Genomic DNA, 61,902 nt, shown 5'->3' with positions numbered 1-61,902 from the left:
TGGGTTGAGCACCTGCAGTGAAGCTGATTAGTTGCTCTGGCTCATCACATCTTGACTAAAAGAAAGAGATTTCGAAATTAGTTAAACAGCTGAAAAGCCGTCATTAACATACTCCCAGAGATAGCAATATATTTAATATTCACTGAATGAAGTAGCCTGCCCATCCCCATTCACAATTGTATTAATCCATTAAATAAATGATACTATTGCACATTCAATTACATTATTATTGTAGACTATAGAGTACTCCTGTACCTACCTTATACAATAACGTAATCATTGAATGAAATACCATACCCATTCACATTTACAATTGATCAATTAGATAAATAATACTAGCACATACAGTTTCATTGTTGTAGAATAGGCTACTACTGTATCCACACTATGCACCCCAGGAAGACTGCAAATGGGGATCCATAATAAATACAAATATTAGGATACCGTTGTGATATTGTTAGGCATGATTTTAGGTCTTTGATCAAAGTTACATGTTGTACCCCGTTTCCCTTCTTCAGTGAAAAGTAGTTATTTAATTTACAATTGAATGAATCCATTAAATAAATAATCCAACACATCAAATGACGTTATTGTACACTAGCCTACTTGTCATAAGAATTGGACCAAGATGCAAGGGAACATGTATGCACATCTTCTTTATTAAATAAAAAGAAGGAAAAAAAACAACAAAAAACCCCCCAAAAAAACAAGTATCCTAACGAACACCACTAACAGCCCTGTCATGCAAACAGACACTAAACAGGAGACAGCTACCCACAAATCCCAATACAAAAACACCCCTATACATAGAACCTTCAATCAGAGGCAACGAGGAACAGCTGCCTCCAATTGAAGGTCCATCAAAACACTAAACATAGAACTAAAAGGACTAGACTAGAACATAGAAATAACTAACATAGAACATAAACCAACAAACCCCGGAACACATAAACCAAACACCCCTCTACCTAAATACATAGCCCGAACCACATAAAACAAACACCCCCTGCCACGTCCTGACCAAACTACAATAACAAATAACCCCTTTACTGGTCAGGACGTGACACTACTCCGCTATCGACACAGTAAATAATATTGCCTACGTGCTTTCGACAATACGTTATCAACCACATTTTCCTTGACACAGTAGACCTAAATATTTCCTAACGATATCGCAACCGAAATATAGCCTACTACTCCTCAATTGGATCAAGGACATCTTGGTAATTATTTTCATCGTCTCTAATAAGAAAACTATCTGGGGCAGATACTCGAAAATCGCTTCTGCCACCTGTAAAAAAAATTAAAAAAAATTAATGTCTATGTTGCCGCCTAGCTCTCAAATACCGTGCCAGTCTCTCTCTATGAACGGTCACTGCTATCCGGATTCCTTGGAACGTCCTTACCCTGACCCTAAACTTAACCATTTTACACTTGATAGAGATAGGGACATCCCAAGGATTCCGAATAGCACGGATCCTCTGGAAAAGTCTATGAACTGCTCTATTCGACTGAAGGGACATCCCAAGGATTCCGAATAGCACCTATGAACTCCTCTGAAAGCCGTGGACACAACTCTTATTGGTTGTCTGATGTGGAACTGGTAACAACACAGTCTGTGATTGGCTAACAACAGTTAGATCTGTACACAGCGAGATAAGATGACATACCATGCCATGAGGTGTTGAGGGAAAGACAGATTATCTATAAATTGGGCATAATCTTTTCTAGGCCATTAGCGATACCCGGAAATACACAAGCCGTAGGCTACACTATAGTTCAAGGTGGCTACAACGGAATGTCTGCTTGCACGGGAAAATTTTTAAATTTCTAACATTTATGGTTGAGATTTAATAACTATAAACTATGCACATTATGACTTTCATTAACACGCTATGCAGGCGTCAGTAACGCTTTGAACACACCGACTGTGTTTTTGCGTTTTGGTACACCAGAAATACATTAATTTGGAACGCTGCGTTTGCCTTTCAGCATTGGGTTGCAGTTGCATTGCTTAATCGAACGTATGCATCAAATTGTATGCGTAGACTTCACAGAAAGTAGCAAAATGGGAATGTTGAATTTTTGTTGCACCCCAACCTGGGCTCGAACTAGGGACCTTTTGCACACATCAACAACTGACACCCCACAAAGCATCGTTACCCATCACGCCACAAAAGCTGCAGCCTTTGCAACGCAAGGGGAAACCCTACTTCAAGTCTCAGAGCGAGTGACGTCACTGATTGAAACACTATTAGCGCGCACCACTGCTAACTAACTAGCCATTTCACATCAGTTACACACACATATCCAGTAAAATATACACACACATATCCAGTAATAAAACAGTTTATTTGCATAATTTCTTTACATATTTCATTCATTTATTTGCCAAGTAGTATACATAACAATTTATTGTGAGAGCCTATCATATAATTTCCCTCCAAAATGCATAGTTTTGGAGCGAAATGCAATTATAAATAGTCAAGAAAGCAGAGACTAGGCTCTTTCAACAATGATACCAATGCTGAGGAAGATGGTTTTGATCGCGCTGTTGGGCTGGGACCAGCCGTGTCACACAGAACCCAAACCGGCTGTGCGCGTGCACCATCATGCATACATTTATTTTGTCCCCCCACACCAAACGTGATCACGACACGCAGGTTAAAATATCAAAACAAACTCTGAACCAATTACATTAAATTGGGGACACGTCGAAAAGCATTAAACATTTATGGCAATTTAGCTAGCTAGCTTGCACTTGCTAATTTGTCCTATTTAGCTAGATTGCTGTTGCTAACTAATTTGTCCTGGGATATAAACAATGAGTTGTTATTTCACCTGAAATGCACAAGGTCCTCTACTCCGACAATTAATCCAAACAAAACGGTCAACCGAATCGTTTCTAATCATCTCTCCTCCTTCTAGGCTTTTTCTTCTCTGGACTTTATATTGCGATTGGCAACTTTCATAAATTAATTGCATTAATGCCACCGACCTTGTTCGTCTTTTAGTCACACACGTGGGTATAACCAATGAGGAGATGGCACGTGGGTACCTGCTTCTATAAACCAATAAGGAGACGGGAGAGGCAGGACTTGCAGCGCGATCTGCGTCACAAATAGAACTGACTTCTATTTTAGCGCGTGGCAACGCAGACACTCGTTGGTGCGCGCAAGCAGTGTGGGAGCAATAATTTAATAATATAGATTTCTAAATTTATTTTGCAACGCACGCGACAGGAGCGGTGTAGTCAGCCTGAAGGCGTTGGTATCATGTCATGTCAGGTGGTACCGTTGCTTAGGCTTATATATGTCCCTTATCACTCCCCATAGTTCCTGTTCTTGCTGACATTGTGCATAACAACACTGACGTAAAACCAATCTGTACGACGGCAGCACCAGCAGCTAACAGTAGTACATTCACGTTACAACAGCTAGCTGGCGTACAATCACTAGTTAGACGTTAACTTACTGTTTGCCTATCTTTAACGGAAGTTTTCCCGTAAATGAACTGTTCTAACATCGCCCGGTGTTGGTAAATATAATTCCGGCAAAGCATGAATTTGTTGTCATCCTTAATGTCTGATGCTAGTCTGGAGAGGAAAACAGGGCCTTCAAGTTTGCAGCAGAGCTGTTATTTCGGTGGCTCTGTGGCCAAACCAAAGTGCAGAAAAATGTTGTCTCGTCTTTGATTTCATTCTGAAACAATATGCCTATGTTGGCTGATATGCGGTAGCTAGATGATGAATTAATTTATCATCAATTTCTAGAATGCAGTTAGCTACAGGGTTGATGTTCTATGACTTCAATCACTTTCTGACTTCACCCGTTTTGATTTGAACGAAATCTTTTTCATGCATGTTTACCCGGCCATGGTAATAGTTGTCAGAAAGTGACTTTTTGGACCGGAATGCCAAAACATTCATGAGTTAGAGATGCTCAAAGTTGACTCATTTTGGTAGCTACAGAATGTACGCTAGCCCAATACTGGAATAAAGGAGCCTGACTTTACTCCTTATAGTCCAAGGACCTTTCATAAAGCGAGTTGGCTGGCAGCCAAATACTCCGTCTACAGTGAATCGAATCTCAAGTGCCAATTATCGTACGGTTCTAGAAACATAAAGGACACTATTATCATATTACATCAAAATAATTACCCAAATGCAAAATATACACTTATTGTATACTGTTTTAACACAGTTGCAGCCAACAGTATATTTCGGCATCCGTCTTCTGTTTACACACAGGTGTTCGGAGACGCAGATAACAAATTGGCACAGGCCAACTGTCTTCCGTCTGTTTTGTCGTAAACAACCGAGGTAATATTGGCATGTGGGAACCCTAAACATCTAACAATATGAACGGGCAAATTGTATGCCAGATAATGTGACATAAACCAATTTTTATATATATATATATATATATCACACACACACTAGATGACTAATATGGGGCGATGTGTTGAATCCACCGTGCCTCCAGCTTGGCACTCCCTCACCGTCGTAAAACAACATTTTGGAAGCTATAGCAATGCATTTATTAATGTCGACATCTGTTTTTTGCCAAATGTACACCTTAATACATACTTTTAAATTATATTATGTGAGCTAAAAAATTATAAAAACATCCTTACAAGTGTATTTTTTTTAGATGACTAATGTTACTTAAATACATGTAATTTTGTCCTTAACCTTTAATTGAAATACTGTTCCATTAATTTCTATGGAGGACTGCTCCTACTGGGAAGTGGCATAATGGCGGACCGGTGGCTTCAAAGCTTCTCAATGGCCAATACATAGCATCTACAATCCCAGGGTTTATATACAGCATTGGATAAACAAAGATTTTTGGTGTCCATTACTGAGCATTACAGGAAAGACCCATACACATCGCCGCCATAGATTTTTCATCTAACCTGTTCTTGGCTATACTCGATTCGGTGAAAAAAAGTATCTTAGAAATGTCAGTTTCCAGTTGCAGGTGGTTCCACAAAAAACAAATTCAGAAAGATATTCAATCCATGTTTTGTGTTAAACGACTAGTTCCTGCAAAGATGATGGGAAATGCTAGATGTGCGGCAGCTAAGATGGCGAGAACCTCCTCGCTCGGTACAAAACATGGATCTCATATCTTTCTGGTTGAGTTTTAGTTTAATATCAAACTGTTGAGTTTGATATCATTTGAAAGTGTACCAACTATTCTATGTTTTCTTGAAATATATATATATATATATATATATATATATCTTTTTTGTTATTTAACCTTTGACATCAATTATCATTTTTTTTACTCACAAATGTTGTAATTTAGCCCTATTTTACATGACGGGCACAACTCAAACACCTGAGCTGATGTAAAATAGGGCTAAAATACAACATTTGTGAGTTAAACAAAATGGTAGCTGTGTCTATGCTGTGTCTGATGACGGGCACAACACAAACACCTGAGCTGATGTAAAATAGGGGTGGGTGTTATTTTAATCATTGAAATATTATTCATAGTTTGGACCTATCCCTTCAGACCACTGCAATTTAGCTGGTGCACCATTAATATTTAAATTGAATTAAAACGTCCAATTACTACCAGAAAGATAGCCGCCCATCCACCCACCATTGAATGTAAACTTGAATGGTAATGCCTATTCAATTGTCAATATTTCAATAGGTTACCAATGGAAGATTGTCAGTTTAATTTATAACAATGGATATTTCATTGCAAGTGAACATACTCTGATGTATCGACCTCCTATCTTTGTGGTACTATTTCAAAGATGAAATTTCAATTTTATTCACATTTTAGTACATCTATCAGCCATATCCTCCCAGTATTCAAGAGTATGCTGTGTCTCAGCCGATGGCGGGCCCATCACAAACACCTCAGAAGCTGTAAATAGGGTCTAAGCTACAACAAATATGAATATGAAAAAAAATACTTTTTTTTAAAATGTCAATAAGAAAATAGTTGGACAACCCTGTTTGTAAGCTTTCAAATGATATATTTACCAGTGATTAAAACTTTGAGAACCTCAATGTCTTGAATGTTTTAGCATTCAGGTCCAAAAAGTCCCTTTCTGACCACTTCTACCATGGGCAAACATGTATGGAAGGTTTCTTTCAAATTTAAGAGGGGTGCAGTCAGAAAGTGATTGCAATCATATGGAACCACCCAACAGTGAATTGTTGCATTGTTCCATATGATTTCAAGTTCAAAGCTTTGTTTGAGTGAGTAGAGTAGCCGGCTAGCTAAATCAAAGAGCTTCATTGTTAGCTGAATTCCCTCCAATCATGAATTCTCCATACATTTTGTAATAGCTGGCTTGCAGAGTTAGTCACACACCTTGATTGAAGTGTAACTGCTTGTAGCCTTTGACTCTGTCAGCTTGCTTCCATTTCATGTTTTACCTGCCCATACAAAATGTCATAGATTAATGCCTTTTTGTTTATTATTTGATCTTTAGAAGAAGTTTAATAAACATGTGTGACCAGGGGGACATTTGTCCCCACCTGAATTCCATAGGGGAGGTAACCAAGGAGGAGCTTCTGCAGAAATCCAAGGTGAGCATGAATGGTTTCAAGAGAGACTTGCTGCGTCGAGCTTCTGGAATATGTATGGAATGGATGTAATTTGTGACAAGCCATGCATGTCTTTTAGTTTTGAGTCACATCTTCTAGATTTGCCTTCGCAAAATGTCAACATTTTTTTAAGACATTCTGGTGGTCTGACAGAATCACATAGGAGATGGTGCTGTATGATTGTTTTTCAGCCTAGATTGTTGTCTAATACTGTTTGTTTTCTGTCCTATTCTGAAGGGATCCTGCCAGTCATGTGGAGTGGGAGGTCCCAACCTCTGGGCCTGTCTGCAGGTAAACAACAGGGGGTCTGTTCTTGTTTCCTGTGGGTCTGTTCTTCCTCAAAATATTTTGAGATAGATTCAAAGGCCATGACATAATTCTTAGGATGTGTTATTATTACACTTTTATAACACTCTTTCAGATGGATTATATATATTTTAGTTTTTACCCCATAGATGTTTATTTCTAATGTATTACTTTATTTCTCTTGGTCAGAGCGAGTGTCAATATGTTGGCTGTGGAGAAACCTTTTCAGATCACAGCACCCTACATGCACAGGTGAGTTTTTCGCAGAGCTTTTTTTCCTTGGATAGTGAGAGATGCCATTTCTAGAAAGCATGCAACAACGTTTTTCAAAGCTTAGTGTGTGTGTGTGTTTGCTCATCCCCCAAGGCAAATAAACACAACCTGACGGTGAACCTGACCACTTTCAGGATCTGGTGCTATGTGTGTGAGAGGGAGGTGTTTCTGGAGCAGAGGCCTGCAGTCGTCCCTGCAATGTCTGCCACACACACTCCCCACCACTGTAAAGCTAAGGAACACCAGGTACGCCATCGCACAAAGGTCAGCTGAATTATAGTCAACTATACTATGTTTACGTGCCATTTGGGCTCTGGTCAAAAGTAGTGCACTATATAGGGAATAGGTCGCTATTTGGGATGGGCCCTATATCAAATATGGGTAACGCCATCATATCTTTCATTAGTAAACATGAATAAACTATTCATGATTACTGTATTATGCACTATGTATAAAGCATTTATTTAATATAACATTTTACTTAACTAAACTATTCTGTTTAATTTTGATTAGCTCACAATTTACATTTGTGAGCTGAAATGCAGCCTATGTTCTATTAATACACTGCTCAAAAAAATAAAGGGAACACTTAAACAACACAATGTAACTCCAAGTCAATCACACTTCTGTGAAATCAAACTGTCCACTTAGGAAGCAACACTGATTGACAATACATTTCACATGCTGTTGTGCAAATGGAATAGACAACAGGTGGAAATTATAGGCAATTAGCAAGACACCCCCAATAAAGGAGTGGTTCTGCAGGTGGTGACCACAGACCACTTCTCAGTTCCTATACTTCCTGGCTGATGTTTTGGTCACTTTTGAATGCTGGCGGTGCTTTCACTCTAGTGGTAGCATGAGACGGAGTCTACAACCCACACAAGTGGCTCACGTAGTGCAGCTCATCCAGGATGGCACATCAATGCGAGCTGTGGCAAGAAGGTTTGCTGTGTCTGTCAGCGTAGTGTCCAGAGCATGGAGGCGCTACCAGGAGACAGGCCAGTACATCAGGAGACGTGGAGGAGGCCGTAGGAGGGCAACAACCCAGCTGCAGGACCGCTACCTCCGCCTTTGTGCAAGGAGGAGCAGGAGGAGCACTGCCAGAGCCCTGCAAAATGACCTCCAGCAGGCCACAAATGTGCATGTGTCTGCTCAAACGGTCAGAAACAGACTCCATGAGGGTGGTATGAGGGCCCTACGTCCACAGGTGGGGGTTGTGCTTACAGCCCAACACCGTGCAGGACGTTTGTCATTTGCCAGAGAACACCAAGATTGGCAAATTCGCCACTGGCGCCCTGTGCTCTTCACAGATGAAAGCAGGTTCACACTGAGCACATGTGACAGACGTGACAGAGTCTGGAGATGCCGTGGAGAACGTTCTGCTGCCCGCAACATCCTCCAGCATGACCGGTTTGGCGGTGGGTCAGTCATGGTGTGTGGTGGCATTTCTTAGGAGGGCCGCACAGCCCTCCATGTGCTCGCCAGAGGTAGCCTGACTGCCATTTGGTACCGAGATGAGATCCTCAGACCCCTTGTGAGACCATATGCTGGTGCGGTTGGCCCTGGGTTCCTCCTAATGCAAGACAATGCTAGACCTCATGTGGCTGGAGTGTGTCAGCAGTTCCTGCAAGATGAAGGCATTGATGCTATGGACTAGCCCGCCCGTTCCCCAGACCTGAATCCAATTGAGCACATCTGGGACATCATGTCTCGCTCCATCCACCAACGCCACGTTGCACCACAGACTGTCCAGGAGTTGGCGGATGCTTTAGTCCAGGTCTGGGAGGAGATCCCTCAGGAGACCATCTGCCACCTCATCAGGAGCATGCCCAGGCGTTGTAGGGAGGTCATACAGGCACGTGGAGGCCACACACACTACTGAGCCTCATTTTGACTTGTTTTAAGGACATTACATCAAAGTTGGATCAGCCTGTAGTGTGGTTTTCCACTTTAATTTTGAGTGTGACTCCAAATCCAGACCTCCATGGGTTGATAAATTGGATTTCCATTGATTATTTTTGTGATTTTGTTGTCAGCACATTCAACTATGTAAAGAAAAAAGTATTTAATAAGATTATTCCATTCATTCAGATCTAGGATGTGTTATTTTAGTGTTCCCTTTATTTTTTGGAGCAGTGTGTATTGTGTAATTGGCAATCCACAGGCAGACACTGATGTCATTATTTGTTGTTTTTAACGGTTACTTACTTTCCCAGGATGCAGTTCATCAACCAGTGAGTCACCACCACCCGTTGAAGGCAGTCCCTATCGCGGTAGCCGAAGAAGAGTGGTCGGAGTCGGAGGAGGATGCGCTCAAACCTAGAGGTAACCTCAGACCCCCTTCTCTCAACGTCATGGGATCTATTCAATAACAGTAAAAACTATAGTCCAGCATATCCGCTGTTAAACTGACACCCTTAGCGTTACATCTTTGTATTTTTATCTTTATGGATGACACAACCATAGCTATCAAATATGATCTGCAGCTTAAATTAACATATGTTACAAATGTAACATCAATCAGGCAAAGGCCAGCTGTCGAGGTTTAAAACTCTGTAGAATTGGTTCTTTCATCCTTTGACAGGCTTTGCAGTCCTTAGTGAATTATGTCAAGCTGATTTGGGCAGAGATGTCCAAAATGATCTGAGAGCCAGATGATCAGGGTTAGGAGAAATATAATTGTTTTTGAGCCTAAGAATAGGTACCAGACCAGGTACCAGATCCATTTAAGTAACGGTAATAGACTGAAGTTCATCATTAACTGACAGGGTCTGTGTCATGCATGTTCTCCAAATGTTAGGTATAAATACAGTGGAGTGTCCTTACCATATAGTCCTAATGTTATAAATATACATGTATGATGTTATTAGGGCTTTTTTTAACCTACATCTCATCCTCTCCAAGGTTTGACAGGGATGAAGAATATTGGTAACTCCTGCTACATGAACGCAGCGCTTCAAGCCCTGTCCAACTGGTGAGGTCACTTCCTGTCTTATTTCCTCATTAGTCTGGGGATTTATGGCAGATAGATTGACATGTTTCTGAGACCTGTCACTGAAATGTTTGAGTGTGAATGAGTGTGCGAGCGAGCATGTGCATGTGTACCTTCATCTCAGCAGAAGGGATTGTATTCGTTTTCATAGATTTGAACATTGACTGATCAGTTCTTTCTTACTTTCTTCTCTTCTAATCTCTCTCCTCTCCAGTCCTCCTCTCACTCAGTTCTTCCTGGACTGCAGTGGATTGGTGCGGACTGACAAAAAGCCTGCACTGTGCAAAAGCTACCAGAAACTGATCTCTGAGCTCTGGCACAAGAAACGGTACTATACACACATGACACTATATTTCTTATCTCTGTTACAGTACTTATCTCTCTGTAGAGTACCTCTTAGTGTGCACATTTTTGCAATAGCGATTCATAAGATGATATCCAAGAATGCAGCAAGATACTGTCTGACTTATGTAATAGAAGAAAAAACAGACTTTCTCTTTCCTCTCTCTCTATTCTCTCTGCTCCAGGCCCAGTTACGTAGTCCCCACCAGTCTGTCCCAGGGCATCAAGCTGGTCAACCCCATGTTCCGTGGCTACGCCCAGCAGGTAGGGGCAAGCTCCCAGCAGGTAGGGAACAAAACAATGCCCCGACCCCTCTCTCTGACCCCTGACCTAACCCACCTCTCCCTATGTCCCCTCATCCCCCCAAATCACCCCTGTAACCTCAAATCGAATTTCCCTTTGGGGACAATTAAATTGGATTGGTTGATTGATTGTTGTGTAGCTGATTTCATCATCTTGGCACCACACTTCAAGATGCCAATGGTGTCCCCCCCAAATGACACCCTAGTCTCTATGTAGTGCACTACTTTTGACCAGGGCCATAGCAGTGCAGTATATAGGGAATAGGGTGCCATTTGGGATGCAGACATTATTTAACTAACCCACAGTAACCAGATGAAATCCGTTCATCAAGATTGGAATGTTGGAATGGGATTGTGTGTATTTCACTTGTTTAGTTTTGATTATGGAGAATCCATTTATCTCGATCTAAAAATGATGTTGAATTAAGCCTGTGTGTGGTTAAGCCTGTGTGTCTCAATGGCTGTCTCTGTCTGTCCCTAGGAGCTGCAGGGAACATTCATACAATACTGTCCACACTATACACACACACACACACACACACACACACACACACACACACGTCTCAGTGTATAGGACTGCTCAGCACACTCTCCCTCTGTGTTTTCTACTGTAGGACACCCAGGAGTTCCTGCGCTGTCTGATGGACCAGCTCCACGAGGAGCTCAAAGAGCCACTGGCAGAGTGTGGAGGGGAGGGGGATGATAGGAGGGATGGGGGCGACCGCTCCCCCTCCGAGGACGAGTTCCTCTCCTGCGACTCAGGCGCCAGCAGCGACCGGGGGGAGGGAGGGGGGCTGGGGGAGCCCGAGCTGCTCATTCAGGACGAGTGTGGGGTGGGGCCGAGAGTTGGAGGAGGGGGGACAGGCACGGGCGGAGGGGTAGGCACAGGGGGGCCCATCTCAGAGAAAGAGAGGCTGAAGGAGAAAAGGGTGTTGGGCTCGCCCCTCCACAGGGGCTCCCAGGAGATGGACGAGGACGCCGATGTGGATACGACAGCGGCCGAAGAGGGTGGTCTGGAGAGGGGAGCGGAGGAGGAGGAGGGGACCCCCCCTAGCCCTAGGCCACAGGGTCCGAGTCAGACACAGGGGCAGACGCAGAGCAACAGCACTCCAGGTAGGGGCCTGGTAATGGTGGAAGTAGAACATCAAAAAATATATGTAAGTGTGTGTGCGAGCAACTATGTGTATGTGTGTGTGTCTCTGTGTGTGTTTCTGTGTGTGGAGAGACCTGTTGTAGTGATGTGAGTAATCTCTAAAAGCCCCCTCTTCCTCTCCTACCCACCTCTACCTAGAGCCCGACAATGAGGCATTGATGCAGAAGCGCCCCCAGTCTCGCCCCTGCAGCCCCGTCTGTACTGTCCAGGAACTGCACCCTAAACTCTCCCCCAACCCCACTCGCTCCAGCCCCTTCCGCTCTGCAGGGCCCGCATACTCTTTTAAGAAAGGTATGGGGGGTTCTGGTCAATTCACATACACGTACAGACACACATTCTGTCACGCAGTCTACCGACACACACAGATACACACTGTCACGTATGCTCACTCTCTCACACACACACACTCTACCCCCTCATACACAAACTACGTTTCCCATAATCCTCCACAGCCCAGCTGTTCCTGGGTGCCAAGAAACAGAAGCAGTCTCGCTACCGCAGCGTCATCTCAGACATCTTCGATGGCTCAATCCTCAGCCTGGTCCAGTGTCTGACTTGTGACAGGGTGAGCTGTGTGTCATGTGTCGTAGCACAAGGGTGCGCCATTTACATAACTCAGCTCCACTTCTTCTATTGAAACCTCACAAAACTGTCACATGCATATTGAACGTTGACGTGTTGCAATTTGTAGACATTTTACCACATGTTCTTATGCCTAAACTTGATCCTACTTTTTCCATGAATATGTTGGATTCTGCTTGTTTGGATTATCACTGTTCAGATTGTTAAGACCATCTCTCGCTCGCTCTCGCTGTCCCCTCTTCTCTTCTCTCTCCTCATCTCTCATCTCCCCCTATAGGTGTCGACCACAGTGGAGACCTTCCAGGACCTGTCCTTGCCCATCCCAGGTAAGGAGGACCTGGCCAAGCTACACTCCTCCATCCACCAGAACCTCCCAGCCAAGACCGGGGTATCTCTGGATGTCTACGGCTCCCAGGGCTGGATCACCTACATCATGGACTCCATACGCAGGTGAGGGAGCTGAGGGGTAGGGGGATGGGGCTCGAGGGTTGGGGGTGCTGGGGAAGGGGATAGACTGGGAGTGTGTGGTGTAGAACAGGTATGATGGTCTGTCATGTAGAACAAGGAATCATGTCAGCTCTATTCAATGAATTTCTATCTGCCACATCTGGATTATATTAACTTTATTTTTCCGTGAGGGAACTTCTTGTTTGGATCGGTTAAAAAACAAGAACAACATAAACAGTTTACACAGTAGACCCACTAGGCACAAATAGTAATAGTCTGTCACCAGACACTTCCTTCCAGCCTGGGGACGAGGATACACAAATAAACAGGACAATAACTTCATACACAACCGTGAGTGCGATAGAGCAGGACTTCCCCAGCAGAGTTGGGGGACTCCGATCATGCAGACTCGCCGCCCGCATTGATAGCAGTAGTTCCTCACATCATAAATTTCACACAGCAGCATTATGGAGAATTGAGCCTCTGCCTCACTTCTTCCTCCCCCCCCTGCCGACTTGTAGTTGACTCTCAAAGAAGTAGCTAGTTAGCGCTGTCTTTCTCTGTCCGGCTGGCTATTCACAGTTCCAACGTCATCTATGTATTAATCTTGTAACAAGTATGAAAGTATATGTAACAGCCACATTGTGCTTACTATGTAATCAGCCCCCCCGCATGTCTCCCCCCTCTGCAGGTTTGTGGTGTCCTGTATCCCCAGCTGGTTTTGGGGTCCTATGGTCACACTGGAGGACTGCCTCGCCGCCTTCTTCGCTGCTGATGAGCTCAAAGGTAAACTAGTCACGATAAAGTTGTCTAATAAGATGCCTAGATTTCAGCTGTATGATCCGTTCATAATCAGAACATGAAATAAATGGTCAGTAATTTCTTCATTCATTGTTTTGCAGGGGACAACATGTACAGCTGTGAAAGGTGTAAAAAGTAAGTATTTGTGGAATTTGTAGATCATTTTATCATTAGAAGATCAATATGTCTAGTTGGTAAAACAGATCACATTACAACACACATTTTAATACTTTTTCACTTCCCTTCCAGATTGAGAAATGGTGTAAAATATTGCAAAGTACTTCGGCTACCTGAGGTAACGGCTTCTATTATATCATACTTTGACATCCTGCATAGAAGATAAAACTACCTTATCAAAATGATTGAAGATGCCTAAGTTGTGACATTTCCTTGATTTTTATTATGAATAATTTTCTTTCAGGAAATCTATAGGGTCGTTCCATTTGATTTCAATCACTTTCTGACTGCACCCCTTTTGATTTGAACAACACTTTCCATACGTATTTGCCTATGGTAGAAGTGGTCAGAAAGTGACTTTTTGGACCTGAATGCCCAAACATTCAGGGGATAGAGGTGATAAAAGTTGACCCATTTTGCATACCCCAACATACCATGTCTTCATCACATCCATGTCTTCATCACTGGAAAATATTAATGATTGAATTTGATATAATTTAAAAGCGTACAAACAGGGCTGTCAAACTATTTGATAATTTCTTGAAATAAATGTTTTTTAACCCTCAAGCTGCTGAGATATTTTACATACATCAGTTATCAACATTTTGATCCCAGAAGAAACTATTGAAAAAAAGCAACAATCAAAGCAAAATATATGCTTATTTCTTATCAAAGCTGCATTAGACATGTAGTTAATGTTGTCTAAAATAAGAAATAACCAAAACAGACTGTTATTTTAGTAAAGTTACACTTCATTTGCATTTTCTGAAGAACTGAAATATAAATTTTCCCTTTATATAATGTGCAGCTTTTTTACAAATTACAAACCACATTAGTGCTAAAAAGCTAGTTTACCATAATTTGATTCTGGTATCATATGATTTGACATTTGGTAGTTTAGATTTGTTTGTTTATTATCACATATTTTTATTTGTAAAAGTAATATAAACACAACACATTTTATATGATCAGATTTTTTTAAACGCAACACATTGAATTATTGAACAATTGCATTGTATTTCTTTTCTTTTTAACTAGTAAACCTACACATTCTGAACAATTATAGTTTTAAGCAGTGTATTGGTAGTTAACATGCTACCTAACTGATCAACAATTATAGGTACAAGCTAATAAGAAGGTATATATGCTATCTTATTGAACAAGCAACTTACTGATACTGATGTGTGCGCTAGGCATCTCTCTCCAGCTCTCTCCAGGTTGTTGTGCTGCTTGGCTGGCTAGCTGCTCACTGGTTTCCTCTAGATATTGCCACTGTTCTCGCTCACACTGCAGTGCACACTGCCACCATCAGCTGTGTATTTCCGCCAGTTCCAGAAAGTCCACTCCTTGCATACGTACTGTAAATATGATGAATCATAGATTGGCAAGGAAATCCACTTCATCTTCACTGTCCAACTGCATTGTCACGGAGCTGGAACCAGCAGAAGAGGATGGAGTGGCCTTAAAACTGGATGCTGCTGTGGTGCCAATCTGCTGCAGAACTTCACTTGGTAGTTTATGCTGGTAACAGGTATCACCAGCCAGCTTCAGTCCATACCGCACCAGGAGTATGGACTTGAGTGTGCAGTGACATTCTATATCTTAACTTTGACTGGAACACACTCATTTGGCTGAACAGCCGTTCAACCTCCGCATTTGAGTGTGGCGAGCGCAGCTTTGCACAGTTCTTCAAATGGATTTGACCCGGAAGAGTCTGTGTAGTTATTCACTTCACTCCAAAACTCGACTGTATTTTCAGTTGAGTCCCACTTAAACAGATGGATGTATCTTCATTGGGAAACAATTTGATCAATTGTGTGGGGCTGGTACCCCAGTAGCTCAGCTACTTTAATAATTTTGGTGGTGCCTTTATTGTGCTTTAACATTTCCTTAACACTGAACAAGGCCATGTTTCGCAAGGCTTCTAGGTTGTCAGGGAGCCTTGCTTGCAGCTCCTTGCTTAAAGCAACAATGTAGTTGATGCACCGTCTCCATATGACCTTTTTGTCCTCTGGCGCAATACTGAGTTGGTACAACGTGCTCTCGAAAAGGTACCCAAGGAATAGTGATGGACTGAGATGTCCATCAATGGCATCCTTCAGGACATACATTTTTGCCATAGTGTTGACTACTCTGCTGCAAATTAATGTTAAGAGTTGTACCAGATTGTCCAAAAGCTTGACAGGATCTGTTTGCTCTCCCTCAAATGACTTCACTGCAACTTGTATGTCGGACAGGATTGATTTCAAGAATGTCAGGTAGACCTTGTTGGTCTTGTCCATGTACATGGCGTGGAGCACATCCACCATGTAGCAATGCTCACTAGCCTTGGTCAACTCAAAGCGGAGTTTCAGTTCTTCCCGCAGGCTCAATCGATAGCCAACGTGTGGCACACACTTTGGTGATCTGCAGGGGTTTCTGGCCACAATTAATGGTGGCATACACTGCTTTGTACGCCTCGCACTGTTTTGGGGAAATCGAAAACCAGTTGTAGGTTTCCCTGATTAAGTACTCAACACTCCTAGGGATGGTTTCTTTGGATGCTGCACTGACAGCCAATTGTATAGAATGGCACACACAGGGGAAATTTGGGCAATGCACATTTTTCCTTTAAAATCTTGTGCACCCTGTTGTGCACCCCAGTCATCACGGACGCATTATCTGTGCCAATACACTGAAGATTCTCATTTTTAAGGTTACACTTCTCAAGAAACTCAACTACTGCCTTTGTTATTGATCTGGCACCGCCCCCCTCCAATTCAACCAGCCCGAGAAATGTGGACACAACGGTTCTTTTTTTAGCACTGAAATACCAAATCTCCACACCCAGGTATTTCAAGACACTGACATCAGTGGACTCATCCAAAAGGAGACTGAACTTCTCATCCCCCGCATCTTACCCTTTTGATAAAATAAGGAGCCAGTACTCCCCTAATAATTTCTGTGCACTTGGAAGTTTCTTGCTGCCACAGAATCTGAAAAGGCAGCTTTGCAAGCCATACCTAAATGGTCGCATGCTAGCAGCGAACAATGCTCCTCAATGGCCATTGCCATAGTAGCTTCTGCACTTTTGCAGTTATCCACTTTCTTAACCAACTGTGGTAATGTAGACTGTTGCGGGGTTGTACGGTTTTGATTTATTTATATGCTTTGCTGTAGCACAATGTTTTTTGATGTCATATTTTTGCAAGCATATCTGATTTGCAGTACGCACAGTATGCCCGACAATCATCCCCAATTACTGGCTTCAGCCACCCTTTAAGATCAGGTACAGACTCCCACTCTTTTCTGTACTTCTGGCTGTACAATTTTGATTGAGACATGTTGATTGATGTTGTAAGTTCTGTTCAAGATCAAACATTCGTGACCAACTATATTCCTTGGGTTTGTCTCGTCGTACGCATACTACTGTTGCTGGAGTCAGCCAACAATGATTTGCAATTTGCTGAAATTGCTGCAGGCCTGGCTGCTGACGTCACTCACAATGCACTTTTGCAGCCAGGCACGTGTGTTGTGACTGAGTGTGTGACAGAGAAAATCGTTTTTGTGTCATTTAGAGGGAAAATGTGTGCATTTTAGCGTTTGAGTCACTTTTCAAAAGTTGCTAAAAGTTCCAAATACATTTTTTAAAGTAGCTAAATTTGTTGCTAGGTGCTGTTTGAAAAAAACATTGCCAGGGTAGTCTGAAAAGTTGCTAAATCTAGCAACAAAATTGCTAAGTTGGCATCACTGGTGGCAGTGCCTATGGCAGGATGCTTCAAAAAGCCCGAATCCTCAGTCACTTCAAACCAAATGTAATGGCACCCAAAATATCATACGTTGCACATATATAATATTATAGGATTTTTCTTCTATATGTATACATTGAGGTTAGCTGGTTTCTGTATTACTACCAATAATTCATACCACTGACAGACTTGTCAGCTGTTTTGACTGCAACTAAGCATATACAGTGCATTCGGAAAGTATTCAGACCCCATTACTTTTTCCATTTTTTTTCCCATTACAGCCTTATTATGAAATTGATTGAATAGTTTCCTCCCTCATCAATCTACAGAATACCCCATAATGACAAAGCAAAAACCAGTTTGATAATAAATGAAATTACATTTACATAAGTATTCAGACCCTTTACTCAGTACTTTGTTGAAGCACCTTTGGCAGCGATTACAGCCTTGAGTCTTCTTGGGTATGAAGCTACAAGCTTGGCACACCTGTATTTGGGGAGTTCCTTCCATTCTTCTCTGCAGATTCTCTCAAGCTCTGTCAGGTTGGATGGGGAGTGTCGCTGCACAGCTACTGGCTGGGCCACTCAAGGACATTCAGAGACTTGTCCCGAAGCCACTTCTGTTTTGTCTTGGCTATGTGCTTGAGTCGTTGTCCTGTTGGAAGGTGAACCTTCACCCCAGTCTGAGGTCCTGAGTGCTCTGGAGCAGATTTTGATCAAGGATCTCTCTGTACTTTGCTCCATTCATCTTTCTCTTGCAAACTTCAAGCGGGCTGTCATGTGCCTTTTACTGAGGAGTGGCTTCCGTCTGGCCACTCTACCATAAAGGCTTTATTGGTGGAGTGCTGCAGAGATGGTGGTCCTTATGAAAGGTTCTCCCATCTCCACAGAGGAACTCTGGAGCTCCAATCAGAGTGACTATTGGGTTCTTGGTCACCTCCCTGACCAATGCCCATCTCTTCCAATTGCTCAGTCTGTGTGCCTTTCCAAAATCATGTCCAATCAACTGAATTTGTTATCTCACACAGGAAGCGGCGCAGGTCCTAATCCAGGCACTTGTCATCTCCCGTCTGGATTACTGCAACTCGCTGTTGGCTGGGCTCCCTGCCTGTGCCATTAAACCCCTACAACTCATCCAGAACGCCGCAGCCCGTCTGGTGTTCAACCTTCCCAAGTTCTCTCACGTCACCCCGCTCCTCCGCTCTCTCCACTGGCTTCCAGTTGAAGCTCGCATCCGCTACAAGACCATGGTGATTGCCTACGGAGCTGTGAAGGGAACGGCACCTCCATACCTTCAGGCTCTGATCAGGCCCTACACCCAAACAAGGGCACTGCGTTCATCCACCTCTGGCCTGCTGGCCCCCCTACCTCTGAGGAAGCACAGTTCCTGCTCAGCCCAGTCAAAACTGTTAGCTGCTCTGGCACCTCAATGGTGGAACAAGCTCCCTCACGACGCCAGGACAGCGGAGTCAATCACCACCTTCCGGAGACACCTGAAACCCCACCTCTTTAAGGAATACCTAGGATAGGATAAAGTAATCCTTCTAACCCTCCCCCCCCTTAAAAGATTTAGATGCACTATTGTAAAGTGGTTGTTCCACTGGATATCATAAGGTGAATGCACCAATTTGTAAGTCGCTCTGGATAAGAGCGTCTGCTAAATGACTTAAATGTAATGTAATGTAATTTACCACCGGTGGACACCAATACAGTTGTAGGAACATCTCAAGGATGATCAATGGAAACAGGATGCACCTGAGCTCAATTTCGAGTCTCATAACAAGGGTCTGAATACTTATGTAAATACATTTGCACAAATTTCTAAAAACCTGTTTTTGCTTTGTCATTATCGCGTATTGTGTGTAGATTGATGAGGAAAGAACTGTTTAATAAATTTTAGAATAAGGCTGTAACGTAACAAAGTGGAAAAAGTCAAGTGGTTGGAATACTTTCCCGAATGCACTGTGGTAAGGTAATTTATATTTAGTACACGGACATACTCATGCTGCAACAGGTCCCCCTCTACCCTCTGATATGTATAAGTTAATATTGTCTCCAGAGAAACCTACATTCAAATAAATATTTTTTAATTGTCTCACATCAGATAGCGCGATGACCGTCTGCACTGATCTGTCTGATAACTCGCAAACACTCATGAGGTAGATAAAAATAAGTTTGGCTACAATATGCTGTCCTTACATTTGAAAATGTTACCAAGGTGACATCATCCACTGAACCCCCCTTTCATCCTCAAAAGAGTAATTCTTACCTTAAAAACGACGAACCTGTAACTAATATATAAACATTTGTCATGAGAAAGTCTTCACTACCTAGTTCTTCATCTAGCTAAGGTGTTTTGTGGTGGTGGAATCAATATTTATTAAATTCAAAATGTGCGCGTAAATGTGCTTGCTAATGCTAGTGTCTTCTTGCTGGCTGAACCAATTTCAAATCAGTCCATATGGAAGGAAAGGCAGGGATGCTAACAATGCCAGTTCACACACTCAATGCTGAACACTCCCTCTAGCTAGTGTAGTGAAGTTCTAGCTATGCATAAATTAGTTTTCATGATATCTGTTCTGCCGTGATAGTGCGCTGACTTCTACAGCACAGCTGACTGGTCTCTGCGACGTTATCGCATTGGCCAAATGTTACAAAGTAGCGAGGCACAGTGCCATCTGTCAGTCAGATAGATGCTGATTTCTGAGAACAGTCCCTTAACTTTGGTGCCGTACAGCTTCATCAACAAGCTGGCAAACTAGCTACCGTATGGCCATTCAAACAAGCTTGCACTAGGCTGCTAGCTGGAGAAAGTTTGATCAGCATATCCAGCGTGCATGGTTTGTCGTAGTAGCCAGTACATCATAGCTACTGAGAGCAGAGGGATTTTCAGAATTAGGAAGTAATGTTAGGCGGATGAGCAAAATCTTGATTTTTAGAGATGAGTTCCACGTCCTACAAGATTGATCGGTTGAGTGACCAGCGTCAACATGACGCCATCTGATGTGAAACAATGGATTTGCCCTGAATAACTACTTATCGGAGAATACACACTGTTACAGCTCTCTGTGTAGAGTTCTGTATTGCAATTCTGTTAAGTATTTATACCATTGGCAGACTTTGTATACCATTAGCAGATTTTTATACAGTATATCAAAATGACCCCAGTCTGTAGTTTGTCGGTTAATACAAATGATTTCATTTTTTAACCTTTAACATCAATTGTCAAAAAATGCATAAACTCTTTACATTTTGCATATTTTGTAATTTAGACCCTAATTTACATCATCTGAAATGTATGTCTTGTGCCCACCATCGGTTGAGACACAGCATACTCTTTAATACAGGGTGGATGTCATTTCAATCATAGAAATATAATTCAGTAGTGGCGCGGTGGTCTAAGGCACTGCATCGCAGTTGCTAGCTGTGCCACTAGAGATCCTGGTTCTAGTCCAGGCTCTGTTGTAGCCGGCTGCGACCGGGAGACCCATGGGGCGGCGCACAACTGGCCGAGCATCGTTAGGGGAGGGTTTGGCCGGCAGGGATGTACCTGTCCCATTGCGCTCTAGCGACTCCTGTGGTGGGCCGGGCACATGCACACTGACACGGTCGCCAGGTGTATGGTGTTTCCTCTGCTTTCGGGTTAAGCGGACATTGTGTCAAGAAGCAGTGCGGCTTGGTTGAGTCTGTTTCGGAGGACGCATGGCTCTCGATCTTCGCCTCTCCTGAGTCTGTATGGGAGTTGCAGCAATGAGACAAGACTGTAGCTACCAATTGGATACCACGAAATTTGGGAGGAGAAAGGGGTAAAAAAGGAAAAAAATTACATTAAAAAAAAAAGATCAATTGCTGGTACACAATTGGCATTTTAAATAGAATTTAAATTTAAACTTCCAATTACTACCACAAAGATTGCTGCCGGTCCACCACTATTGAATATCAACTTAAAGAGCGACTGCCTTTAAAAAGCAACAAATCCCTTCATGGCATCGATATGAGTCAGGAACCGTTATTCTAGTGTCAAAATTTACTACAAAGCGTAAACAGAATAATTTTGGTCACAGTCAGTCTGGTCTAAAACGGAGTTTGGAACATCTGTGCGTCACAACGGGTAAAATAAGGTTGGGTTTTGATTTGAACAGCTGCTGCCGCTGTGATTGCTCTCGATCCAATAGCATAGACAGTGAGACAGACCTGTCCAGCAGTTCTGACTTTGTTTACATAAGACAACACATTGCACATTTTTTTTACTGGAAAAATACTGCACCAAACACCCTAGTTAAAGTAAAATTGCGCAACTAACACATCCTCGGCCAAAACGTAAACTCAAGAAATCTGAGATTCATTCTGGGGATTTTGAGAAAGTGAAATAGGCTTCCGTGTCTACAGTGTCTCATGGATGAACATCTTTAACCAAACGCGGAATCGGTTAGAAAACACACCTACCAGACTGAAGTCTAATTTTTCTTATGAGCAACAGAATAACACACGTGCCAATCGGCGTGTTCAGTGGCTCTTTAAATGGGAGTGTCTCTTCTATTATCTATATATCTATAACCTATATTCAATAGGTTTCCTATGGAAGATTGACAGTGTAATTTAAAACAACTGATATTCCCACTCAAGTCAACATTCTCTGATGTGTAAACCTCCAACCATCTTTGTGGTACCTTCCCAAAGTAGAAATGTCAATTTTAGTACATGTATCAGTTCCAAAAAGTCACTTTCTGAACAAATCTGAGCAAATATGTATGGAAGGTTTCATTCAAATCAAAAGGGGTGCAGTCAAAAAGTGATTGAAATCAAATGGAACAACCTTATAGATTTCCTGAAAGAAAATTCTTCATAATGAAAATTCTGTGTTCAGATCCTGTGCATCCACCTGAAACGTTTTCGCCATGAGGTGATGTACTCCTTCAAGATCAACAGCCACGTGGCCTTCCCATTGGAGGGCCTCGAACTCCGACCTTTCCTGGCCAAGGACAGCCCCTCCCAGATCACCACCTATGACCTGCTGTCCCTCATCTGTCACCATGGCACCGCAGGCAGTGGGTGACCCTTGACTGAATTACCTAACGTTAAAGACTCCCTCCAGCTATTTTTGACATGTTTGTTTGGCTGATATTGGTTGTGATTCACCGCAGCATAGTCTTAGTGTGTCGGGTGTTTTCTTCATAGCTTACTATCAACATTTTTAACCTCTTTTTCACTGCCTCCCCCCTCTCTCTTCTCGCTTCCTCTGTCTTTTTCCTCCTATTCTCTCTCTCTCTCTTCCCCTCCCTCCTAGGTGGTCACTACATAGCGTACTGTCAGAACGTGATTAACGGTCAGTGGTACGAGTTTGATGACCAGTATGTAACGGAGGTCCATGAGACGGTGGTGCAGAATGCTGAGGCCTATGTGCTCTTCTACAGGTGAGACTTCAACCTTCATTATGTAAGAACACTTTAAATGTTTTAGTGTTTGGTTGAACTGAATAATGTATTTGATTTTGTGTGTGTGTGTATACGTGTGCTTGTGTGGGCCTGTGTCTGTGCATACACGCAGGCAGATGGCGATTTGAGTCTTTTCCATCTTACCGTGCAAATGCATTGTATGCAGCCATCAATACACTTCTATCCCCCGTGGACTGGTTCGTACCTAAAACATTATCCATTCAGGCTGCAAAGGCGTCGATTTCCTCAACTAGATTGAATGGTGAGAAGGTGGTAAAAAATAGGGAAAATATGCATACTTTATGAAACACCATTTTCCACCACCATGCTAAAGTGGCTAATGCCTAGGAATGCTAGTCACGAATGTTGTGTATTGCGTTCAGCCAATCAGGTTGCAGCATTCTGTTGTTTACCCCTGTCTGAACGCAGGGCGCGACATCAGGAGGTAGCATTAGCCACTAGCATGGTGGTGGAAAATGGTGTTTCATAAAGAAAGTACACATACTTTCAGTTTATTTTTTTTCTGCCTTCTCGCTATTCGATCTAGTTAAAGAGGAAATCGACTTCTTTGCAGCCTGAATGGAGAATGTTTTAGGTACGAACCGGTCCAAGAAGTATACGTGTGTATTGCCGGTTGCATACAATGCATTTGGACGGTAAGATGAAACCATCCATACCAGATCAATATCGGCATCTGCCAGTCTTTGAGTTAACACGCGTAATCAAATTAAATCACATTTTATTTGTCACATGCACCGAATACAACAGGTGTAGTAGACCTTACAGTGAAATGCTTACTTACAAGCCCTTAACCAACAATGCAGTTTTAAGAAAAAATACATGTTAAGTAAAAAATAAGAAATTAAAGAGCAGCAGTAAAATAACAATAGCAAGGCTATATACAGGGAGTACCAATACAGAGTCAATGTGGAGGCTATATACAGGTGGTACCGGTACAGAGTCAATGTGGAGGCTATATACAGGGGGTACCGGTACAGAGTCAATGTGCGGGGGCACCGGTTAGTCGAGGTAATTGAGGTAATATGTACATGTACACTGGTTCCTCCTTTAAAAGTTGCGAGCTTGTGCCGCTGGACTTAGAGCTACCCAGCGTCACGGCTTCATTGCTCCAGACCACCACAAGGGGGAGTTAGAGCACTCATGCATTTGGGTCCCAAGGTTTTTATATGACCAATCATAAAGAGTGGTTCCAATGAAGAATTTGATGCGGGCCACCCGTCCCTGATGACTTCAGCAATGATGGCTGACAAAACATTACGGGAAGCAAATGTATGTAGTTATAACGTCATAACGAGTCAAGCAAAAAATGTACAATTGAGAGGAATATGTTAGTTAAAGTAGAGACCAACGATTGTGCATATTTTTTTGTCATAAAGTTAATTTACGAAAATCGCTATTTAGCAAGTTTTTTTGTCCAGCCATATCCAATACCAGGTGTATCAAACTCATTCATTATAGCAAGCAGGGAGCAGGTTTCAAACCCTCAACATTCTTGCCCGAAGTCCAGCACGCTATCGACTGTGCCCAAATGTATTAATTGCGGTTGGGGCTGATTGTGGCTAAAAACACTTTGTCAATTGGAATCTTTAACATGTGGAAAGGGGGAAAAGTATTATTATTAGTTTTTCACAAGCATTGCAGGAGGGCTATTTGCTGAACAATAGACTATTTAACCTTTACTAAAGAATTGTCTAATAGCTGAGCTAGGTGTGAACCCCCCCCTCCTCCCCAACTTGAGCTAGGTGTGAACCCCCCCCCTCCTCCCCAACTTGAGCTAGGTGTGAACCCCTCCCCAACTTGAGCTAGGTGTGAAACCCCCTCCCCTCCCCAACTTGAGCTAGGTGTGAACCCCCCCTCCTCCCCAACTTGAGCTAGGTGTAAACCCCCCTCCTCCCCAACTTGAGCTAGGTGTGAACCCCCCCTCCTCCCCAACTTGAGCTAGGTGTGAAACCCCCTCCCCTCCCCAACTTCAGCTAGGTGTGAAACCCCCTTCCCTCCCCAACTTGAGCTAGGTGTGAACCCCCCCCTCCTCCCCAACTTGAGCTAGGTGTGAACCCCCCCCTCCTCCCCAACTTGAGCTAGGTGTGAACCCCCCCTCCTCCCCAACTTGAGCTAGGTGTGAACCCCCTCCCCTCCCTAACTTGAGCTAGGTGTGAACCCCCCCCTCCTCCCCAACTTGAGCTAGGTGTGAAACCCCCTCCCCTCCCCAACTTGAGCTAGGTGTGAAACCCCCTCCTCCCCAACTTGCAACAAATCATTTTCAAGACTATCTAGAAAAAGCAGCGGCGATGCGCAATAGGTTTCTAAGAAGAGGCTTTTCTCCACAATGTGTGGATGAAGCTCTTAATTTGGCATTGGGGAAAACACAACATGAACTGCTACAAAAAAGACCAGCTAAAGCTAAAGAACACTCTGTAATGTTCACAACTACATATATGAAAAGTGGGAGATGCGGTCAAGAAACTCTGGCATGTTTTATTTACGAGAAAAATTGGTCCATGCCAACTACCAGCCACAAAAGAAAATCAGCCAGAATGTTCTTGGATTTTCACCCTCCAGACATTATTTCCTAAAGGACTTAATGATGAAATGCCTATGTATGTTATGTTGTGAATTTGAACATGAATTATGCCCCTATTTCAGATCACTCTGACGTTTTTCTTACACTGTACCCAATGATTTATGAAAACTTGCTTGGTAGGTCGATGTTTTACAGACGTGTTTAATATGTTTTATGTACCCAGTTTATTTGAATATTTATGAAATGCATATTGTTATATTTGGTAGCACTTATTTGTTTTTCCTTTCGCCTCCAACCCCATTCGATGAGTGGAACGGATGTGGGTGGGGCTAGGTCTACATAAGGGTGCTAATTAAAAAAACTCACAAAAGCTCTGACGAAGGCCGTGAGGCCGATATGTAAAGCTTATTAAAGATCAGTGATACGATCAAGAGCAGTGTGCGGGTTCCTTCTTCTTTTTCCTCATTTTATCCGGCTGTTGCCACGCAAATGCAAAAAAAGATAGCTCAGATGTGGGAGTACCTTTTGAATTTGACTTTACAAACAAGAGTGCTTAATTGGAGTCTATTTCTTCGGAGCCTAGACCTATATAAAATAACTTAGCCTACCTCAGCCAGTTATGAGGCTTAACAGCCTAATAGAAGTAGGATTTTTTTTATTAGGCCTACTTACAATTGCAACTGGTCAAAAATGTAGCATCCAATATAAAACAATATTTTAAAGAAAAAAAAGTCTGCACATTCGAACTAAAACAATGTAACTAAAAAGAAAGCGCACATTTGTAATTCCCAAGCTCTAAAAGTAATTGGAAAGGTAGATACAAATTATGTATGACATTGTGGTTACAATAAAGTATGTAGCCCATCATGCAAATGGTAATTAGCAGGACAATAGACTTTTTATAACCCGGCTACTGTTGTGAAAATCCCTCAACTTGCAATGTATTCGACGCTTAAGTACTCTGTGTTACATTTCTAACTCAAAACAGCATTTCTTCATCAACATCTTTATGCTTTCGTTAATCTTCTTGTACTTCTTTCTTTTTTTTCCTGTAGCAATTCTGAGCAAATTGCTCAAGGGCCACGGTTGATTCGTCTGTGAAGATGACGTTATTGAATATCTCGCCAGCTTTGATACATGCCTGGGCCTGCAGGACGCAAAGTTCTTTGTTTGTCAGACAAATCATTCGGTCGAAACCACAGAACAAAACAAGCGAACACACATGGTTAATGTTCTGAGAATAAAATATATATGTATGTATGTGTGTGTGTGTATATGTGTGTGTGTGTGTGTATATATGTATATATATACATTTAGCAGACGCTCTTATCCAGAGCGACTTACAGTAGTGAATGCATACATTTCATTTCATGCATTTTTTTTTGTACTGGCCCCCTGTGGGAATCGAACCCACAACCCTGGCGTTGCAAACACCATGCTCTACCAACTGAGCCATGCTCTACTCTTTCAAAATGCAGATGTTGATTTAGTTATGGATCCATAATGAATTACTATGGGAACAAATATCACTAATTTACAGAAATATTGGACCAAAGTTGTCTAATGAAGGCAAACAATTTAGAATCCTCCAATCCTTTAACCTACTCCCAACCGTCATGTTGGACAATCGCCATATTTTCCATTCCATCCTAACGGAAACCCTGAGGGTTTCATTTTTTCGTTTTCTCTGAATAGAAACACGAATCAAATTAATTAAGCCAAATTTCTTAAAATCAATCCCATAAACTATGTTATTACAAAAAAGGTTTTAAATTCTCTGGTAATGCCAATACGGAATACTATCTAATGCTTCTCAAAGATGCCATATCAAACTAGCAGTAACTGAAAAAATGGCTGAGAATGAAATGACGTGCCACAGAATGGTGTGCCGCAGCATGACGCAACTTTTAAAGGAGGAACCACTGTCGGTAGAGTTATTAAAGTGAGTATGCATAGATAATAAACAGAGAGTAGCAGCAGCATGGGGGGGCAATGCAAATAGTCTGGGTAGCCATTTGATTAACTGTGCAGGAGTCTTTTGGCTTCGGGGTAGAAGCTGTTGAGAAACGCCTTTTGAACCTAGACTTGGCGCTCTGGTACCGCTTGCCGTGCTGTAGCAGAGAGAACAGTCTATGACTAGGGTGGCTGGAGACTTCAACAATTTTTAGGGCCTTCCTCTAACACCGCCTGGTATGGAGGTCCTGGATAGCAGGACTCTTGGCCCCAGTGATGTACTGGGCCGTACACACTACCCTCTGTAGTGCTTTGCGGTCAGAGGCCGAGCAGTTGCCATACCAGGTAGTGATGCAACCAGTCAGGATGCTCTTGATGGTGCAGCTGTAGAACTTTTTGAGGATCTGAGGACTCATGCCAAATATTTTCAGTCTCCTGGAGGGGAATAGGTTTTGCCCTCTTCACATCTGTCTTGGCATGCTTGGACCATGATCGTTTGTTGACGTGGACACCAAGGAACTTGAAGCTCTCAACCTGCTCCACTACAGCCCTGTCGGTCCTCCATTTCCTGTAGTCCACAATCATATCCTTTGTTTTGATCACGTTGAGAGAGAGGTTGTTGTCCTGGCACCACACGGCCAAGTCTCTGACCTCCTCCCTATAGGCTGTCTCGTCGTTGTCGGTGATCAGGCCTACCACTGTTGTCATCAGCTAAATTAATGATGGTGTTGGAGTCGTGCCTGGCCATGCAGTCATGAGTGAACAGGGAGTACAGGAGGGGTCTGAGAACGCACCCCTGAGGGGCCCCCATGTTTGGGATCAGCGTGGCGGATGTGTTGTTACCTACCCTTACCATCTGGGGCGGCCTGTCAGGAAGTCCAGGATCCAGTTGCAGAGGGAGGTGTTTAGTCCCAGGATCCTTAGCTTAGTGATGAGCTTTGAGGGTACTATGGTGTGGATCTGTTGGTGCGGTATGCACATTGGAGTGGGTCTAGGGTTTTTGGAATGATGGTGTTGATGTGGGCCATGACCAACCTTTCAATGCACTTCATGGCTACAGACGTGAGCGCTACGGGTCGGTAGTCATTTAGGCAGGTTACCTTAGTGTTCTTGGGCACAGGGATATGGTGGTCTGCTTGAAACATTTTGGTATTACAGACTCAGACAGGGAGAGATTGAAAATGTCTGTAAAGACACTTGCCAGTTGGTCAGCGCATACTCGGAGTACACGTCCTGGTAATCCATCTGGCCTTGTGAATGTTGATCTATTTAAAGGTCTTACTCACATCGGAGATGGTGATCACACAGTTGTCCGGAACAGCTGATGCTCTCGTGCATGTTTCAGTGTTACTTTCCTCGAAGCGAGCATAGAAGTAATTTAGCTCGTCTGGTAGGCTTGTGTCACTGGGCAGCTCTCGGCTGTGCTTCCCTTTTGTAGTCTAATGGTTTGCATGCCCTGCCACATCCGACGAGCGTCAGAACCGGTGTAGTACGATTCGATCTTAGTCCTGTATTGACGCTTTGCCTGTTTGATGGTTCGTCGAAGGGCATAGCGGGATTTCTTATAAGATTCTGGGTTAGAGTCTCGCTCCTTGAAAGCGGTAGCTCTGCCCTTTAGCTCAGTGCGGATGTTGCCTATAATCCGTGTGTGTGTGTGTGTTTGTCCACAGAAAGAGCAGTGAGGAGTCGGTGAGGGAGAGGCAGAAGGTGGTGGATTTAGCTAGCATGAAGGAGCCAAGCTTGCTGCAGTTCTACATCTCCAGAGAGTGGCTGAACAAGTTCAACACTTTCACTGAGCCAGGGCCCATCAGCAACCACACCTTCCTCTGCCAGCACGGAGGTCAGTACTGTACTGGACCTACCACCACAACCCATCCTAAGCATCAACCACACTCAATCTATATAAGACTTGGGCTCGCTTCAAGTAGTACTTGTTTTCTTTCAAATACTTTAAGCTGCACTTGATTGAGCTTCCTGGAACAGTGGAAGCAGTAGAGTACTGAGTAGTCCCAGAAGTGCAAACTCTGTCCATCTGGTCTGAGGGCCTTTCCTGTTCAAGGTATTCTATTTCTGTCCTCACTAACCCCACCTTTTAGATCCCAAGCACAACCACTTTCAACTCCAATTTAACTAATCTCCTACTTGTGTTTTGTCCAGGGATCCCGCCCAATAAGTACCACTACATTGACGACCTGGTGGTGATCCTGCCCCAGAACGTGTGGGAGTACCTGTACAACAGGTTAGATGAGACTCGCTACTCAGTCTGTCTGGCTGTCTGACTGGCTGTCAAACTTTTTATCTTCCTTTCTGTCTAACTGACTGACTGACATGGTGAAGGAGTTCAATGGTCTATAAATTCTGTCTTTTCTGTCTGTCTTCCTGTCTTTTCTGTCCGACTGTCTTCCTGCCCACCTGTCTGTCTGTTTGTCTGTCTGTTCATCAGACTGTCTAACAGACTGTATATCTGTCTCCCAGTTTTGGAGGAGGTCCAGCAGTGAACCACTTGTACGTGTGTGCCATCTGCCAGGTGGAGTTAGAGGCTCTGGCCAAACGCAGGAAGGTGGAAATAGACACCTTTATCAGGGTAAGAGGTGTTGTGTGTCAGTGTTTTTTCTGCATCAAAAAGGGGCTTAAGTGGTTGGCAAGGCACGGTCAGTGTGGCTCAATTTTAGAGAACATTTTAGAGGCCCCCATCTTGCAGTGTATAAACATTGAATTCCATTTTATTTGCAGTTTTAAGGCACATTTGCTGCAATTCTGTACTGAACAAAAATATAAACGCAACATGCAACAATTTCAACGATTTTACTGAATTACAGTACATATAAGGAAATCAGTCAATTGAAATTAATTTATTAGGCTGTAGTCTTGGGATTTCACATGACTGGGCAGGGGTGCAGCCATGGGTGGGGTTGGGAGGGCATAGGCCTCGTTTAAGTTTACACAAAGCATTTTTCCATTTCATTTTTTAAAAACTTGTTTAGTTAAGCGGCCCGCCCAAGGATTTCAATGGTAGAAAAATCCCTGTTTGTTTGTGCCCTCTCTCGGTCTCTCCAGTTGAATAAAGAGTTCCAAGCGGAGGAGGCTCCTACAGTCATCCTGTGTATCAGTATGCAGTGGTTCAGAGAGTGGGAGAGCTTTGTCAAGGGCAAAGACAATGGTAGGATTCTTTGAGAATAGATACCTGGCATTATAGTACCAACAGAAGCTAAGAGCTGAATTACCTCAATACACCATTATCGTATTGTATCCTCTGTGCAGACCAGATATGTAATAATAATATATGCTATTTAGCAGGCGCTTTTATCCAAAGCGACTTAGTTATGCGTGCGTACACTTTACGTATGGGTTGTCCCGGGAATCAACCCACTATCCTGGCGTTACAAGCGCCATGCACTACCAACTGAGCTACAGGTTAATAAATAAATGTTCCTCAGTAATGTTCCTCAGTAACAACACTAAAGCTTTTGTTGGTGTTTGTTTATGTTGGTCATTGTTTTCTCAGAGCCCCCTGGTCCTATTGACAACAGTAAGATTGGTGTCATGAAAGGGGGACATGTACAGCTCAAGCAAGGTAAGCAGTGTATGCTCATACATATTCACATTGTGTGGGTTGGTTGGTCGGTCTGTGGGTGCCTGCGCTACGAACACCCACTCTTTCCTTGACAGACTGACCAGGTGAATCCAGGCAAAAGCTATGATCTCTTATTGATGTCACTTGTTAAGTTAAATCCACTTCAATCAGTGTAGATGAATGGGAGGAGACAGGTTAAAGAAGGATTTTTAAGCCTTGAGACGGTTGAGACATGGATTGTGTGTGTGTGCCATTCAGAGGTGAATGGTGGGCACGACAAAATATTTAAGTGCCTTTGAACAGGGTATGGTAGTAGGTGCCAGGCACATCGGTTTGTGTCAAGAACTGCAACGCTGCTGGGTTTTTTACGCTAAATAGTTTACTGTGTGTATCAAGAATGGTCCACCATCCAAAAGACATCCTGCCAACTTAACACAACTGTGGGAAGCACTGGAGTCGGCATGGGGCAGCATCCCTGTGGAATACTTTTGACACCTTATAGAGGCCATGCCCCGATGAATTGAAGCTGTTCTGAGGGCAAATGGGGGGGAGGTGTCCTTAATGTAGCCTTTTTCCACATGTTGTTACTTCGCTCCACAGCTATTTTCAGGTCTCTCCAGAGTTGTTCGATTGGGTTCAAGTCTGGGCTCTGGCTGGGCCACTCAAGGACATTCAGAGACTTGTCCCGAAGCCACTCCTGTTTTGTCTTGGCTGTGTGCTTAGGGTTGTTGTCCTGTTGGAAGGTGAACCTTCACCCCAGTCTGAGGTCCTGAGCCCTCTGGAGCAGGTTTTCATCAAGGATCTCACTGTACTTTGCTTTGTTCATCTTTCCCTCGATCCTGACTAGTCTCCCAGTCCCTGCCTCTGAAAAATATCCCTACAGTGTGATGCTGCCACCATGCTTCACTGTAGTGATAGTGCCAGGTTTCCTCCACACTTGGCATTCAGGCCAAAGAGTTCAATCTTGGTTTCATCAGACCAGAGAATCTTGTTTCTCATGGTCTGAGAGTCCTTTAGGTACCTTTTGGCAAACTCAAAGCGGGCAGTCATGTGCCTTTCACTGAGGAGTGGCTTCCGTCTGGGCACTCTACCATAAAGGCCTGATTGGTGGAGTGCTGCAGAGATGGTTGTCCTTCTGGAAAGTTCTCCCATCTCCACAGAAGAACTCTAGAGCTCTGTCAAAGTGACCATCGGGTTCTTGGTCACCTCCCTGACCAAGGCCCTTCTCCCCCGATTGCTTAGTTTGGCCAGGCGGCCAGCTCTAGGAAGAGTCTTGGTGGTTCCAAACTTCTTCCATTTAAGAATGATGGAGACCACTGTGTTCTTGGATTTTCAATGCTGTAGAAATGTTTTGGTACCCTTGCCCAGATCTATTCCTCGACACAATCCTGTCTCGGAGCTCTACGGACAATTCCTTTGACCTCATCGCTTGGTTTTTGCTCTGACATGCACTGTCAACTGTGGGACCTTATATAGACTTTTCCAAATCATGTCCAATCAATTGCATTTACCACAGGTGGACTCCAATCAAGTTGTAGAAACATCTTAAGAAAGATCAGTGGAATCGGGATGCACCAGAGCTAAATTTCGAGTGTCATAGCAAAGGGTTTGAATATTTATTTAAATAAGGTATTTTAGATATTTGTTAATTTAATTTTTAGCAAAAATTTCTAAACCTGTTTCACTTCGTCGTTATGGAGTATTGTTTGTAGATTGAGGGGATACAACTCTTTTTTTTATCCATTTTAGAATAAGGCTATAACATAACAAAATGTGGAAAAAGTAAAGGGGTCTGAATACTTTCCGAATGCACTGTATATCAAATAGCTAAATGACCATATGATCCTTGTGGGGTGTTCCTAATGTTTGATATAGTCAGTGTAGTGTATGTTAACACGCCTTGGTGTGTGCTCCTAGGGGCTGACTATGGTCAGATCTCAGAGGAGACGTGGCAGTATCTCCTCGGTATCTATAGTGGAGGGCCTGAGATTGCAGTGAGACAGACAGTGCTGGCCACCGACACAGACAGCCTGCATGGAGAGAGGAAGATAGAGGCAGAGACCAGGGCACTCTGAGAAATGGTGAGTCACAGCACACAAACACGTGTGTTTATGCACACACACACACGTACAGCACCCAATACACACGTTGTGTTTACAAACATATACAGGTAAGCACACATACAAACAAGCACACTCAATCATACACATACAGTGCATTCAGAAAGTATTCACACTCCTTCACTACTTCCACATTTTGTTGTGTTACAGCTTGAATTTAAAATTGATTCCATTTTAAAAAAATCTTTGGTCACTGGCCTACATACAAACAAGCACACTAAATCATACACATACACTACTCAATCATACACATACACTAACCCATAATGTCAAAGAGGAATTTTGTTTTTAGACATTTGGCAAATTAATACAAAATTTAAAAAGCCAAAATGTCTTGCGTCAATAAGTATTCAACCTCTTTATGGCAAGCCTAAATAAGTTCACGAGTAAAAATGTGCTTAGCAAATCACATAGTAAGTTGCAAGGCTTGACTGTTTGCAGTAATAGTATTTTAATATGTTTTTTGAATGACTACCTCATCTCTGTACCCCACACATACAATCATCTGTAAGGTCCCTCAGTCGAGCAGTGAATTTCAAACACTGATTCAACCGCAAAGACCAGGGAGGTTTTCCAATGCCTCGCAAAGAAGGGCAGCTATTGGTAGATGGTAGATGGGTAAAAAATAAGTAAAAAACCAGACATTGAATATCACTTTGAGCATGGTGAAGTTATTAATTGTACTTTGGAGGGTGTATAAATACACCCAGTCACTACAAAGATACAGGCGTCCTTCCCAACTCAGTTGCCGGAGAGGAAGTAAACTGCTATGGATTTCACCATGAGGCCAATGGTAGTTTAATGGCTGTGATAGGATAGAACTGAGGATGGATCAACAACATTGTAGTGACTTCAAAACATGTATCCTGTTTGCAACATGGCACTAAAGTAATATTGCAAAACATTTGGAAAAGCAATTCACTTTTTGTCCTGAATAAAAAGGTTTATGTTTGGGACAAATACAACACATTACTTAACAAATCACATAATAAATTGCATGGACTCATGTAGTGACTCAGGGGTGTGAATACTTATGTAAATGAGATATTTTTGTATTTAAGTTTCAATAAACTTACAAACATTTCTAAAAACATGTTTTCACTTTTTCATTATGGAGTATTGTGTGTAGATGTGAGATTTTTTAAATGTATTTAATCCATTTTGAATTCAGGCTGTAACACAACAAAATGTGGAATAAGTAAAGGGTTATGAATACTTTCTGAAGGCACTGTACACTTGAGCACCAAAATATTATTGCTTCCCACTGACGGTTTCCCACACACATGCACCTAATACACACTATACACACACACACACACACACACACACACACACACACACACACACACACACACACACACACACACACACACAGTTGAAGTCGGAATACATTTAAACTCATTTTTTCACTCATTCTAACATTTAATCCTAGTAAAAATTCCTTGTCTTAGGTCAGTTAGGATCACCACTTTATTTTTCGAATGTGAAATGTCAGAATAATAGTACAGAGAATAATTTATTTCAGCTTTTATTTCTTTCATCACATTCCCAGTGGGTCAGAAGTTTACATACACTCAATTAGTATTTGGTAGCATTGCCTTTAAATTGTTTAACTTGGGTCAATGTTTCAGATAGCCTTCCACAAGCTTCCCAGAATAAGTTGAGTGAATTTTGGCCCATTCCTCCTGACAGAGCTGGTGTAACTGAGTCAGGTTTGTAGGCCTCCTTGCTCGCACACACTTTTTCAGTTCTGCCCAGAAATTTTCTGTAGAATTGAGGTCAGGGCTTTGTGATGGCCTTAACTTTGTTGTCCTTAAGCCATTTTGCCACAACTTTGGAAGTATGCTTGGGGTCATTGTCCATTTGGAAGACCCATTTTGCGACCAAGCTTGAACTTCCTGACTGATGTCTTGAGATGTTGCTTCAATATATCCACATAATTGTCCTGCCTCATGATGCCATCTATTTTGTGAAGTGCACCAGACCCTCCTGCAGCAAAGCACTCCCACAACATGATGCTGCCACCCCCCTGCTTCACGGTTGGGATGGTGTTCTTTGGCTTGCAAGCCTCCCCCTTTTTCCTCCAAACATAACAATGGTCATTATGGCCAAACAGTTCTATTTTTGTTTCATCAGACCAGAGGACATTTCTCCAAAGAGTACGATGTTTGTCCCTATGTGCAGTTGCAAACCGTAGTCTGGCTGTTTTATGGTGATTTTGGAGCAGTGGCTTCTTCCTTGCTGAGCGGCCTTTCAGGTTATGTCGATATAGGACTTGTTTTACTGTGGATATAGACACTTTTATACCTGTTTTCTCCAGCAACGTCACAAGGTCTTTTGCTGTTGTGGGATTGATTTGCACTTTTCGCACCAAAGTACGTTCATCTCTAGGAGACAGAACGCATCTCCTTCCTGAGCGGTCATCACAAAGCCCTTACCTTAATGCCACAGATGAAAGAAATAAAAGCTGAAATAAATCATTATCTCTACTGTTATTATGACATTTCACATTCTTAAAATAAAGTGGTGATCCTAATTGATCTAAGACAGGGAATTTGTTACTAGGATTGGATGTCAGGAATTGTGAAAAACTGAGTTTAAATGTATTTGGCTAAGGTGTATGTAATCTTCCGACTTCAACTGTATATATGTCAGTGCATTCAGAAAGTATTCAGACCCCTTCCCTTTTTCCACATTTTGTTACTTTACAGCCTCATTCTAAAATTGATTAAATAAAGAAAATCCTCATCAATCTACACACACTACCCTATAATGACAAAGCAAAAACTTTTTTTAAATATTTGCAAATTTATGACAAATATAAAACAGAAAGAACTTATTTCCATAAGTATTCAGACCCTTTGCTATGATACTCAAAATTGAGCTCATGTGCACCATGTTTCCATGTTTCTACAACTTGATTCAAATCAAAGTTTATTTGTCACGTGCGCTGGTAGTCCTGAGGCATGGTCCTAGGGCTCAGGTCCTCCGAAAGAAAGAAAGAAAGAAAGAAAGAAAGAAAGAAAGAAAGAAAGAAAGAAAGAAAGAAAGAAAGAAAGAAAGAAAGAAAGAAAGAAAGAAAGAAAGAAAGAAAGAAAGAAAAAGAGAATTAGAGAGAGCATACTTAAGTTCACACAGTACACCGGATAAGACAGGAGAAATACTCCAGATATAAGACTGACCCTAGCCCCCCGACACAAACTACTGCAGCATAAATACTGGAGCTGAGACAGGAGGGGTCAAGAGACACTGTAGCCCCATCCGATGATACCCCCGGACAGGGCCAAACAGGCAGGATATAACCCCACCCACTTTGCCAAAGCACAGCCCCCACACCACTAGAGGGATATCTTCAACCACCAACTTACCATCCTGAGACAAGGCCGAGTATAGCCCACAAAGATCTCCGCCATGGCACAAGCCAAGGGGGGGCGCCAACCCAGAATACAACAGGTGTAGACCTTACAGTGAAATGCTTACTTACAGGCTCTAACCAATAGTGCAAAAAAGGTATTAGGTGAACAATAGGTAGGGAAAGAAATAAAACAACACTAAAAAGACAGGCTATATACAGTAGCGAGGCTATAAAAGTAGCGAGTCTACATACAGACACCGGTTAGTCAGGCTGATTGAGGTCGTTTGTACATGTAGATGTGGTGGGTGGGACACCATGCAGATAGCCCAGTTTGCCAATTTGCAGGAGCACTGGTTGGTCGGACCAAATTGAGGTAGTATGTACATGAATGTATAGTTAAAGTGACTATGCATATATGATAAACAGCAGCGTAAAAATAAGGGTTTGGGGGTGCACACAATGCAAATAGTCCGGGTAGCCATTTGATTACCTGTTCAGGAGTCTTATGGCTTGGGGGTAAAAACTGTTGAGAAGCCATTTTGTCCTAGACTTGGCACTCCGGTACCGCTTGCCATGCGGTAGTAGAGAGAACAGTCTATGACTGAGGTGGCTGGGGTCTTTGACCATTTTTAGGGCCTTCCTCTGACACCACCAGGTGTAGAGGTCCTGGATGGCAGGCAGCTTAGCCCCAGTGATGTACTGGGCCGTCCGCACTACCCTCTGTAGTGCCTTGCGGTCAGAGGCCGAGCAATTGCCGTACCAGGCAGTGACGCAACCAAGCAGGATGCTCTCTATGTTGCAGCTGTAGAACCTTTTGAGGATCTTAGGACCCATGCCAAATGTTTTTAGTTTCCTGAGGGGGAATAGGCTTTGTCGTGCCCTCGTCATGACTGTCTTGGTGTGTTTGGACCATTCTAGTTTGTTGTTGATGTGGACACCAAGGAACTTGAAGCTCTCAACCTGCTCCACTACAGCCCCGTCGATGAGAATGGGGGCGTGCTCGGTCCTCCTTTTCCTGTAGTCCACAATAATCTCCTTAGTCTTGGTTACGTTGATCGATAGGTTGTTATTCTGGCACCACACGGCCAGGTCTCTGACTTCCTCCCTATAGGCTGTCTCGTCGTTGTCGGTGATCAGGCCTACCACTGTTGTGTTGTCTGCAAACTTAATGATTGTGTTGGAGTCATGCCTGGCCATGCAGTCGTGGGTGAACAGGGAGTGCAGGAGGGGACTAAGCACGCACCCCTGGGGAGCTCCAGTGTTGAGGATCAGCGTGGCAGATGTGTTGCTACCTACCCTCACCACCTGGGCGCGGCCCGTCAGGAAGTCCAGGATCCAGTTGCAGAGGGAGGTGTTTAGTCCCAGGATCCTTATCTTAGTGATGAGCTTTGAGGGTACTATGGTGTTGAACGCTGAGCTGTAGTCAATGAATAGCATTCTCACGTAAGTGTTCCTTTTGTCCAGGTGGGAAAGGGCAGTGTGGAGTGCAATATCATCTGTGGATCTGTTTGGGCGGTATGCAAATTGGAGTGGGTCTAGGGTTTCTGGGATAATGGTGTTGATGTGAGCCATTACCAACCTTTCAATGCACTTCATGGCTACGGACGTGAGTGCTACGGGTCTGTAGTCATTTAGGCAGGTTGCCTTTGTTCTTGGGCACAGGAACTATGGTGGTCTGCTTGAAACATGTTGGTATTACAGACTCAATCAGGGACATGTTGAAAATGTCAGTGAAGACACCTGCCAGTTGGTCAGCACATGCCCGGAGCACACGTCCTGGTAATCCGTCTGGCCCCGCAGCCTTGTGTATGTTGACCTGTTTAAAGGTCTTACGTCGGCTACGGAGAGCGTGATCACACAGTCGTCCGGAACAGCTGATGTTTTCATGCATGCCTCAGTGTTGCTTGCCTCGAAGCGAGCATAGAAGTGATTTAGCTCGTCTGGTAGGCTCGTGTCACTGGGCAGCTCACGGCTGTGCTTCCCTTTGTAGTCTGTAATAGTTTGCGAGCCCTGCCACATAAGACGAACATCGAAGCCGGTGTAGTATGATTCAAACTTAGCCCTGTATTGACGCTTTGCCTGTTTGATGGTTCGTCGCAGGGCATAGCAGGATTTCTTGTAAGCTTCCGGGTTAGAGTCCCGCACCTTGAAAGCGGCAGCTCTACCCTTTAGCTCAGTGCGAATGTTGCCTGTAATCCATGGCTTCTGGATGGGGAATGTACGTACAGTCACTGTGGGGATGACTTCCTCAATGCACTTATTGATATAGCCAGTGACTGATGTGGTGTACTCCTCAATGCCATCGGAAGAATCCTGGAACATGTTCCAGTCTGTGATACTAAACTACAGGACTGTTTTGCTATCTGCTTAATCTGACAACTTTTTTATAGAGTCACTGGTGCTTCCTGATTTAATTTTTGCTTGTAAGCAGGAATCAGGAGGATAGAGTTGTGATCGGATTTACCAAATGGAGGGCGAGGGAGAGCTTTGTACGCGTCTCTGTGTGTGGAGTACAGGTGATCTAGAATTTTATTTCCCTCTGGTTGCACATTTAACATGTTGATGGAAATTTGGTAGAACTGATTTAAGTTTCCCGGCATTAAAGTCTCTTGCTACTAGGAGTGCCGCCTCTGGGTGAGTGGTTTCCTGTTTGCTTATTTCCTTATACAGCTGACTGAGTGCGGTCTTAGTGCCAGCATCTGTCTGTGGTGGTAAATAAACAGCCACAAAAAGTATAGCTGAAAACTCTCTAGGCAAGTAGTGTGGCATGCAATTTATCACAATATACTCTACATCAGGCGAGCAAAATCTAGAGACTTCCTTAGATTTCGTGCACTAGCTGTTGTTTACAAATATGCACAGACCGCCCCCCCTCGTCTTACCGGACTGTCTTGCCGGTGCAGCGTGTATCCCGCTAGCTGAATATCCATGTCGTCATTCAGCCACGATTTTGTGAAACATAGGATATTACAGTTTTTGATGTCCCGTTGGTAAGATATTCGTGATCGTACCTCGTCTAGTTTATTGTCCAATGATTGCACGTTGGTGAGTAGTGTTGACGGTAACGGCAGCTTTCCCACTCGCCTTTTCCGGGTCCTGACCAGGCATCCGGCTCTTTGTCCTCTGTACCTGCGTCGCTTCCTATTGCAAATAACGGGGATGTCGGCCCTGCCGGGTGTTTGGAGAATGTCTTGTGCAACTTGTTTGTTGAAGAAAAAATCTTTGTCTAATCCGAGGTGAGTGATCACTGTCCTGATATCCAGAAGCTCTTTTTTTGCCGTAAGATACGGTTGCAGAAACATTATGTACAAAATAAGTTACAAATAATGTGAAAAAAACCCACATAATTGCACAATTGCTTGGGTGCCCGTAAAACTGCTGCCATTTCTTCCGGCGCCATTTCAGAGTCCACCTATGGTAAATTCAATTGATTGGACATGATTTGGAAAGGCAAATATCTGCAGCATTGAAGGTCCCCAAGAGCACCGTGGCCTCCATCATTCTTAAATGGAAGAAGTTTGCAACCACCAAGAAATCTTCCTAGAGCTGGCCGCCCGGCCAAACTGTGCAATCAGGGGAGAAGGGCCTTGGTCAGGGAGGTGACCTAGAACCCGATGGTCACTCTAACAGAGCTCCAGAGTTCCTTTGTGGAGATGGGAGAACCTTACACAAGGACAACCATCTCTGCAGCACTCCACCAATTAGGGCTTTATGGTGGAGTGGCCAGACGGAAGCCACTCCTCAGTAAAAGACTGGCCGCTTTGAGTTTGCCAAAAGGCACCTAAAGGACTCTCAGACCATGAGAAACGATATTCTCTGGTCTGATGAAACCAAAGATTGAACTCTTTGGCCTGAATTCCAAGTGTCACGTCTGGAGGAAACTGCTACCATCCCACAGCATCATGCTGTGGGGATGTTTTTCAGCAGCAGGAACTGGGAGACTAGTCAGTATCAAGAGAAAGATGAACAGAAGAAAGTACATAGAGATCCTTGATGAAAACCTGCTCAGGACCTCAGACTGGGGCGAAGGTTCACCTTCCAGCAGGTAAACAACCCTATTCACACAGCCAAGACAACACAGGAGTGGCTTCAGGGCAAGCCTCTGAATGTCCTTGAGTGGCCCATCCAGAGCCCGAACTTGAACACGATCAAACATCTCTGGAGAGACATGAAAATAGCTGTGCAGCGATGCTCCCCGTCCAACCTGACAGAACTTGAGAGGATCTGCAGAGAAGAATAGGAGAAACTCCCCAAATTCAGGTGTGCCAAGCTTGTAGCGTAATACCCAAGAAGACTCAAGGCTGTAATCGCAGCCAAAGATACTTTAACAAAGTACTGAGTAAAGTGTCTGAATACTTATGTAATATTCTTTTTTCCTTTTTTTAATTGCAAAAATTCTGAAAACCTGTTTTTTTCTGTCATTATGGCGTGTAGATTGAGAAAAAACAACAACAATTTAATCAATTTTGGAATAAAGCTGTAACTTAACAATGTCGAATAAGTCAGGCGGTCTGAATACTTTCTGAATGCACTTTATATACATACACACACACACACCACTCAGGTCTAAGGAGGAGGTAGCATAAACAGTACAATTTTTCCCAAACACTTCAATACTGGACCTCTTGGCTCCTTTAACGGTCTGGTACCATTGTTCTCACGTAGCTCAGGTCGTTCTCATGAGTTACTATATTCCTCCATTGCAGGATAGGGTGTGTGTGGTTAATGGGTGTGCATGAATGTGAAAAGAACAAGGAAGGCAATGCACTCGATGTAGTTAATAAACATCTTGTAATTCTGGACAACTGTGTTTGCACAACCTGAGATTCCAGATACTGTAACTAGATTGCACATTAAGACGGAGGGGAATTGGTCTTGCACATTAAAACATGCAATTCTACAAAAAAATACTTAATCCACCAGAATACACAAAATTCAAGTTTGTTTCCCTTTGCCCTTGATTTATTTTCCTTTTTTTATAAGAATGTTTTCTTTCCTTCCCTTATAGGTTGTCTGTGTTTGACTCCCCTGTACACTAGCCCTCACTGGAGCTGAGGGGGTTGATTTGCACCTGGGTGAAGAGAAGCCTTATTGTGAGCACTTTGTAAAATGTAGCAACGCGCCTTATTCTATTACCTGTGCAGGAAGACATATTGGTCAATTATCCATCATAGTGTAGTAGAAAAGGTGTTATTTATTGAACAAACTTAAGATGTTTTAGTAAGAAAATATACATTGCATAGTTGCAGTAGGTTGGTGACAACAAAATCTAAATTGCTGCTGTACTACTGTAGTAGGTGTGTCATATCGTTAACGGTGTCCTGCACTCAGATGAGAGGCAGAGGGAGGAAGGGAGGGAATGTCGTGCCGAGGGGCGTGACATCATCAGTGTTAATTGCTACTTGACAACTCGGGTGAACTTGTACTAATCTTTTTTTGCTGCAGGCCCCAAACAACAAACATTCAATGACTACACGTTTGTCTCTCCGAGACAATGGAAGAGGATGGATGGATGTAAAAAAAAAAAAGAAAAGGCTGTTCAGAGCGTGTTGAACGTTGCGATCTTGTAGAAGTGTTCCACTCCCTTTCCGAGGAAGACTGCAAAGTTTTCAGATTGTCGTGACTCGCGGCGTCTCATCGCATAGTCGATTTATTTATTTAAGTTACACAGATCGAGGCTTATCCCATCAATAACCCTTAGTAGTGTAAGTTTACATACCGTATGAACAAGCAGATTAGGTTATTGTCTCTCTCTCTCTCCATTCCTTAGTGTAGGAGAATAGACTGGTCCCAGGTCTATTTGTGCTGTCTTACCAACTCTATGATCTACCAACCCTCCGGTGCCTGCAGCCCCAGTTTAGGATAGGATATCAGGCTAGGAGGAGAGGAAAGAGAGGGGGGGAGATCCCGTCCACCTGGAGGGGTAGGTGTGGAAGAGGTGTCGTAAAGAGGTGTGTCGGTCACCCGTCTAAAGTGAGTGTTGCTCAGATGTCCATGTCTCGTACTTCTCCTCAGCTCAGCAAAACTCCATATCCCAGAATTCACCACTCCCCCAGTTTACTAGCCTGCACCTGTCTGCACTTGTCTTTCTGCTTGGAAAATATGGGCGGCAGGTAGCCTAGCGGTTAAGAGCGTTGGGCTAGTAACCGAGAAGTCTCTTGTTCGAATCTCCGAGCTGACTAAGTGAGAAGGCTGCCAATGTGCCCTTGAGCAAGGCACTTAACCCGAATTGCTCCTTTGTGTTGCTCTGGATAAGCGTGTCTGCTAAATGACTTAAAATGTAAAATATCATAATCCCCCTCATCCCTCTCACCATAAAGGTACAATGACCTTTACTGTGAATGTATATACTGCATGCTAAAACAGAGGTTCAAACTTGTTTTTTGTTTTTGGTAGGTAGGATGATGTTATGTACTTTGACAAGAGATGATGCAAGTGGTGATGTCATTATGAGCTTCCCCTGATTTCCCTGAGTATGCCAACTAACCGTTTAATGGTTAAATGACATACGTTCACGCGTGTCAATGGCTACTGTAGCAATGCTATGTAATGGATGCTGTCTAGTCGGTCCAAACAGTGTTTGAACCTAAAAGTAGAGGTTTGAAAAATACCTGAGTGATTCTGTGCTGCCGTGCTGGTAAGTGGTATGTCAGTGTCCAAAGAGTAATTATGTCGTTTTTTTCCCCTTTTTTATATATATATACATACATACATACATACATACACACACACACACACACACACACACACACACACACACACACTGCTCAAAAAAATAAAGGGAACACTAAAATAACACATCCTAGATCTGAATGAATGAAATAATCTTATTAAATACTTTTTTCTTTACATAGTTGAATGTGCTGACAACAAAATCACACAAAAATAATCAATGGAAATCCAATTTATCAACCCATGGAGGTCTGGATTTGGAGTCACACTCAAAATTAAAGTGGAAAACCACACTACAGGCTGATCCAACTTTGATGTAATGTCCTTAAAACAAGTCAAAATGAGGCTCAGTAGTGTGTGTGTCCTCCACGTGCTTGTATGACCTCCCTACAATGCCTGGGCATGCTCCTGATGAGGTGGCGGATGGTCTCCTGAGGGATCTCCTCCCAGACCTGGACTAAAGCATCCGCCAACTCCTGGACAGTCTGTGGTGCAACGTGGCGTTGGTGGATGGAGCGAGACATGATGTCCCAGATGTGCTCAATTGGATTCAGGTCTGGGAAACGGGCGGGCCAGTCCATAGCATCAATGCCTTCCTCTTGCAGGAACTGCTGACACACTCCAGCCACATGAGGTCTAGCATTGTCTTGCATTAGGAGGAACCCAGGGCCAACCGCACCAGCATATGGTCTCACAAGGGGTCTGAGGATCTCATCTCGGTACCAAATGGCAGTCAGGCTACCTCTGGCGAGCACATGGAGGGCTGTGCGGCCCCCCAAAGAAATGCCACCACACACCATGACTGACCCACCGCCAAACCGGTCATGCTGGAGGATGTTGCAGGCAGCAGAACGTTCTCCACGGCGTCTCCAGACTCTGTCACATGTGCTCAGTGTGAACCTGCTTTCATCTGTGAAGAGCACAGGGTGCCAGTGGCGAATTTACCATCTTGGTGTTCTCTGGCAAATGCCAAACGTCCTGCACGGTGTTGGGCTGTAAGCACAACCCCCACCTGTGGACGTCGGGCCCTCATACCACCCTCATGGAGTCTGTTTCTGACCGTTTGAGCAGACACATGCACATTTGTGGCCTGCTGGACGTCATTTTGCAGGGCTCTGGCAGTGCTCCTCCTGCTCCTCCTTGCACAAAGGCGGAGGTAGCGGTCCTGCAGCTGGGTTGTTGCCCTCCTACGGCCTCCTCCACTTCTCCTGATGTACTGGCCTGTCTCCTGGTAGCGCCTCCATGCTCTGGACACTACGCTGACAGACACAGCAAACCTTCTTGCCACAGCTCGCATTGATGTGCCATCCTGGATGAGCTGCACTACCTGAGCCACTTGTGTGGGTTGTAGACTCCGTCTCATGCTACCACTAGAGTGAAAGCACCGCCAGCATTCAAAAGTGACCAAAACATCAGCCAGGAAGCATAGGAACTGAGAAGTGGTCTGTGGTCACCACCTGCAGAACCACTCCTTTATTGGGGGTGTCTTGCTAACTGCCTATAATTTCCACCTGTTGTCTATTCCATTTGCACAACAGCATGTGAAATGTATTGTCAATCAGTGTTGCTTCCTAAGTGGACAGTTTGATTTCACAGAAGTGTGATTGACTTGGAGTTCCATTGTGTTGTTTAAGTGTTCCCTTTATTTTTTTTAGCAGTATATCATTTTTTTGTACTGTATTTTTGTCAGTTCTGTACAGATGTGAAGCCTCCAAGAGTGTCTGTTTGTTTTCTTTATGGAGAAGTGCAATGAAACATTTCTGGCTGTCTTATCTGTGCTCAGACACCTTAGAGTTATTATTGTTGGTGTTATTATTATTAAAGTCTGCTGATAGGTTGCTAAAGCATTGTAAATTTGTTATGACAGTGGACTACAGTGACGATCCTTGTGCTGCAGTATTATTCCAACGTTTTTAAAACGCTATGTGATACTTATCTTAATTCACCTCACTTCTGAATTCCTGGTTGGTGTGTTTATGTTGGGTTGTTTGCACACACACACACACACACACACACACACACACACACACTCGCGTGTAAGAGTTTTATTTTCACTTGTTGATGATTTAACATTAAGACATTGCTGCGGTGGAATTGATTGCGTAGATAATGACTCGCCTCTGTCTTTATCCAAAAGAATAATAGTAATTAATGAACTTGTTTTTCAATGACGATAGTGTCTGTCATGGTCACAGTAATGATCTATTGATGCTGTTTGTCTTCGGTGGTACATCCAAACTCAGATGAGTGTCTGTAAAACTGATGTAATGATTATATGATTAAAGGGCTTCTTTCATTTGCCTGTGTATTTTGGTGTGTAATCATATTTTCACACTTGTTTTCACACATAGCCACAGTACAGTGTTGAATTAGAACCAGGAGATTTTTTTTTGCACTGGCAGGGGTTTGAAATATATATATATATATATTCCAGAGGTCTTTTACTGAAATTACTGAAATGTCTTTCTGGCATCTAATGTAATAAATTGTCTCATTCTGAACCAGGACACAACAATATGATAAATGTCTCTCATTTTTAAATATTGTTGACTACTTATCTATCCCACTGCCACACACCAAAGTATACACTGATTAGTGGTTTAATATCTGGTTATAGTGATTACGCTAACAGACTGCCATCTTTCAATATATTTATAATAATGGAAGAGAATGTTATGATTCATAAATATCATTTTTAATGTTGGAATGAGGGCCAGATCAATAGGTAATCTGGAAGACCAGACATTTCCCATTGATTAAGCTTTTAGGGGCATTTAGAGCCACTGATCCCTTATGCTGAGTAAAATAATCTAATTGGACACTCCCTTGATGCTTTGGTGACCTTTTATTGTCTGTGTGTGAGTGTCTGCACATGTTTGCGAACGTGTTTTGTGTGTGTGTGTTGGCACGCATGTATGCTTTGTGAAACTTGTTTGTGAGAGAGCGAGACAGAACAGTGGCATCTCACTGTGTGAGACTATGATGTCATAGTCTCATCCCCTATGCCTGGCTCTGGCTGTATCATGCTAATCCAGACCGAGGCAGATAGAGAGGACTAAGAAGAGAAGGGAGGAGAGAAAATAACAGGAGGAGAGAGGATAGAAGAGCCCACTGATCATCCTTTGCAGAAAGGAGCAGTGAAACAACATACAAGGTAAGTGGGAGGGGTAATGTATACCTCTCATTCTCTCATATGACTGCAGAGGTGCAAATATTGTACGAACCGTGTGTTTATCATAATGTTTCTTCATTTTCTGACACAGTAAAGAGTAGAGTTTCAGCTGTTACAGACATCGAATGACTCAGGAGAAACAAAATCTCATGAAATGAATGAGTGATGATAGTTAAATAGCTCCTGTAGAATTACTTTAAGCCTTTGGCTGTGATAGAGCTAAATGAGATCATGGAGGAACTGTAGTAATGACATGGACGCTGTGCAGGCTACTGTACCAGTAGCTCTGATGGGACCGGGGTGGGGCTGTACTGTCCTCGCCCCAGCGACTGACATCATTGGCTCATTTGGATGTAATGGCTCTTTGTATGCAAACGAGTTGCCTTTGCATGATGCACACAGGCTGATCATGATGTGACGATAGACAGAAGGTCACAGTCTACTGACAGTAGACATCATAATGCTCTTATCTGGTTAAATTGAATGGTAAAATTATTAGTCACTACAAAGATTACATGGAAATATAATAATACACACAAGGTAGGATGTCCTGTAACTGATGGTTTAGACTGGGTCATGTATGTTTCAGGGTACTATTCATCATTCATGGATGTCTCATCCACTATTATAACTATATATCAACATATTGAATGGTGAAAATAAGGGGGGCTACTGATTTATTTAATGAATGAGAGAATTTTGTTTTTGTAAAGTGGCAAAGTAGTAAAAGCAACACATTTCACCTTATACAGTGCATTTGGAAAGTATTCAGACCCCTTGACTCTTTCCGTATTTTGTTACGTTACAGCCTTATTCTAAAATTGATTAAATTGTTGTTACCCCATAATGACAAAGCAAAAATAGGTTTTTAGAAATGTTAGCAAATGTATATATATATATAAAAAAAAAAAAGATCACGTTTACATAAGTATTCAGACCCTTTACTCAGTACTTTGTTGAAGCATCATTGGCAGCGATTACAACCTCAAGTCTACTTGGGTATTATGCTACAAGCTTGGCACACCTGTATTTGGGGGAGTTCCTCCCATTCTTCTCTGCAGATCCTCTCAAGTTCTGTCAGGTTGGATGGAGAGCGTCGCTGCACAGCTATTTTTAGGTCTCTCCAGAGATGCTCAATCGGGTTCAAATCCGATCTCTGGCTAGGTCACTCGAGGACATTCATAGACTTATCCCAAAGCCACTCCTGTATTGTCTTGGCTGTATGCCTAGGGTTGTTGTCCTGTTTGAAGGTGAACCTTCACCCCAGTCTGGAGCAGGTTTTCATCAAGGATCTCTCTGTAGTTTGCTCCATTCATCTTTCCCTCCATCCTGACTACCGTAATTTCCGGACTATTGAGCGCACCTGAATATATATATATATATATTATTATTATTATTTTGATGTCTATAAGCCGCAGGTGCCTACCGGTACATTGAAACAAATGAACTTTACACAGGCTTTAATGAAACATGGCTTGTAACAAAAATAAATAGGCTTTAACGAAACACGGCTTGTAACAAAAAAAAAAAAAAGAGCAATAAACAGTAGCCTACCAAGAAAGTCATTGCTCCAGACCAAGCTCCCGTGTAGCAGCTCTATTTCCTTTTCCAACAGCCAGATCAATCGCCTTCAACTTGAAAGCTGCATCATATGCATTTCTCCGTGTCTTTGCCATGATGAGGGTGACAAAATGACTACCGTAATCAGAATGATGGGAAGTTTGAGCGCACTCAATTTAATCTAAACAGTAAACAAAAAAGTTGTTTGACTTTAACCCGTTCGGCAATTTCATTGGTCTAATGAAAGCTTCATGCCGGCAAAAAACTGAGCGCGTCACAGAATTTTTTATTTATTTGAAAGCTGGAAAAATCCATATATTAGCTGCGTCATTGTTTAAGCCGCGAGGTTCAAAGCCTGGGGAAAAAAGTAGTCTCCCAGTCCCTGCTGCTGAAAAACATCCCCACAGCATGATGCTGCCACCTCCATGCTTCACCGTAGGATGGTGCCAGTTTTCCTCTAGACGCGACGCTTGGCATTCAGGCCAGAGTTCAATCAGACCAGAGAATCTTGTTTCTCATGGGCTGAGAGTCCTTTAGGTGCCTTTTGAAAAACTCTAAGCAAGGTGTCATGTGCCTTTTACTGAGGAGTGGCTTCCGTCTGGCTACTCTGCCATAAAGACCTGATTGGTGGAGTGCTACAGAGATTTTTGTCCTTCTGGAAGGTGCTCCCATTTCCACAGAGGAACTCTAGAGCTCTGTCAGAGTGACCATCGGGTTTTTGGTCAACTCCCTGACCAAGGCCCTTCTCCCCCGATTGCTTAGTTTGGCAGGGCGGCCAGCTCTAGGAAGTCTTGGTGGTTGCAAAGTTCTTCCATTTAAGAATTGTGGAGGCCACTGTGTTCTTGTGGACCTTCAATGCTGCAGAAATGTTTTGGTACCCTTCCCCAGATTTTGGTACCCTTCCCCAGATCTGTGCCTTGACACAATCCTGTCTCTGAGCTTTACGGCCAATTCCTTTGACCTCATGGCTTCGTTTATGCTCTGACATGCACTGTCAACTGTTGGACCTTATATAGACAGGTGTGTGCCTTTTCCAAATCATGTCCAAACAATTGAATTTACCACAAGTGGACAATCAAGTTGTAGAAACATCTCAAGGATGATCAATGGAAACAGGATGCACCTGAGCTCAATTTTCGAGTGTCATAGCAAAGGGTCTGAATACTTATGTAAATAAGGTATTTCTGTTTTCGCTTTGTCATTATGGGGTATTGTGTGTAGATTGAGGAAACATTTTTATTCAATCAATTTTAGAATAAGGTTGTAAAGTAACAAAATGTGGGAAAAATGAAGGGGTCTGAATACTTTCCGAATGCACTGTAACTAAAACAACAAGAAATACACTATATATAAAAAAGTATGTGGACACCATTTCAAATTAGTGGATTCGGCTATTACAGCCACACCCATTGCTGACAGTTGTATAAAATTGAGCACACAGCCATACAATCTCCATAGACAAACATTGGCAGTAGAATGGCCTTACTGAAGAGCGCAGTGACTTTCAATGTGGCACCATCATAGGATGCCACCTTTCCAACAAGTCAGTTTGTCAAATTTCTGCCTGCTAGAGCTATCCCGGTCAACTGTAAGTGCTGTTATTGTGAAGTGGAAACGTCTAGGAGCAACATCGGCTGGAGTAGTGTAAAGCTCGCCATCCATTGGAGTGACAATTCATGCTTCACCATCTGGCAGTTCAATGAACAAATCTGGGTTTGGCGGATGCCAGGAGAATGCTACCTGCCCAAATGCATAGTGCCATCTGTACATTTTCTTGGAGGATAAATAATGTTCTGGGGCTGTTTTTCATGATTCGGGCTAGGCCCCTTAGTTCCAATGAATCTTAGCACTACAGCATACAATGACATTCTAGGCGATTTTGTGCTTCCAACTTAGTGGCAACAGTTTGGGGAAGGCCCTTTCCTGTTTCAGCATGACAATGCCCCCGTGCACAAAGCGAGGTCCATACAGAAATGGTTTGTTAAGATTGATATGGAAGAACTTGGCTGTCCTGCACAGCGCCCTTACCTCAACCGCATCGAACACCTTTGGGATGAATTGGAACGCCAACTGCGAGCCAGGCCTAATAGCCCAACATCAGTGCCCGACTTCACTAGTGCTCTTGTGGCTGAATGGAAGCAAGTCCTCACAGCAATGTTCCAACATCTAGTGGAAAGCCTTCCCAGAAGAGTGGAAGCTGTTATAGCAGCAAAGGGGGGACCAACGCCATATTAATACCCATGACTTTGGAATGAGATGTTCGACAAGAAGGTGTCCACATACTTTTGGTCATGTAGTGTACATGCTAAACAAAAATCAACCCTGAAAATGTAGCAGTGTCCCAGTGTATGTTCACCTACTGTACAAGCATTACAAATCAACCGTACAGCAGTTTGTGTTAGGAGAGACATGAGTAGCTTAGTAATGTGAGTATCTGAGTCTTCTGTGTGTCAGCATGTAGACTAATGTATACGTGCAGTAAGGGATTTCTGTCTGTTTCACTGCCACTGTCCATTCAGCCAGCAGGGTTTTCTGTCCATCACACAAACAGAAAGAAAGAACTGTCCGGGAAAAAGGAAGGCATAGGGGTTTGTTTGATGATTAACAACTAATGGTGTGATTGTGGTAACGTACAGGAACTCAAATCCTATTGTTCTCCCGATCTGGAATACCGCACCATTAAATGCCAACCATTACCTCCCGATTTAAAATATTATTTGGTCATTGTCACTGCTGTGTATGATCTCCCTAAGCTGACACTGCGACGGCTCTCAAGGAACTACACCGGACTATGTGCAAACTGGAAACTGCAAACTGCATATCCTGAAGCTGCATTTATTGTAGCTGGGGACTTTTAATGAAGGAAATCTGAGGAAAATGCTACCGAAATTCTATCAACACATCTCCTGTGCTAAACATGCATCATGGACCCTGGATCATTGCTAATCTCCCTTCTGGGATGACTACAAGGCCCTACCTTCGTCAAATCAGATCACACCTCCATTCTGCTCCTTCCTACCTACAGGCAGAATCTTAAATAGGAAGCACCCGTGGTAAGGACTGTTCAACATTGGTCTGACCAATCGGAATCTATGCTTCAAGATTGTTTTGATCAAGCCTTTGAGAATAGTATCGATGTATACACTGACTCGGTTCATCAGGAAGTGCATAGAGGATGTTGTTCCCACTGTGAAGATTAGAACTTATTCAAACCAAAAACTGGAAAGATGGCAGCATTCGCGCAAAACTGAAAGCGTGAACAACCGCATTTATCAATTGCAAGGTGACTGGGAACATGGACGTGCACAAACAGACAAGCTATGACCTCCGTAAGGCAATCAAAAAGGCAAAATAACAGTACAGGGACAAAGTGTAGTTGCAATTCAACGGCTCAGACACCAGACGTATGTGGCAGGGACTCCAGACAATTACGGATTATAAAGGGAAAGCCAGACACGTCGCGGACACTTTGAGGAAAACCACATTGGGCCGACGTGAGTAAGACATTTAAGTGTGTTAACCCTCGCAAGGCTGCCGGCCCAGAAGGCATCGCAAGCCGCGTCCTTAGAGCATGTGCAGACCAGCTGGCTGGAGTGTTTACAGACATATTCAATTCTCTCCATATCCCCGTCTGTTGTTAACACTTGCTTCAAGATGTCCACCATTGTTTCTGTACCCAAGAAAGCAAAGGTAACTGAACTAAATTACTATTTCCAAGTAGCACTCACTTCTTTCATCATGAAGTGCTTTGAGAGGCTAGTTAAGGATCTTATCACCTCCACCTTACAACAAAAGATGAGAGAGCCTACAGGGAGGAGGTGAGAGCCCTGGCGGAGTGATGCCAGGAAAATAACCTCTCCCTCAACGTCAACAAAATGAAGGTGCTGATCGTGGACTACAGGAGACCGCGGAGAGAGTATGTCCCCTTCCACATCGATGGGACTGCAGTGGAGAGGGTCAAAAGCTTCAAGTTCCTCGGCGTGCACATCACTGATGACCTGAAATTGTCCCTTCACACAGACAGTCTGGTGAAAAAGGCGCAGCATTGCTTCTTCAATCTCAGGATGATGAAGAAATTCATCTCTGCCCCTAAGACCCTCACAAACTACTTATGCACCATTGAGAGCATTCTGTCAGGCTGTATTACCGCCTGGTACTGCAATCGCACTGTCCACAACTGCAGGGCTCGCCAGAGGGTGGTGTGTTCAGCCCAACACATCATCGGGGACACATTGCCTACCCTCCAGGACATCTACAGAACCTGGTGTCACAGGAAGGACCATCTATATCAGGGGTGGGCAACTCCAGTCCTCGGGAGCCTGATTGGTGTCACACTATCTCCTTCCCTAGCAAACACAGCTGATTAATCAAATTGCATTAGAAACTGAAGATCATGATTTAGGTGATTATTGGAGTCAGGTGTGTTAGCTGGGGCTGGGGCAAAACTGTGATGCCAATCAGGCCCTCGAGGACTGGAATTGCCCACCCCTGACCTATATTGAACAAAAATATAAACGCAACATATAAAGTGTTGGTCCCATGTGTCATGAGCTGAAATAAAAGATCCCATAAATGTTCCATATGCTAAAAAAGCTTATTTCTCTCAAATGTGCAAATGTTTGTTTACATCCCTGTTTGTGAGCATTTCTCATTTGTCAAGATAATCCATCCACCTGACCGGTGTTGCATATCAGGAAGCTGATTAAACAGCATGATCATTACACAGGTACACCTTGTGCTGGTGACAATAAAAGGCCACTCTAAAATGTGCAGTTTTGTCACACAACACAATGCCACAGATGTCTCAAGTTGAGGGAGCGTGCAATTGGCATGCTGACTGCAGGAATGTCAACCAGAGCTGTTGCCAGATAATTTAATGTTAATTTTTCTACCATAATGTCTACCACAATGTCGTTTTAGAGAATTTGTCAGTATGTCCAACCGGCCTCACAACTGCAGACCATGTGTAACCACGCCAGCCCAAAACCTCCACATCCGGCTTCTTCACCCGCGGGATCGTCTGAGACCAGCCACCTGGACAGCTAATGAAACTGTGGGTTTTCAAAACCAAAGAATTTCTGCACTAACTGTCAGAAACCATCTCAGGGAAGCTCATTTGCATGCTTATCATCTTCACCAGGGTCTTGACCTGACTGCAGTTTGGCATCGTAACCGACTTCAGTGGGCAAATGCTCACCTTCACTGGCATGCTGGAGAAGTGTCCTCTTCACAGATAAATCCTGGTTTCAACTGTACCAGGCAGATGTTGTCAAGTGGGCGAGCGGTTTACTGATGTCAATGTTGTGAACAGAGTGCCCCATGGTGGTGGTGGGGTTATGGTATGGGCAGGCATAAACTTTGAACAACAAACACAATTGCATTTTATCGATGGCAATTTGAATGCACAAAGATACCGTTATGAGATCCTGAGGCCCATTGTCGTGCCATTCATCCGCTGCCATCACCTCATGTTTCAGCATGATAATGCACGGCTCCATGTCGCAAGGATCTGTCCCAGGTGTTCCATGGCCTGCATACTCACCAGACATGTCACCCATTTGAGCCTGTTTGGGATGCTCTGGATTGACTTGTACGCCAGTGTGTTCCAGTTCCTGCCAATATCCAGGAACATTCCACCGGCCACAATCAACAACCTGATCAGCTCTATGCGAAGGAGAGATGCTTCATGAGACAAATGGTGGTCAGACAAGATACTGACCGGTTTTCTGATCCACGCCCCTACCTTTTTTTAATGTATCTGTGACCAACAGATGCATATCTGTATTCCCAGTCATGTGAAATCAATAGAATTAGCGTCTATTGAATTTATTGCAATTGACTGATTTCCTTTAACTCAGTAAAATCTTTGAAATTGTTGCATGTTGCGTTTTAGATATTTGTTCAGTGTAGGAGGCGACAGTACAGGTGTATCCAAGCTGAGACCGAGAGACTCCAGGCCATCAGACTGCAAAACAGTCACTGCTAGCCGGCCTCCTCCCAATACCCTGCCCTGAACCTTAGTCACTCTTACTAGCCAGTTACCACTCGATACTCTATCCTGCACCTTAGAGACTGCTTTGCCCTATCTACTGTACATAGTCATTTAACACTGGTCACTTTAATAATGTTTACTGTTTACACACTGTTTTACCCATGTTATATGTATATACTGTATTCTAGTGATGGCTCATCCTGTATAACTACTGCTGTACAAACCTTTTCTATTCATACTGTCTATGCACACCTTAATACACTGAATATACCAAACATTAGGATCAAATCAAATGTTATTAGTCACAGTGAAATGCTTACTTACGAGCCCCTAACCGACAGTGCAGTTTCAAAAAATACAGATAAGAAGAGAGAAAAGTAACAAGTAATTAAAGAGGAGCAGTAAAACATAATAATATACTGCTCAAAAAAAATAAAGGGAACACTTAAATAACACATCCTAGATCTGAATGAAATAAATAATCTTATTAAATACTTTTTTCTTTACATAGTTGAATGTGCTGACAACAAAATCACACAAAAATAATCAATGGAAATCCAATTTATCAACGCATGGAGGTCTGGATTTGGAGTCACTCAAAATTAAAGTGGAAAACCATACTACAGGCTGATCCAACTTTGATGTAATGTCCTTAAAACAAGTCAAAATGAGGCTCAGTAGTGTGTGTGGCCTCCACGTGCCTGTATGACCTCCCTACAATGCCTGGGCATGCTCCTGATGAGGTGGCGGATGGTCTCCTGAGGGATCTCCTCCCAGACCTGGACTAAAGCATCCGCCAACTCCTGGACAGTCTGTGGTGCAATGTGGCGTTGGTGGATGGAGCGAGACATGATGTCCCAGATGTGCTCAATTGGATTCAGGTCTGGGGAACGGGCGGGCCAGTCCATAGCATCAATGCCTTCCTCTTGCAGGAACTGCTGACACACTCCAGCCACATGAGGTCTAGCATTGTCTTGCATTAGGAGGAACCCAGGGCCAACCGCACCAGCATATGGTCTCACAAGGGGTCTGAGGATCTCATCTCGGTACCTAATGGCAGTCAGGCTACCTCTGGCGAGCACATGGAGGGCTGTGCGGCCCCCCAAAGAAATGCCACCCCACACCATGACTGACCCACCGCCAAACCGGTCATGCTGGAGGATGTTGCAGGCAGCAGAACGTTCTCCACGGCATCTCCAGACTCTGTCACGTCTGTCACATGTGCTCAGTGTGAACCTGCTTTCATCTGTGAAGAGCACAGGGCGCCAGTGGCGAATTTGCCAATCTTGGTGTTCTCTGGCAAATGCCAAACGTCCTGCACGGTGTTGGGCTGTAAGCACAACCCCCACCTGTGGACGTCGGGCCCTCATACCACCCTCATGGAGTCTGTTCCTGACCGTTTGAGCAGATACATGCACATTTGTGGCCTGCTGGAGGTCATTTTTGCAGGGCTCTGGCAGTGCTTCTCCTGCTCCTCCTTGCACAAAGGCGGAGGTAGCGGTCCTGCAGCTGGGTTGTTGCCCTCCTACGGCCTCCTCCACGTCTCCTGATGTACTGGCCTGTCTCCTGGTAGCGCCTCCATGCTCTGGACACTACGCTGACAGACACAGCAAACCTTCTTGCCACAGCTCGCATTGATGTGCCATCCTGGATGAGCTGCACTACCTGAGCCACTTGTGTGGGTTGTAGACTCCGTCTCATGCTACCACTAGAGTGAAAGCACCGCATTCAAAAGTGACCAAAACCAGGAAGCATAGGAACTGAGAAGTGGTCTGTGGTCCCCACCTGCAAAACCACTCCTTTATTGGGGGTGTCTTGCTAATTGCCTATAATTTCCACCTGTTGTCTATTCCATTTGCACAACAGCATGTGAAATTTATTGTCAATCAGTGTTGCTTCCTAAGTGGACAGTTTGATTTTACAGAAGTGTGATTGACTTGGAGTAACATTGTGTTGTTTAACCTGTTGGGTCTAGGGGGCAGCATTTGCACGTCTGGATAAAAAAAATGTACCCGATTTAATCTGGTTACTAATCCTACCCAGTAACTAGAATATGCATATACTTATTATATATGGATAGAAAACACTCTAAAGTTTCCAAAACTGTTTGAATGGTGTCTGTGAGTATAACAGAACTCATTTGGCAGGCAAAACCCTGAGACATTTTCTGACAGGAAGTGGATACCTGATGTGTTGTATTGACTTTAAACCTATCCCATTGAAAAACACAGGGGTTTAGGAATATTTTGGCACTTCCTATTGCTTCCACTAGATGTCACCAGCCTTTACAAAGTGTTTTGAGTCTTCTGGAGGGAGATCTGACCGAACAAGAGCCATGGAACGGTGATGTCCCATTAGACACCTGGCGCGCTACTTCATGTTGGGTACCCTCGTTCCAATACGTTATAAAAGGCTATGCATTCGTCCACCTTGAATATTATTCATGTTCTGGTTAAAAAGGCCCTAATGATTTATGCTATACAACGTTTGACATGTTTGAACGAACGGAAATATATTTTTTCCCCTCGTTCATGACGAGAAGTCCGGCTGGCTTACATCATGTGCTAACGAGACGGAGATTTTGGACATAAATGATGAGCTTTTTTGAACAAAACTACATTCGTTATGGACCTGTGATACCTGGAAGTGACATCTGATGAAGAGAATCAAAGGTAATGGATTATTTACATAGTATTTTCGATTTTAGATCTCCCCAACATGACGTCTAGTCTGTATCGCAACGCGTATTTTTCTGGGCACAGTGCTCAGATTATTGCAAAGTGTGATTTCCCAGTAAGGTTATTTTTAAATCTGGCAAGTTGATTGCGTTCAAAAGATGTAAATCTATAATTCTTTAAATGACAATATAATATTTTACCAATGTTTTCTAATTTTAATTATTTAATTTGTGACGCTGACTTGACTGCCGGTTATTGGAGGGGAAACGATTTCCTCAACATCAATGCCATAGTAAAACGCTGTTTTTGTATATAAATATGAACTTGATAGAACTAAAAATGCATGCATTGTCTAACATAATGTCCTAGGAGTGTCATCTGATGGAGATTGTAAAAGGTTAGTGTATCATTTTAGCTGGTTTTATGGTTTTGGTGACCCTGTCTTTGACTTGACAAAACATTACACACAACTCTTGTAAATGTACTGTCCTAACATACTCTAAATTTATGCTTTCGCCGTAAAACCTTTTTGAAATCGTAAAACGTGGTTAGATTAAGGAGATGTTTATCTTTCAAATGGTGTAACATAGTTGTATTTTTGAAAAATTTGAATTTTGACATTTATTTGGATTCAAATTTGCCGCTCTTGAAATGCACCTGCTGTTGATGGAGTGCACCACAGGTGGCACGCTAGCGTCCCACCTAGCCCCAAGAGGTTAAGTGTTCCCTTTATTTTTTTGAGCAGTGTATATTCAAGGGGGTGCCGGTACCGAGTCAGTGTGCGAGGGCACCAGTTAGTTGAGGTAGTATGTACATGTAGGTAGAGTTAATTAAAGTGACTATGCATAGATGACAACAGAGAGTGGCAGTGGTGTGGGGCAATGTGAATAGTCTGGTTATCCATTTGACTAGATGTTCAGGAGTCTTATGGCTTGGGGGTAGAAGCTGTTTAGAAGCCTCTTGGACCTAGACTTGGCGCTCCGGTACCGCTTGCCGTGTGGTAGCTGAGAGAACAGTCTATGACTTGGGTGGCTGGAGTCTTTGACAATTTTCAGGGCCTTCCTCTTACATCGCTTGGTATAGAGGTCCTGGATGGCAGGAAGCTTGGCCCCAGTGATGTACTGGGCTGTTCGCATTGCCCTCTGTAGTGCCTTGCGGTCGGAGGCCGAGCAGTTGCCATACCAGGCAGTGATGCAACCAGTCAGGATACTCTCGATGGTGCAGCTGTAGAACCTTTTGAGGATTTGAGGAGCCATGCCAAATCCTTTCAGTCTCCTGAGGGGGAATAGGTTTTGTCGTGCCCGCTTCACGGCTGTCATTGTGTGCTTGGACCATGTTAGTTTGTTGGTGATCTGAACACCAAGGAACTTGAAGCTCTCAACCTTCTCCACTGCAGACCCGTCGATGAGAATGGGGGCGTGCTCGGTCCTCTTTTTCCTGTAGTCCACAATCATCTCCTTTGTCTTGATCAAATTGAGGGAGAGGTTGGCCAGGTCCCTGACCTCCTCCCTGTAGGCTGTCTTGTTGTTGTCGGTGATACCACTGTTGTCAGTGGCAAATGTAATGATGGTGTTGCGTTCCCTTCTCCAAGAGGCGTGCGTAACACACTGCTACACTCAACTCCCCGCGGAGTGAAAGAGGTATGTGACTGTAGGTGCGGGTAAGGATGACAGAGGCAGAGAATGTTACTGTTTACAGGGAATTTATTCTTCCTTCACACGGTAATTTGGGGAAAAGGGGCTGGACGGAACCAAAGAAAATAAAAGTTAAAGAGCCCCCTCTCCTACCTACCCACTACTTACTTACTCTTAACGCCACCTGGCGCGCTGACCTTTATACAGGGGGTGGTCCGCCCAGGTCTTACCTAGTGTGCATAGACAGAGTACATACTACGGGTATATGTGTGCCCGCAGGCCTCTTGCCTAAGCACTCCCAAGGTGCCTTCTCCTTCCCCCTTGAGAACAAAAACAGAATAATTACTAATGTAAAGTGAGCAATTTCCATAATCAAAAACACAGTCCTTTTGACATAAACATACCCCTGCAGGACCGGCTACAAAATAGTTTACAACAAATTATACAGACCCACAACGAAACACAGGACACACAAAGAAGCTCTCTCCCCTAACAAAGAAACACTGGCTTTTCAAGCTGCAGAAGGAGTCGGTAATTGCAGAAAGCTGTATCCCCTGACGAGAGGGCAGAGTCAGAGCTCCAATTTGCAATGGGGCCGTCCAATCAGCTGCTTGGGGGAATCCAGGAAGACATTTCCTGAAATACACACATGCATATACACAACACAGAAACTGGGGAACGTAACAGATGGTGTTGGAGTCGTGCCTGGTGTTGGAGTGAACAGGGAGTACAGGAGGGGGCTGAGCATGCACCCTTGAGGGGCCCCTGTCTTGAGGATCAGCGTGGCGGATGTGTTGTTACCTACCCTTACCACCTGGGGCGGCACATCAGGAAGTTCAGGATCCAGTTGCAGAGGGAGGTGTTTAGTCCCAGGGTCCTTAGCTTATTGATGAGCTTTGAGCGCACTATGGGGTTTAAACGCTGATCTGTAGTGAAGGAGTAGCATTCTCACATAGGTGTTCCTTTTGTCCAGGTGGGAAATGGCAGTGTGGAGTGCAATAGAGACTGTATCATCTGTGGATCTGTTGGGGTGGTATGCAAATTGGAGTGGGTCTAGGGTTTCTGGGATATGGTGTTGATGTGAGCCATGACCAGCCTTTCAATGCACTTCATGGCTACAGACATGAGTGCTATGGGTCAGTAGTCATTTAGGCAGGTTACCTTAGTATTCTTGGGCACAGGCGTTCTGCTTAAAACATGTTGGTATTACAGACTCGGACAGGGAGAGGTTGAAAATGTCAGTGAAGCCACTTGCTAGTTGGTCAGCGCATGCTCACAGTACACGTCCTGGTAATCCGTCTGGCCCTGCGGCGTTGTGAATGTTGACCTGTCTAACCTCTCTAGGGTAGGGGGCAGTATTTGCACGGCCGGATAAAAAAACGTACCCGATTTAATCTGGTTATTACTACTGCCCAGAAACTAGAATATGCATATAATTAGATAGAAAACACCCTAAAGTTTCTAGAACTGTTTGAATGGTGTCTGTGAGTATAACAGAACTCATATGGCAGGCAAAAACCTGAGAAGATTCCTTACAGGAAGTGCCCTCTCTGACCATTTCTTGGCCTTCTACACTCTCTTTATTGAAAACTGCTGTAACGTGAGACTTCCTACGGCTCCCATAGGCTCTCAGAAGGCGGCAAAACGTTGAATGATGACTTTGCAGGCCATGGCTGAAAAACAGTAGCGCATTTGGATAGTGGTCGATCAGAGAACAATGAGACTGGGGGCGCGTACACGAGCCGACACCATGTTTTTATTTTTTCGTCTTTGAACGAAAACAATTGATTTTAAACAGCGGTTGACATGCTTCGAAGTACGGTAATGGAATATTTAGAAATGTTTTGTCACGAAACGCGTCGGGCGCGTCACCCTTCGTCACCCTTCGGATAGTGTCTTGAACGCACGAACAAAACAGAGGATATTTGAACGTAACTATGGATTATTTTGAACCAAACCAAGATTTGTTATTGAAGTAGAAGTCCTGGGAGTGCATTCTGACGAAGAACAGCAAAGGTAATCCAATTTCTCTTATAGTAAATCTGAGTTTGGTGAGGGCCAAACTTGGTGGGTGTCAAAATAGCTAGCTCGTGATGGCGAGCTATCTACTCAGAATATTGCAAAATGTGCTTTTGCCGAAAAGCTATTTTAAAATCGGACATAGCGATTGCATAAAGGAGTTCTGTATCTATAATTCTTTAAATAATTGTTATGTTTTTTGTTAACGTTTATCGTGAGTAATTTAGTAAATTCACCGGAGGTTTGCGGGGGGTATGCTAGTTCTGAACGTCACATGCTAATGTAAAAAGCTGTTTTTTGATATAAATATGAACTTGATTGAACAAAACATGCATGTATTGTATAACATAATGTCCTAGGAGTGTCATCTGATGAAGATCATCAAAGGTTAGTGCTGCATTTAGCTGTGGTTTGGGTTTATGTGACATTATATGCTAGCTTGAAAAATGGGTGTCTGATTATGTCAGCAGAGTACCCAGCCAGAAATAATCTAATGTTATGCTTTCGTTGTAAAGCCTTTTTGAAATCGGACAGTGTGGTTAGATTAACGAGAGTCTTGTCTTTAAAATGGTGTGAAATAGTCATATGTTTGAGAAATTGAAGGAATAGCATTTCTAAGGTATTTGAATATCGCGCCACGGGATTCCACTGGCTGTTGAGTAGGTGGGACGATTTCGTCCCACATACCCTAGAGAGGCTAAAGGTCTTACTCACATCGGCTGCGGCTAGTGTGATCACACAGTCTTCCAGTACAGCTGATGCTCTCATGCATGTTTCAGTGTTATTTGCCTCGAAGCGAGCATAGAAGTAATTTAGTTCGTCCGGTAGGCTCGTGTAACTGGGCAGCTCTCGGCTGTGCTTCCCTTTTGTAGTCTGTAATGGTTTGCAAGCCCTGTCACATCCGCGAGAGTCAGAGCCGGTGTAGTACGACTCGATCTTAGTCCTGTATTGACTCCTTTCCTGTTCCATGGTTCGTTGGAGGGTATTGCGGGATTTCTTATAAGCTTCCGGGTTAGAGTCCTGCTCCTTGGAAGCGGCAGCTCTAGCCTTTAGCTCAGTGCGGATGCTGCCTGTAATCCATGATTTCTGGTTCGGGTATGTAAGTACGGTCACTATGGGGACGACGTCATCGACGCACTTATTGATGAAGCCAATGACAGATATGGTGTACTCCTCAATGATATTGGGGGAATCCCGGAACATATTCCAGTCTGTGCTAACAAAACAGTCCTGTAGCTTAGTTAACATCTGCTTCATCTGACCGCTTTTTTATTGATCTAGTCACTGGTGCTTCCTGCTTTAATTCTTGCTTGTAAGCAGGAATCAGGAGGATAGAATTATGGTCAGATTTGCCAAATGGAGGGCGAGGGAGATGTATCTCTGTGTGTGGAGTATAGATGGTCCAGAGTTCTTTTCCCTCTGGTTGCACATTTAACATGTTGATAGAAATGAGGTAAAACTGATTTAAGTTTCCCTGCATTAAAGTCCCTGGCTACTGGGAGCGCCATCTCTGGGTG

General features: G+C 43.5%; 1 protein-coding gene across 9 annotated transcripts; it reads left to right on the top strand.

Moving 5' to 3' along the window:
* Positions 1-3,260: 3,260 nt before the first annotated feature.
* On the top strand, positions 3,261-43,443 carry LOC106562719 (ubiquitin carboxyl-terminal hydrolase 20). Of its 9 annotated transcripts, XR_001319083.2 has the most exons (26): positions 3,268-3,537; positions 6,460-6,556; positions 6,812-6,865; positions 7,070-7,132; positions 7,247-7,417; positions 9,373-9,481; positions 10,061-10,130; positions 10,363-10,476; positions 10,676-10,775; positions 11,407-11,905; positions 12,084-12,236; positions 12,398-12,510; positions 12,805-12,977; positions 13,666-13,760; positions 13,877-13,910; positions 14,025-14,070; positions 22,547-22,727; positions 22,967-23,093; positions 29,280-29,449; positions 29,767-29,848; positions 30,085-30,193; positions 30,667-30,769; positions 31,115-31,183; positions 33,101-33,264; positions 41,667-41,751; positions 42,104-43,443. XR_001319083.2 is itself a non-coding variant. In XM_014127720.2 (25 exons), exons 2-24 carry the CDS (start codon positions 6,476-6,478, stop codon positions 41,711-41,713), a joined length of 2,763 nt encoding a protein of 920 aa, XP_013983195.2. In that variant the 5' UTR covers positions 3,261-3,537; positions 6,460-6,475; the 3' UTR covers positions 41,714-41,751; positions 42,104-43,443. The 9 variants fall into 9 exon arrangements, 8 of the variants coding, with proteins under 8 accessions (XP_013983195.2, XP_013983192.2, XP_013983194.2 ...); XM_014127720.2 differs by lacking the exon at positions 33,101-33,264 and having other exon boundaries at positions 3,261-3,537; XM_014127717.2 differs by having other exon boundaries at positions 3,262-3,537; positions 10,676-10,754; positions 41,667-43,443.
* The last annotated feature ends 18,459 nt before the right edge of the window (positions 43,444-61,902 follow it).

Source organism: Salmo salar, chromosome ssa11 (assembly GCF_905237065.1).
Source record: "Salmo salar chromosome ssa11, Ssal_v3.1, whole genome shotgun sequence".
Taxonomy (NCBI): Eukaryota; Metazoa; Chordata; class Actinopteri; order Salmoniformes; family Salmonidae; genus Salmo; species Salmo salar.
The sequence above is the reverse complement of the archived record's forward strand: the minus strand, read 5'-3'. Positions and strand labels throughout refer to the sequence as shown.

Excerpts from the sequence above, each read along its gene's own strand:
- LOC106562719 (XM_014127714.2), top strand. The coding sequence starts at position 6,476 with ATGTGTGACCAGGGGGACATTTGTCCCCACCTGAATTCCATAGGGGAG. Across the intron at positions 6,866-7,069 it reads ACCTCTGGGCCTGTCTGCAG|AGCGAGTGTCAATATGTTGG; the intron begins GTAAACAACAGG and ends TCTCTTGGTCAG. Across the intron at positions 11,906-12,083 it reads GCAGAGCAACAGCACTCCAG|AGCCCGACAATGAGGCATTG; the intron begins GTAGGGGCCTGG and ends ACCTCTACCTAG.